General features: G+C 36.0%; 5 protein-coding genes across 5 annotated transcripts; all 5 read right to left on the bottom strand.

Annotated features, from left to right (window-relative positions):
- Positions 1–6831: 6831 nt before the first annotated feature.
- On the bottom strand, positions 6832–12531 carry LOC137400866 (uncharacterized). The gene has a single exon (XM_068087210.1). It carries the CDS (start codon positions 12529–12531, stop codon positions 6832–6834), a length of 5700 nt encoding a protein of 1899 aa, XP_067943311.1.
- A 10166-nt stretch (positions 12532–22697) lies between these two features.
- Positions 22698–26127, bottom strand: LOC137399467 (trafficking regulator of GLUT4 1-like). The gene is made up of 3 exons (XM_068085597.1): positions 26003–26127; positions 25143–25544; positions 22698–23686 (listed from the first exon to the last, which is right to left on the bottom strand). The coding sequence occupies exons 1-3, from the start codon at positions 26037–26039 to the stop codon at positions 23574–23576; spliced, it is 552 nt and encodes a 183-aa protein (XP_067941698.1). The 5' UTR covers positions 26040–26127; the 3' UTR covers positions 22698–23573.
- Positions 26128–32973: 6846 nt separating this feature from the next.
- On the bottom strand, positions 32974–35961 carry LOC137399471 (calcium-binding protein P-like). The gene is made up of 3 exons (XM_068085601.1): positions 35835–35961; positions 34846–35577; positions 32974–33588 (listed from the first exon to the last, which is right to left on the bottom strand). Exons 1-3 carry the CDS (start codon positions 35869–35871, stop codon positions 33470–33472), a joined length of 888 nt encoding a protein of 295 aa, XP_067941702.1. The 5' UTR covers positions 35872–35961; the 3' UTR covers positions 32974–33469.
- A 5085-nt stretch (positions 35962–41046) lies between these two features.
- On the bottom strand, positions 41047–59959 carry LOC137399473 (uncharacterized). Its single transcript, XM_068085603.1, has 3 exons — positions 59842–59959; positions 56843–57444; positions 41047–41901 (listed from the first exon to the last, which is right to left on the bottom strand). Exons 1-2 carry the CDS (start codon positions 59876–59878, stop codon positions 56981–56983), a joined length of 501 nt encoding a protein of 166 aa, XP_067941704.1. The 5' UTR covers positions 59879–59959; the 3' UTR covers positions 41047–41901; positions 56843–56980.
- On the bottom strand, positions 44665–52410 carry LOC137399472 (uncharacterized). Its single transcript, XM_068085602.1, has 3 exons — positions 52289–52410; positions 51367–51912; positions 44665–44837 (listed from the first exon to the last, which is right to left on the bottom strand). Exons 1-3 carry the CDS (start codon positions 52323–52325, stop codon positions 44698–44700), a joined length of 723 nt encoding a protein of 240 aa, XP_067941703.1. The 5' UTR covers positions 52326–52410; the 3' UTR covers positions 44665–44697.
- Positions 59960–65608: the final 5649 nt, after the last annotated feature.

Raw genomic sequence — 65608 nt, forward strand, 5'->3', positions numbered from 1 at the left:
AAGTTAGCAAAAACATCAGAGGCACTTGAAACATGAATTATTTAGTACATTACTCCTCATAATTTAAAATTAGTTGGTGAACAATAAAATTACCAAAAAGAATTTATTTTTTTCAATTAGAATATGTTCATTAAAAAACTAAACTGTGTGTTTTATCATCATATTGATTTGACTTGATGATACAAGTTCAATTCTCTTTTAGAAACCTTTCCTCCACGTAGAAGACAATTGAAATTCAGTTTAAAGTATACGGTGTTTATGGAAAAAACTTTCTCTGCTATTATGAAAGATGAAAAGATCGCTAACACGATTGGTTAAATGAGTCATTAATTCGCGTCCACATACATCTCATTTGCAGTTGCTTATGGAGACAGACACTACATTAAACATTAATATGCAAAGCTAAGCCAACAGAAAATACTAATCAGATGAATAGTTCAAATCAGTTACACGCCTATCAAATGGTTTGGTTTAATTCATTGGGTCGAGGGGATAAACTGGTTCATCAACTTATGGGAAGGCTTAAAGAATAGAGAAAGCATAATATTATTATGATTTATTAGTTATCTTGAGGTGTTGACTGATGTTCTGAAAAAAGAATCAAGGAGATTGACCCCCTAGAAGCTGAGATATAGACAGCCAAACACAGGTCTACCTAATAAAGAATCAGAGGAAAACCCTTCGAAAATCCCGAAAACTATGACGTATAAAATCGACTTAATGGTCATGTGCCGGAGTTGCGCACCCTTACCGCCGTTACTTATAATGATTGTTTTGGCTACGAGATGTGAAACGCTTCTCGCGATAGTAAATAATTTACATACTAGCTCTGGTTTCTCAGGAAAATCATCCAAACATTGTGTGGTAAAGGCATTTGCCCACAACCCCTCGTCATGATTTTTTAAAGCAGAAGAGCAGATTTTGGCTATTGTGCTTCAAATTTTAACTCGATCTCCACGGATATGCTCCGAAGATCATCTGTTCAACGAACGGCGAGTGTATAGTCTATATGCGATATCCGCGATTGCAGTTTTTTTAGAATACGAAATAGGAATGGGACTTTTTGTTCCTTCATCATTTTTCTACTGTGTATCTACTGCAGCATTCAGTTGATTTTCATGATTATCGTCACTATTAACAGACTGGAAGTTCACTACAGCCATAATCTTAAAAAGACTAACTTGACCACAGGTGTCCTTTAGCGGGGATATTGCCGAAGCCGAGACCGGGCCGTAGTCTACACACACAAAAAAACAACAAAGGTCCACCTAGTTATGAGCAAAAACAAAAGTATCCGCCCAAATATTTCACCAATCCGATTAGCAGCACGCACAAAAACTAAACCAGTCGACTGAGGCATCCATCATGTCAAAATATTCCAAGTTTCAAGTCATGTCTTGCACAACTCACCTTATGGTTTGTCAAAACTTGTCCCAAAGTCCTTATTAATTTGAGACTGTCTAATATCCGTTTTAGAAATGGTTGCTGCTAGCCTAGCCTAACGTTCTGATTCAACATCTTAGTAACTATCGGGGCGTTGCTGAGTGCTCCTGATCTTTTTGAATCTTTCTTAAGCATGGAAGAACCAATCAACATCGGGTTAACGCTATTGTAAACAAAACTTAAGAGGGAATCAAAAAGATCGGGAGAGCTCAGCAATGCCCCGATAGTTACTAAGATGTTGAATCAGAATGTTAGGCTAGGCTAGCGGCAACCATTTCTAAAACGGATATTAGACAGTCTCAAATTAATAAGGACTTTGGGACAGGTTTTGACAAACCATAAGGTGAGTTGTGCAAGACATGACTTGAAACTTGGAATATTTTGACATGATGGATGCCTCAGTCGATTGGTTTAGTTTTTGTGCGTGCTGCTAATCGGATTGGTGAAATATTTGGGCGGATACTTTTGTTTTTGCTCATAACTAGGTGGACCTTTGTTGTTTTTTGTGTGTGTAGACTACGGCCCGGTCTCGGCTTTGGCAATATCCCCGCTAAAGGACACCTGTGAACTTGACCGTGCTGCTCTTGCTATAAGAAAAGAAAACGATAACTTTTGCTTTGATTTTTCTATTGATCTATTATCTTATCTATGATCATTTTTTATGATTTATATAATATTCATAATGCATATTATACAAAATAATAATATAACTGCGTATAGAATAAATGATGTAACTAATATAATTTGTAGAAAATTCCAAATGATAACCGAGATTGATTTAATTGATTCTATTTATTAGCTATAGTTAAAAAATCTGAACAACGCTAAAGATGAGTCTGAATAGGGAAGCTAAGTAGGAGAACAACAAAACTGAGCTGAACTAGCAAGATAGCGAAATGTTGCGAAATAATAGATGCGTGTAATTATTTTATGCTAAAACTAATCTACACGTCAGAGGGACTGGTTCGGAATTCTAGGAGCGATGATTGTTAGGCCCAATTTGATTGTTCTATACTTCCAGGGATTAAACCAATTAAAACGCCGTGATTGTTATAGGAGAGCGCATTAGTTGGCTTAATTGACCAATGACACACAAGTCGATTTCATACGTCATATATTGATGATTACCAAAACACTTTTGTTTTTTGGTAGACCTGTGTTTGGCTGGCTATATCTCAGCTTCTGGTTGGTCAATCTCCTTGATTCTTTTTTAGAACATCAGTCAACACCTCAAGATGAATAATAAAGCATAATAATATTATGCTTTCTCTATTCTTTAAAAGTCGTAGACTTTACTTACTTTTCCAGATAATATCCATAATTGTAATGTAAGCTAAACCTTCTTTACATAGTTCCTTAGCAATTTTCATTCATGCAATCTGTAAGTACAGGCAACTACATGTACAGTCTGCGTTAAAATAGGTAGTTATGGGAGTCAGGTCATCTACGACTAAATCAGCTCTCTTATCTGCACTCCGGTGTAGATAAGAAGAGCTGCTAGCCATTTTGATGGGCTAAAAACAAACTTATCTGTGAGCCAACGGACAGCCAGCTAGAGAGACGGTGTCTCAAAAACAATGGTGAACCAATGTTGATACCTGCCATGAACAGTCATTGTTGAAGAAAGTGGGAGGAAACCATAAAATGTGAGAGATCCACGCTTACCTACATCTTCACAGAACATTGTACAAAAAAACAGGGAAGTATGTAAGTGAAGTGTGATGAGAAGAATGGTATACAAAGAGAAAAGGAGTTAAGAGTGTTATAGAAGATATCCTGTTGTCTACTTATCGGTTTGCTAAAGAATAATTTGCTAGAGATGAAAACCGATTATTTATAGGTTGATAACTAGCACGGATTAAGGTGATTCCTGCACACTTTTACTCAGAAACTGAGTTTAAGAATTAAAGTGAAAATATATATACATATAAATATTAATAGCAAAGAGGTGCATTTTGTCATACAACTGAATATAAAAAAAATCCCTAGCTTGTTTATACTTTGGTATCATTTGTAAAGTATCTGATTTTAGAGATTTTAAGAATTTTTTTCATTAGGTTGTATTGTAGTTTACCAAATAATTTCAGCGTTTTACTATAATGAGCTTTTGGTGTGGAGACTTCAAAATTTATATTGGTGTCATTATGTCAGGAGCAGCAATCCTTGTGTCAAAAAACTTGCCCGCATAATATGTTAGTGTTACTGTATGACACATTGAAATGTGACTTCGCAGTCATATTCTGGCATATGACTCCTTATCTCATAGATTTGTTGTATCTAAAATATGTCTCATCAAACACATTTATAAAAGTATAAATAATTTGAGATGATGTGTTTTGAAAGATTTGTTATACAACAACATTTTTTCTCTTGCACATATGATAACAAAACTATTTGATCTAACATGCAAAAAGTGTAATAAAATGAAATCTTTTTTTTATTCACATATAAATAGTTTTATAGCTGCCATGAGAAATAAAAATACATGGTTGAATATTTTTATTCGGAGCTCTTTATAGGTTTCCGTTGTTAACTCTTTAATGGTCTCGCGAACAAAAGTTCAGCTTTGGAATCGTTTCAAATATGTAAGTAAACACTCAGTTTTAAGCCAATAAACTGCCTAGTTGATGCTTAATAGGCATATCTGCTGTGGTCGCAGACAGAGCTAAATGAGGTGGTGTTAATAATTACATTGGCTAATAAGAGCTGGCTCAGTCACGCGAAAGCAATGAAATTTCTGCTGAGTTTATCATTAAATTTATTGAAGCTTTGCCAGAATATTTATAATCTGATAGAACGACGCCTACAAAAATTTATCTTAATAACATTTGTTGCAGCTATCTAGATTGGTAAGTTTTGTTAAAGGGTAAAGTATATACGTTATCAGTAAATACTGATAAATACAAATGTGCCATGAGTTACTGACTGAAGCCAAAATATAGAAATGAAAGGAATCCGCAGACTGATTACTGTATTTTTGCACCATGAGGTGCATTTTAAAATCTAACGTTTTTTTTAAATTAGCTGTGCGTCCTAAAATACAGTAAGTCCTGTGTATGGACTGAGTTCCAAAATCTGTTGCGTGTTTTTGGTAAGTGCACTACTATAACAGTCGCCGCTTCACGGACCTTTTCCCGATCGAACAATGAAAACTCTTGCTAGGTATAGCGACAATATGTGATGCTAATAGCTATACACATTACAGCAGTTATTTATGGAACGCCTTAATATGGCATTGGTAAAGCAAAATGCTTTGTTTCAAGCAGCAAATGGCAGGCAACGTGATCATTTTAAACTGGGAGTCGGCAGCAAGCAAGTCGCACCAGTTTTGGCTTAAGTTTTAAAATCATCTCACAATATTGTGCAGCTTATATATTGGTTAAGTGCAGATATAGGCCATGGAATTGTAACTGCATCCTATGATTTGGTGGGCACTATGGTGCAGATTATACATACAAAATTATTTTAAAGGTTGACTTGCAATAAAATTCACATTACAGTTATTTGGTATCAAAAGGTTCACCATATTTTACTCTGCTGTGTTGTGGGTGCAAAATATGTGGAAATGTGATTACAAGCTCTTAAAAGCTAAAAACGAACAGTTAATCGCAGCCGTCATGAAAACTCTTTAGGTTGGAATCCCTCTCCAAAACCGCTCAAATGGGATGTAGTTGACTTTGTGTGCTTCTGTTTACACTTTCATGCAACTTCATTCGTCAAAATAATTTCACAACTATACTTCACACGATCAATAAAAACATGTCTATTGGCATTACGCATCTATTTCATCATTATTGTAATGCTGTCACTTTGAGCATTGATATCTCAAAACCTAGCCTAAAAATTAGTTCAACTTTTTAACCTTAGCTCGAAGAAGTGCGTATTATCCTTTAATAAATATGAGGAGCTTGTTGGTCACCCGTGATAGTTGAAAAATGTTGCAGAGTTTGTTTGAGCTATTTGGCAGGTAGTGTGGGTCACATGATCAGATTACGACTAGATGATCAGACCAAGCTGCAACGAAACTGTAAAGTAACAATTGTCTATATTTGATAAGGACTTTCCAGTAGATCGGAAGCATTTGTCGTAAACTAGTGCTACAAGACACTTTATATTTCGCATCTATACAACACAGCAGAGTAAGACACGGTGAATCTTTTGATACTAAATAACTGAAAAGGGAATTTTGTTGCAAGTCAACATTTAAGGGTTTTATAAACAGTTTTTATTTACTCTCATAGTCCTAATATATGTTAATAGTAAAAATATAGTTTTTTCAAACATAAATAGTTGTTTCTGGAAAATTTGTAGTCATTGTCACTTGAAAGCAAACCTAAGATAAAACCAACTTTTTGTGAAATTAAGTAAAAAAAATAAATGCCCCGTTTCAAATGATAATAAATGCATTGATTATATTTTACCAACTCGGACCAATATAATCATTATGAGATTACACATCATCAGTGCGTAGCAGAAGTGTCACCTAAGAATTTACTTGCATATGTAGCCAAACATGATTGAGTGAGCAGTTTTTGCAAAATTTTGCCAGCAGACTTGTTTTACAGCTGACTGTGGTAATAATATTCTTACAAGTAAACTAAAGGTAGTATTGATAGATTGTTCTTGTTATACAATTATTATTCTTGTAGAGTTTTGCTAGATACTAGCGTGATAAGTTTGGAGTTATAGCTCACTGGTCTATTTTAGATATGTAGATCGTGAAACCTATACAATGGATAAAAGCATTCTAATTAGTGGAATATTACTACACAAAGTAAAAAGCATAAAATGTATAAAGCATTATGTAGAAACATAACATGCAAGAAAACTGACAAATAGTACAGAATAGCAAGAAAAATGACATATTATGTATAACATCTATTTCACTAACCTTGTGCCTCCGTAATCACATTACTAGCATACTAGCGTCACATTCTTTAGTCTATTCGCTATTTGTGAAAAATAGCTGTAAATATGTCAGGTAAGTCTTATCTGCTTAGACTCTAAAACTAAACTAAAAACAAGACAAAGAAAAAGAGCGGCAACAAACAAAATTTGGTGACCCAAAAGCAGCGCTATCATTGGTCATCATCATTAGACCACCCAAGGCAACCGGTGCAGAGGACAGGCTGGCTGTCCATGAATCACCACTGAGGGTGACCAGAGTGCGCAAAAACTAATGACCAAAGCAGTTATAGGAATGTGAGGCAATGCTTACTAGGCTCTTCACACTCCCATCTAAATTTATCAAATTTACTAAAATAATATGGTCCCAATGCTCTTTAAAGTTTTGATTTATTGAATATATAATTGCTAAAGTACTCTACATATAATGATCATGCTATTTGATTAGCTACACTATATCTACGATAACGTCCAAAGCCACATTTACGCTTTGGCGATTACGACTATCTTCTGGATAGGTCGTTTTAGCATTGTCGCAGGTGCCAGTGGTCTGCCCATTCTGTCCAAGTGCCTGTTGGCAAGCCGCAGGATCACATTGCGTACAAGACCGTCCTCACCTTTTATGGCGTCTTCAATAACTCCCCATCTCCAGGCGTTCCTAGGCTGATTGTCTTCTTTTAGAAGCACAACATCTCCCACCTTGACACTTTCTTTACTACTTAACCACTTTTGTCTCAGGGTTAGATGCCGCATGTAGTCGGCTTTCCAGGCGACCCAAAACTCCTGAGCAAATTGCTGAGCTATTTTCCATTGTGTCCGCCTATAGAGCTCGTCATTCTGAAACTTTCCTGGTGGTGGAGCTGCAAGCTGGGTGCTTTTCATGGTCAACAAATGGTTGGGAGTGATTATATCTTCATCAGCGCTGCTGATGTTGGTTGTTGTGAGAGGTCTATGGTTTAATATACTTGCCGCTTCATAAAAAGCAGTTCTCAGGGTTTGAGTTCCAAGCCTTCCCTTATACTTAGCAGCCATGCCATTTAACACAGCTCGTACAGACCTGATCATTCGCTCCCATACACCTCCTTGGTGACTCGCATCTGGACTGTTCATTCGAAATTCTATTTTATTTGCGATGAGGTAGTTTCTTACATCTTCATCTGTAGTCACATCGATTTGCCTTTGAAACTCATTCTGTGCACCAATGAAGTTAGTGCCTTGATCACTGAATAGCGTCAAAACAGGTCCTCTGATGGCCACAAAACATCTCAATGCGTTGATAAATGCATCCGTGGTCAATTCTTCTAACAGTTCGATATGAATGGCTCGGGAGTATAAGCACGTGAACAACAGTCCCCACCGTTTGAGCTCTGATCTCCTGTCCTTCACCATAAAATGACCAAATACATCCATGCCTACATGAGTAAATGGTGGGGTTTGCTCTATTCGTTCCGGAGGTAACTGGCCCATCTGTTGCTGTTCAGGTTGCTTTCTGAGTCTGGAACATATAACACAAGAGCTGATGAGATTTTTGACTACATTGGAAGCGTTGAGTATCCAGAAGCCTCCAGATCTGATTGCTGCCAAGGTACTTTGTCTACCAAGATGATGTATTTTTTCATGAAAGTGTTGTACCAACAATTTGGCTATGTGCGTGTCTTTCGGAATAATTGCTGGGCGCCTTTCGACTTCTTCTAATGTAGTAGCCCTATCAAGTCTTCCACCAACACGAAGTATTCCAGATCCATCTAACAGTGGGTTGAGTTTGAAGATGGAACTTTTCTTTCCCACTCTTTTTTGGCATTTTATTTGAGAAATTTCATCAGCATAATGTTCAGTTTGAAGAACCTTGATTACTCTTGTTTCGGCTTTAGATAAGTCTGCAAGAGTTACTTTTTTGTCTTTATTATCAGCTCTTTTAGGTAGCATGCTAAGCGCCGCAATGCTTCGAGTCAGATCCTTCCACTGGCTAAACTTTTCAAATCTAGAAGACATCTGGATTTTGGGTATAGTTGATGTGGCCATAGCTTTGACGGTCTTAAGTTCTGGATCATTCTCTATATGATCACCTTTGATCTTGTGTTTGTCTATGTAGCTTTCAAGGTTGGCTTGTCTCAGAAATAAAGGTCCACCAAACCATGTTGACTGCAACAGTTGGTCTATATTCGCACCCCTAGAGGCAATATCTGCAGGATTATCCGTAGTGGCCACATAATTCCACTGTTCTTGAGAGCTCGCATCTTTGATTTCTTGAACTCTATTGGCGACGTACATGCGGAATTGTTTGGTATCATTGGCAATGTAGCCCAGAACTATCTTGGAGTCTGTCCAATAGTGTTCACTGTCTACATGGACTCTCAGCTCCTTTTTTACCATATTGCCCAGGCGTGTGGCCATAACTGCTGCTTGGAGTTCAAGTCTAGGAACTGTGATTGGTTTCAATGGGCTGACTCTTGACTTTCCAATTAGCAATGCGCAGCTCGTGGTTCCATTTGGATTTATTAATCTTAAGTATGTGCAAGCTGCATATCCTTTAAGGCTTGCATCACTGAAGTGATGAAGTTCATATCGTGGGCTTACCATACATGGTGGCTTGATACATCTCGGTACTTTTACAGTTTCTAACTTTTGCAGTTCGAATACCCAAGCATTCCAATCATCAAGCAAGTCACAACTGATTGGTTGGTCCCATGGTTCTTTTGACGATGTGCATGCTTGTAATAGCTGTTTGCCCTTCAAAATAAAAGGAGCAAGGAGCCCAAGAGGGTCGTACACTTGGGCTACGGTTGACAACAAACCACGCTTAGTTGTTGGCTTTTCTTTAATGTTGTTGACGAACTGGAAACGATCGGTGTCAATACACCACTCTAGGCCTAAAGTTCGTTCATTTGGTAGGTGGTCTTGCAGCAAATCAAGCTTTTGAATTGTCTCACACCTTTCGGTCTCCGGAACTGTGGCAAGAACGTGTCGATCATTGCTAGCAAACTTGTGAAGCCTGATGTTGCCTTTTGAACATATCTTCCTTGCGCTGTCAATCAATTGAATAGCTTCACGTTGATTGGCAATACTTGTCACCCCATCATCCACAAAAAAATCATGGATGAGAAAATTTGCTGCTTTGTCAGATATGCTGCGATGGTCATTGGCGAGCTTTCTTAGACCAAACGTGGCTACTCCAGGTGATGAGGTAGCACCGAAAAGATGAACAGTCATTCGGTATTCCTTGCAAGTAGACAAGTCTTCGTTTACCCACAAAAACCTTAAGTAGTCTCTGTGTTCTGGCTGGACATAGAAGTTATGAAACATCTGCTGAATGTCACAGCAGATAGCAATCTTTTCTAGCCGAAATCGACATAGTATACCCACTAAACTATTAATGTGGTCGGGGCCTTGAAGGAGCGCATCATTCAGAGCGATGCCGTTATACTTGGCGCTCGCATCGAAGACTACTCGTAGCTTCTTTTTCTTTGGGTGCCGTATTCCGAAGTGAGGTATATACCAGCACTTATCTGTCGGGGATGTGTTTGTCACTTCTTCTGCATGTCCTGCTGTGATTAAGGCTTGCATAAACTTGAAATACTCTGCTTTGTAAGACTCGTCTGCTTTGAGCTTTCTTATTAGCTGATCTAAGCGTTTTTGTGCTTGTACTTTGTTATTTGGGAGAGTTGGCATGTATTTGAACGGGAGTGGCAGAACATAATTTCCATCAGGGGTCTGAGTAGTTCCATTTTCCAATATTTTCACAAACTGTAGATCATTCTGTGATACCTTACCAGATTCAGTGTCTTTGAATTCTTGGTCAAGTATGTTCAGAATCTCTTTGTCCTTAGTATCTGTCTTGTGTATAGATCTGGTTCCATTCTGAGGTTTGCCTCCACACAGAGTCCATCCAAACATTGTTCGCATAGCAAACATTTTTCCTGCTGTTCCAGGTACTGAGTCAAGTGGAGTCAGGGCTTGTGGACAATCAGTACCAATCAAGAGACCTACTGGTATGTCAAGTAACGGAGGTAACTTTTCGGCGATATCCTGCAGATGGCCCGTTGCATCTGCCTTTGCTGCAGTTGGTATCTGTTCTCTGTTGCATGTGATAGCATCTTGCTCATAAGCATTTATGGATGTAACTTCATTGGTTGAGAATCCTCTCAGTTTGATATTAACATATTTACTTGTTGTTTGCGTAGAGCATCCATTGAGCGTGCTCATAGTGATTTGCTCTGGTCTACCTCTTGGTTCAATAAATTCAGCTGTTTCTTTTGATATGAAACATGCGTCTGACTGTGTATCAAGGAGAGCGTACACAAGTTTTTCTTTGCCATTTTCTGCGCTGACGTAAACAGGGATTGCCATGCAAGCCACGCCATCATTGGTGGTTCTAACCGTATTGCACCTCACTTCCTTGCGGGCTTCAGCTTGACTTGCCTCTGCACTTATTTTAGTATCCATTTTGGTGCTGTTGTCACGTGGTTTAGCAATCCTTTCTTCAGGATGGTCCTTCCTAGTCCATCCTATATTCTCAAATGTATGCATTGCTGTTGGGTGAGACTTACTACACCTTTTACACGTGGCCTTGTTTGGGCAGTCCTTTGATCGATGACCATCAGCTCGCAGGCAGCTGAAGCACAAACGATTATCGAACACAAATTTGGTTTTATCTGCATAGGGCAGAGCTTCTAACTTAAAGCACTGTGTAGTAGCATGAGAATCTTTTTTACAGAACAGACACAGAACTTTGATTTCTATGGTGCTCGCCTTGAAAGTTCTGGTTCGAACTTGCTGTTTAACAGTTTTGCTTTGGGGGTTTGATGCTTGCAGCGATATTGGTAGTAGCATGACGTCGGCTTCGTCTTGTATAAAGCTCGTAAACTCACTAAAGCTTGGATAGGAGTCTTCCTTGACTGCTTTGGCTACTACTCTGGCCCATCGGTTTTTAAGCCAGTCTGGCAACTTATCACTCAGCTTTTCATTTTCTTGACAATCATTTAGTATAGCGAGCCCTGGTGTTGATTGCATTCCACTCCTAATGTGTGATAGAAAATCTCCAAATTCTCGGAGTGCTTTCCCATCTTTGGGATGTATTCTCGGCCAAGCAGCAAGCTTGTTGCGAAAAGTGCGAATAATACTTTGCTTGTTGCCATATCTCTCTTTAAGCATAGCTCTTGCATCTAGATATGCTTCGTTAGTATTGGTCACAAAGTGTCCATTGATGCACTTCTTGGCTTCTCCTCCAACGAACCTTTTTAGGTGTCTGAGACGTTCCTTCCCATTGATGTTTTCAGCCTCTAAATAAGCATCTAGATCTACTTGCCAGTCAGTAAAATCCAGCAAATCTCCTGTAAAAAGAGAAGGTTCTACTGATGTTCTTTTTGCAGTGGCTTTATTCATTGTTGAAACAAGACTTTCTGCAAGCTGACGCACTGCATCTAATCCATCTGAGGCGGGCGTTGCAGAGCGCTCTACTTTGTCTGTACTGGCAAGTGGGGGTAATGGCCGAGGTGTGTCATTCTCAGTAATAACAATTGCGTCTTGTGGTATGACAGGAGTTGCTTCTTTCGGTGTGGGATTTCTTCGACTTTGCCTTTGTCTTTTGAGTTCTTCATAGATTTGCATCTCTTTTGCAAACTGCTCCTTCGCTTTCTGCAGTACAGATTCAGCTTCTTTGAGCTCTCTTTCTTCTTCTTCATCCTGAATCTGTAGGGCTGCCACTCTTTCTGTCATAGACTCCTTGATAGTCTCAAACTCATTCGATAGATCGCTAAACATACTTTCTACACTCTTATCTGGTTTATTAGCACATAAAACACACATTTCCTTGTACGCTGTACAGATATGATCAAAACCCTGTTGGAAGGTAGAACTACATTCCTCTAACTGGTGTAAATCAAAAGATTCAATATCTGATATCAACTTAGTATACTCGACCAACTGAGTACTTATGGACTTGACTAAAAATGTTTTCAACTCTAAAGTTCTACTTTCTTTACCTATGAGAGAAAGGTTACGAGATCTCTCTGACCTTCTAGGTTCAAAAGGACTGTTTTCAGGATTACCAACATCGTTAGTACTATTCGCTTGCGCAGTAACTAAATGAGTGTGTGCAGAACCTAGATCATCATCTAACTTATCCGACAGCGAGCCATTAGGAGATGGCGCCCGCGAACTACCACCCTCAGTATCACTCGACATTACTGCCCCCGCACGCAGTCCTTATAGCGGATGATGATGTACAAAGCAGCCCAAGGGTCACCAACTGATGTCTGTTTTACAAAAAATGATAAAAAATCTTCAAGGTAAACCAAATGTTTCAAGAGATAAAAAGTATCAAATGAAAAATGAAAGGTGTAGTGTGTAAATGGTTACGTATGTTTCAAGCAATTACTTCTAATGAACCAGTTGAATACATAAGGCCAGCCTCAAGCTAAAGCTATTTGGATGTCAGATTGTTCACCAATATTGTGGTACAAACGTTTAACAATCTACTAAAAAAATTGTTGCGGCTGATAGGCACATGTAAATGCACTTAGCTGAATTGGACCTATGTAGTTGCAGTGCTCGGTATACTGTAGAGCCTCGAAACTGTCCGAACTGTAAAACTGTGTAACTGTGAATTGTAGAACTTTGTAACTGTGGACTGTAGAACTGTGGACTGTAGAACTGTAAACTGTAGAACTGTGGACTGTAGAACTGTGAACTGTAGAACTGTGAACTGTAGAACTGTGTAACTGTGGACTGTAGAACTGTGGACTGTAAACTGTAGAATTGTGTAACTGTAGAACTGTGAACTGTAGAACTGTATTATTGCTCAACTGTAGAGCTGTGGACTGTAGAGCTGTGGACTGTAGAGCTGTGGACTGTAGAACTGTGGACTGTAGAACTGTATTATTGCTCAACTGTAGAGCATCGGTATTGTTTGCAGATAAATTCTTTCTCCAAACACCGGATAAGGTTTCACTGTAGAGTTTTGCTAGATACTAGCGTGATAAGTTTGGAGTTATAGCTCACTGGTCTATTTTAGATATGTAGATCGTGAAACCTATACAATGGATAAAAGCATTCTAATTAGTGGAATATTACTACACAAAGTAAAAAGCATAAAATGTATAAAGCATTATGTAGAAACATAACATGCAAGAAAACTGACAAATAGTACAGAATAGCAAGAAAAATGACATATTATGTATAACATCTATTTCACTAACCTTGTGCCTCCGTAATCACATTACTAGCATACTAGCGTCACATTCTTTAGTCTATTCGCTATTTGTGAAAAATAGCTGTAAATATGTCAGGTAAGTCTTATCTGCTTAGACTCTAAAACTAAACTAAAAACAAGACAAAGAAAAAGAGCGGCAACAAACAAAATTTGGTGACCCAAAAGCAGCGCTATCATTGGTCATCATCATTAGACCACCCAAGGCAACCGGTGCAGAGGACAGGCTGGCTGTCCATGAATCACCACTGAGGGTGACCAGAGTGCGCAAAAACTAATGACCAAAGCAGTTATAGGAATGTGAGGCAATGCTTACTAGGCTCTTCACAATTCTTATCATACATTTATCATATAGAATTATAGCTGACAGCATCGCTTGATTACTGCAAGACTTGTACATACATCGGATTGGTTCATTTTTTACTGAGACTAGTACGCTCGCAGTCCTGTGTGCCCTGAAAGATTGTCATGTGTAATAACTATGTGTACAATTATTCCACAGTAGTGTTAGGTGGTGGATTGGTGCAGTTGATAATGTGCTCGCCTGTTAATTTAAATACCAAGTTTGATTATCGTGCTGTGAAATTTATTTTAACGCTTTTAGCACGCTTTTGAACAGATGGACAGGCATGGCTCTTGTATGTTCGTAAAGATTTCAAAAGAGCAAATAAATTAGTATTTTTTTCATTTAAAGTGCTTTTATATATTTCGTTTTAATGCAATATGCACTTGTTTATAAGAAGCATTCATGGTTAGGTATGTGGGCTGTAGAACAAAATAAATCACATATAATACATTTTTAAAAATATTTAGTTCCTCTAGTATGGCACAAATTTGATATGAGAATCAAATATCAGGGCTGATAATTTCATGTTGACATTTGTCTGTGCATCAACCAGCTGCCTTAATGTATTTGCAAAAAATTTAAAAAAAAATGTTTCAGAAGTTTCGATGTCTTCAGAGAAAATTATTTTCATTATCAAAAATAATTTTCATCCTTTGCAATAATGATGAAAACTTTGATTAATTTGTAAGAAAAAATAAAGATTTTTAATCGAGCTGCAATTTGAGCAGATTTATGCATATCTTTGTTTCGACTATATTCTACTATAAAAGACAGGGCTTAAAAATTAACTTGTGGAATAATATCAGGTCTTGTCCATGCAATCAAACATAAATAAGACAGGTATTGTCTTTTCACCTCACTCCAACAGCAGAGCTATGTCATCACAAGTTTGTTTGTTCTACAGGTACATTGACAGACAGTTGCTAGCAGGGGCTGCTTCTGGTTTATTACTAAAGACAGCTAGAGTCAGCCTATCAATTCGTTTTATGTAATTTGATTAAGCATTACTTCATCTGCATGCAGTTGTTTGCATTATACACAAAACTCGGAGTTGTGTTTTCTTTGAAAATTTACACTTCAAGCTTTGTGGGCATTATAGCTAATTAACACGAGTATATTTGTAATTTGCTTTGAGAAACTGTTTCATTGACTAAAAAGTATACAACATGAAACTATACAAAACTGCATAAACAGAAAGATCTTTCTTCTCCTTATATAATTTTCTATTCAATAGTTTTTACTATAATACGAGCCGTGGCTGTCCTTTTTTTAAAGCAGCAATTGCATGTCGGGAAAAGATTTGCATCAGACAGGAAATCATGTCCACTGACTTGGTGAACCACAACACTACCCCACTGCCAATCATTGGCTTTTCCTCTTTTGGAATTTTTGTGTGTATACTTATTCTCTTTACTACATTGGCACACTTGGCAATCTCTTACAGCGCGCTAGACTGTCAGGGTACTGGGCTTTACCACGATAAAAGCCATGTCGCTCTGACCGTGCGAAGTCAAGGTTATAGGTTGGAAAAAAGAACTGTACCATATGTGATTTGAACTCATCACATCTCGCACACGGGACTGACACTTTAATAACTGCATCAATCAATGCCTTCAGAATTGTTGAATAATTGCACAGCTTGCTACTCTCTGTGATTTATCGGCACACCTGATGATATATCACAGCTCACTGAACTACCGGGTACTAGTTTGAAATGAAGCTGTTGGTTCTGTTTGAATTTTTAGTTATCTGTAGGTTTCCTCTTTTGCCTTAACTTTAACTACTTTACTCAATTTTCTAAACTAAAAAAATTTTCTCGATAAACTAAAATAAAGTTTAGCCATAAGTATTCACAAATTATTCAAGAAAAACAATAGTTTTTTTAGAAAGTTTCTATGCCGGTAAAGAATAACAACTCCAACAGCTACTAATCAATCTTCATAGTAAATGTATCAAGTGCAACAAATTGCCTAGAGCATAATGTCGGCTTTAACTGTACTTTACCTGATTTCTATTCAGCAAGTTTCAACTTACATACCAATATGCCGCTAACCATTGCCGCGATAATTAACATAAATGAATTTTTTCAAAAAGATCAAGCAATTAGACCCTGAAGCATCACCACCTTTGACACTGTCATTAAAGATGTGGTTGCGTCAAATTTAAGTTGCTCTTAAAAGAAAGCATTTTTTTTCTCTATCAGTTGATATGTTGTTTGTTGTGTTACGCGATTGCATTGCCAAGATATTTGAAGATTAAAACCGAAAAAATCTGATCGCCGTAAAAACGCTCAGGCCACAAAATCGTTCCCAGACTTGCCCAAAATGATGTCACGTGTTAGACAACCTGTCTCTATCTCTCGTATTCACATCGGCTATTTGCGTTAAAAGTCTAGTCTTAGGCGGCTCTATTGGCATATATCTTATTTTGTATTTGCTCGTGTTGGCTAGAATAAAATTTTAAATCTTGCTACAGATGCATTATTATGAATGTTTCAAAGGCCTCAAATAACGAAAATTGAAAATTTGTTCTATTCACTTTCTCCAAATGTTGTGTAAACATTTGGGTACCGACTACCAATTCTACCGGTCTACGGTAATTCTGTCAAACCAACTATGTAGAACGAGGTCTTTGTATCAGCACAGTTCTGCAGCTACACATACTAACGATATACAGCCTCCCATAAGTCCTGCCCACATTATGTCTGTCGCCTATCCTTGGGGCGGGGCTGTATATCATTGCCTACACCGTCTACGTACTAGTTTCTTACTAGCAGTATCCTTACCGAATACTACCGAAGTGAAATAAGCAAGCCACGTCTTTGAAAAGAATATAGATGGGAATAGAGTTTTAAGGATGAGAAGTCTGCTGCAAACTTGATTTGAACTCACATTCTCCAGTTCTACGGACATCCATATACCATATCCAATTCACTAAAATATTCTGCAAATCATGTTTTGCATTATCTTCAACAATATTATTTTATTATATAATTTTTACAAGCAAAAATATTTTCATTTCGGCGTAAAGCTTTTATTAAAAATATTCATCAAGTCGTGGCCACTCAAATAGTATTAGCTGATACAATAAGACAAATTCATCTACTCCAACAAACTCAAACAAAACATCATGGCTTATGCAGCACGCATTCAAGTCTCTCTTTCCACTTTATGGCAGTTTCCACACTGACAAAGCTGCTTCAGCTGGTGGGACGACATAAACATTCTTTAATCAGTAAAACATATGCAATAAATATATGTCATTCATAGATATGTCATTCTAAAGTGTATCTATTGACAGCTTCAAAATTGGGAGTTAAATAGATTGTGAGTGTAATTATAAAAACGAATAAACGTTTAACAAAGGCACAAGTACGCCAAGCCAACGATTCGAAGCTTTGGTTCTGGAAATTAAAGATTTGCATTGATCAATCGATTTTCTTCACTTTCTACAAGTGAAAAGTGAACATCTAATGTCAAATCATAAATCTAATTTACTAGATAAAGATGCCACAGAAAGTTTGAAGCAAATGTAGCTAGGTGAACCAATAAAAAAATATAAAACGATGATTAGTGATAGCAAAAAGTTATAATTTCAGTAACTAGTACATGGAATTAGTATTAGTGCAGTTAATTTACCTCCATTCTGTCTTCCTCTGCAGCAAAACGCTGCTGACGCCTGTCAGCTTTGACCATGGGCTGTCTACTCCAATCTTTTACTAAAAGTTGCTCAGATAACTCTGAGTCGCAGTCGCTCGAACTTGAAGCCATTTTAAAACTATGTATAACTTAGTAATTGTTGAAACCCGTTGAATCAGCAACGATGAGAATTCTCTAACGAATGAGCGAAATTCTCTAACGATGAGAATCTTCGAGATCACAGACAAAGCGTTTTACGAGTGATAACATTTATTACGGCCTATATAAATATTTCGCGCTCATGATTGGCTAACGAAGCGACCTCATATTTATCGCTCGTGGTTTCGTTTCAGATATCTTGCTTGTGACGTCATGAAAGAAGCACCCGCTGAAACGTGAGCTTTTTAAAAGAGGGCCTCATTCAAACGCATATATCTCTGGACAGGGTTGGTCTACAAAGACAAAAATGGCATCAAATTGTAGCTGATGTTTTAGCCTTTTGTGGGTCTCAATTTTATTAAATTGAATTTTTTGACGCAACCATATCTTTAAGGGTGCTTTCAGATTCCCTACTGTCGCAATCAAGGCAGAGGTGAGGCGATAAAATTTCCATTACGGTCACTGCAGTTTTAAGAAAATGCTGCAGCTTTTGTTTAGGCTGATATACATTATGGCATACGGTAAACAAGTCAGGCATGATCTGTTAACAAAAGATCTGTTGTTCACTTCAACAAAAGCTTAAGTTTCTACAATTAGTTCAACATTTTAGACTACAATAACTAATGTTTGCTTTATAACTAGCGCGTTGTATGCTAAAAATGTTTTATTGTATTTGCTCTCGATTATTTTAAAAGTAATTTTATTTTATTTTTAAATTATTTTATCATGTTGGTCACATATCGTTTAATACTTTAAAGCATCATGGAGAAGGCAACTCTAAGTTTATAAAAATCCTTATTGCAATCTTATTTCAGGGTATTTAAGTTTTTTAATATTTTATCATGTCCCTTAAAGCTGGCTCACCCTTTATCGTCATATAATGGTGCTTCACTTTCGGTGTTCATCGTCAATTAGCTGAACCGTAAATCGATGTCATCGACAAAGTAACGCAGATACATCAGGAAAGTTTGCAGCTGTCCAACTTTCCCGATATTTTCCCGAGAGTCGATGACCGCATGTAGAATGTGAACTATTTTGGCGATAGTAATTTGCGGTCACTGATCGCACGATTTATTTATTTCTGTTTATGAAAGTTGCTCGGGACTAGTATTGATTCAGCATGCTAAAACAGAGGTTTCTTCTCGAAAGTTTATAATGAAAAATGAGAACACTACGTCACGGAATATTTGCTGATCCAAACGCGGATGAGTTTGTGATAGTCTGAACATTGTTATCATTGACGATCACCGAAGTATTCTGGCATCAACGTTGAGATACGCCGATATAGTGTGAACCAATCGTTAGAGTACAAGTTAAAAATCCAAAAGTGCCCAAAGCCAGAGTGCAAATACAAATTTGGAATGTTCAGTATATGATTTTTCAGACTTTTCAACCAATGTATAATATAAAATATTATAATAGTATTATAGATGCATCAAGGAGACCCAGTTTAACAGAAACCGCTGTAGGAATTGTTTTCGAATTGTAAACTAATCTTACGGCCTGCTATGATCGTGTTGCGACATTTTCCAGGGAATAATCAATGTCCCTGAGGCTTGGTCATAATACACAAGAGAACACTTGGTATTTCCTGTTGCTTCTTCTTGAGCCTTTCCCATTTAGAGGTCATCACTGCATATGGTATATCCTGGTACAGAATATATTGATCATTTGATCATGAGATTTGGTAAAGCAGCGGGACTACTTCCTTGGTTCTTCTATGATTCAACTACTGACCTACTAATTGTACCCAGATGACTAACTACTAACCCCCTTGGCTTTGCTGCTACTCACAGCATGTATTTGCTGCTTTTGAGAATATATTCACATAAAAACCTAACAGGAAATTGAGTCAGAATTCAATAAAATCTTTATGTACTAACTTACATCATTCATTCAATAGCTGATTTTTTGTTATATGTTGAAGGAAATATTATAATTTAATCAAATTTATTGCATTGCCTAAAAACTTATGATAACTATTCAATAAAGACTACAAGCCATTAAACATGGCTTTAAAACAAATGCATTATAAAAAAACTATGAAAAAAATAAAATAGAGCCTGTCATTTTTAAAGTAGGCCTGCCAAAGATATAAATTTAACTTGGCTGTAACTATTCCATGATATTTAAAACTATATACCCAGCATGTTGTTATTGATATAAAAATATTAGCTAATTTAGTTTATTTAAGGTAAACAAATATCTATGCTATTGCTTGACTTAAAACAATTAACATCAAATATTTCAAGATCATAATTAATTGAAATGAATGCTTACACTTTATTCTTTTTAAGAAATTTTATTGAAATTGCATCATTCAAGACTAGCAAACAGGATCATCATGTATATCATTTGTCAACACCTCAAGTAACTTGGAGCATTCTCTTGTAACGAGGAATGACAAGGAAGTGGGTCATTAAGCATTGAGATGCATTCCAAAAGAGGAAGTGAGAAACTCAAACAAATACTTGCTCGAGACTAGAAAGTTTTTATCCAAAAACTCTTCATACAATGGCTTGAAGCTTTAAATTACTTTTCTATTTAAGATGGCCAAAGCAAACATGTTACAGAGACATATGTGTATACAAGGGTCTATAGTGGAAGATTATGTTACAAAAACACATGTGTATACAAGGGTTTAGTGGCAGAGTATATTACAGAGACATATGTGTATGCATAAGCTTAGTGGTGGAGGATCTTTGGAAAAATCTTAGGAAAAATTTTAGGATCAGTGTAAGGCGTCTGCGTGTTTGGCTCTAAAGCCTGGTCCACACTATGTCGCCATATATCAGCATTGTTCATTCGGAGATTGTTCTTTGACCATGTTTACCATAAGCCAAAACATTGTTATGGTACCGCAGATATTCAGGAAAGTTTGAGCTGTCAAACTTTCCCGGTAGTTTGCCAAGCGTCCACAACAGCCGGTGCAATGTGTACCACTTCGACTACGGTTATTAGCTCTCGCGGATTTCTCAATCTACTTTCTATTTTGTGACAGTTGCTGAAAGACTAGTAATTCGTTGTTTATGCAAAAGCATTGCACGATTGGAAAGCTATAATGCAGACATTTTGCTGATATAAATATAGATGAATTGGCGATAGCGTGAACAATGATATCACTGACCATCATTGTGGGATCAGGGCCGGAGCGTGGCGAAATAGTGTGAACCATTCTTAAGATAGTCACTGGCCATAGAATCCTACTACTTTTCACAAACAACTTATGAGGAAGTTACTTTAAGTCTAAGGCTATTTCGAATATCAATATACTGCTAGACTGCTCTATACAGGCAAATCGTCCGCTTCAGATCATTTCAAACCGCACTAACCACTGACTGACATGTTGATTCTAGATTAATCATACAAATGTGGGTAATGTAAGACCCAGTACTTGGTCGTGGAATGTTATCGGTGCGACTCACGCTTGTCTTGCTGGGCTTGGACCTTAGCCTCAATGTCGGCTAATTGACTTTGCTGCACGTTCAGTATGAATGCAGTGAATGGTGCACAGAGAACTCATCCCACTTTTTAATGAAATCATCAGATGGTATCGGTGGGAATCTTTATTCATAAACGCTATGTTGTGAAAGTAAAGTTGTGACTGTTTATACATCAATATGTCATGTCGCAATGCTAACTTAGCAAATTGCAGAGTAAACATAATTATTTTTTCAACGATACATGTTATTCATGCGTTCGATTATTCTCATAAAGTTATTCAATTTATTGGTTTATTAAGTTGATTAGTGAACAACTACACTTTGTTTCATCAGCCTCATGTATTATCATCCTCACTTTTTCGTCATCTCTGTTCTATTATTATCCAATATTTTCCAATCATTTTATTTCATAGTTCAGAGACAGTTCAGTTTATTATAGACAAAGAGCGTTTGCAATAATTTTATGGCCAGTCAATGTATACTGTATGTGAGGCTATTGATGATTTTATGTTGCACCGACATAACGGCAACGACATGCAGCGACATAACGCTGACATAACGCCCGACATAACGCCGGTCAGTTAACCAGCTCTTTTCATGGTATTTGCTAGTAGAGCTATGGCTATTTGCAGTTAATGAACTCAAGCTAAGCTTGCGCAATAATCCTTGACAAATCGCTAGCTATAAACCGTAATCAATTCTTTCTTAGATTCTTGAGTTACATTGAAGTGCCATGCTCTCCTTGTAAAATATTTATGATAAGTAATTCAACACAGTACTTTCCGTTAAATTGGGTATGTAAGAGCCTAAGAGGTGTTTTCACTTTTAATTGTACCCATAAACTTGGAACTGCCATCTGCATGCTACTTATGTGGTATGCGACTACTTCAATCATTGTCCTATCAACATTTGATACCATAATAGCAATTGTTGATGTGATCATTTCCAATGATTATAGCTAAGAGTTTATTATGATGCAAGCGTTCAATTATCATCGCCTAAAACCACTAAACGTTTATACAGATCGAACAGACGTAATGTCATGCAATGACCTATATTTTGCCAATTTCATCCACTGGCAATATACACTAGCTTGGCTATCCAACACCCATTAGGGCAAGGATGTCAAACATAATTATATGAGGGGCCAAAATTCCAAACACAATTTAGGTCACTGGTGGAACATGATAAACATTTATTGAAAACATTAAAACTAAATTTCTTGGAACATATATATCGATAAAAACAGACATGGAATATCACTCTGAAACAAAATTCAGTTTAAATTGATGCCATAAGTAAGCAGCAAGGCAGGTGAAGCGTTGCATTAATGAATCTGTAGTTCTGGGCTGTATTAAGTCATCAGCACTTCATATCGATGGGCCTCGAATAACAATAATGTGAAATGATTTTGCGGGGCCAGATCTGATTACAAGGTTGGTCAGATGTGGCACATGTGCATTAGGGTTTCAACCCTGACAAAAAACTACCACAATTCTTCTGCAAGTGCCAAGAGCATGCAATTGGAATTAAAACAACTCCCAATAGTATAGTAGTAGTGTATTCCAATAGTGTATTTTCTAGTCAAAAGAAGCCCGAAAGCAGCCGAAATTGTCAACAATGAGCTTTAAAAGGAGAGATAGTGAAATCTTAAAATAAAAGCACATAGTCTATAGGTTTTTCATCAGTTTTTATGAATCTCAGATAAACAAGTCTCACTGATGTGTACTTTGACTTTCATTTTGTATGTAAATAGTTCATGATGTCTTTTCACTTTTTATTTGAATATTCACCGAAATGCGTAATTTTTCTTAATCAGTTGAGAGATTAACTGATTACTAATTTAATATTTTGTAATTTTAGTAATCACATTTCTATCAGCAAACAATTTAGTGTTAGCACAAATATTAGCAGTGTTCAACTCCCAGTAGTATGGTTCAACTCCTAGTAACATTGTTCAAGCTTGCAAAGTAAGAATTGTCGAAGAAATTGTGACGATTCGTATAAAAAGAGTCGCCATAAAATTTCTAGTCGATAGGTGTAACTTAACGACTAGAAATTGTTATACAATAGACTTTAATGGCGAAATGTTATACAAAAGCGTATATCATAACTAGTTGATGAACGGAACAGCTACATTCTAATCATTAGTAAAAGAACAAGTTGCAAATGTACATTCTACAACAATGGCAAAGATGGACTGAGATTAAATTATAGGCCTATATATTTTAGTTTACGTTTTTGTTTGCTAACATAAAGTATGTGAAGAGAGAAAATAATTAGAAAGTATTATTGAGAAGTATTAATAATCATTATAACCTATTTATTTACTGTTAACAAAAGCTATACATTACCATGTTTGCTTATAGTTTTTCTTTTCAAAATTATTTGCTCAAGTAAATTGTAGATCATAAAGTTGACACTAAAAGTCATCAAGCTAATCTCAAAGCCACAATTACAATAATAAGTATGACACCAATGACTGTGCCCAAAACGTTTAGTATAAATGCACATCGGCTGTAGCTCCTGGCTTTCTCAATGTCTCCTGCAAGCAAATAAAGAATATTAAGCCAGTTGTAGAACAATGAAATGGTAGAAATGCAAAAAGTGAAACAAAGGTATTGAGAACATTTAGTCTCTATATAGGGCCTATAAATTTCAGTATTTGTAATTTTCTATTTGTTTGTCTGTCGTCTGCATGTCCAGTTACTATGTTAAAGTTTTAGGAACCGAAAAAGCCCTTTGCACTGAAATTAAACTCAAAATCTCCAATTATGCGAATAGGTATGCTATTCGCTATGCCACACGGCCTGCTCACCATACTATGGAATTGTTGTGCACATACTTATTACACTTGTCAATTTTTAATGAAGATCGGTTAAAATATGAACATTTCTCGCTTCAGTTGGAATTCTTGAACAACTAATAGGAAAATGCATGCCCAGACTTCCCTATAATATTATAAATATTTATATATAGCATGAACGTAATTAAATTTATAGCACACACAGAAATAAACAAACGCCTTCATTTAAAATGGGAAATACTGTACGCTGTAAATGATGAATAAAAATATATTTTCTGTACAAAAACCTTTTTCATTACCCAAGCAACGCCGGGCCTTCAGTAGTTTACACATAGCGATAAACTTACTTAAAATTTTACTAGATTTTATCAAAAAGTATCAGCATTTTTCTATCATTTGCAATTGTTCTTCATGTTTGAGGTGATCTGAGTGCAAGAATGTTTCAAGATTAAAATCAACCAAACTTGATCATGGTTAAAACGCTCAGAAGAAAAATGTGTGTGAAATGATGTCCCTAGCTGATATCGTTGCAATAGCTGACATCGGCTATTGCGTTACAGTCGCAGCATTACGTGTCTCTATTTTATCAATCAAGTTTTGTCAATTTTCAATCTTGAAACCTCTTGGCAGTCATATCACCTCAAACATCAAAATCCATCACAAATGAAAGAAAAATAATGATATTTACTGATAGAATTCACTAAAATTTTGTTTGAGTTCATCTTTAATGATATATAGTAATCACTGCTATGCAAAATAAAGTTTACTATTCCTAAACTTTTAATCGGTTAGGTTGCCTGTACCACCCTGCTAACTGTTTCACTAACAATAAATAAGGAGACTTAAAAATGAAAATTAAAACCCTTATGACGGTTCATGCAGAGAGCAACAATGGGCACACCTAACGAGATGATGAGCCACAATGCATGAAACAGGGGATTACACTCTTACAGATTGGCTATGAAGATTGTTTATATTGGTCAAGGGCTGGAACTGATATGCTTCTAATTGCATTGTAAAGCTTAGTTGGAAAACTTTTACATCTTTTTGTCTTATTGGTAATTATTTTTCCTAAAAGCACTAAAAAGTTGCTAAACAAGGTACAAAACTATTGAACTTACAGTATAGCAGCAAAAAGAAAGCTACGGTTTTATTGATTTTTAAGAGCTGTGTTGACACACTAGTTTATACTTACCACGACCGGTCTCCTGTGAAACCAGAGCTGACATGATAATTGCTATCAGGCCTAGAATCCAACAGCAGCACAAACAATTGATAATTGACCAGGCCAAGTAAGGGTTGACATACTCCGTTGTAACAGGAACCTGGTGTACCACTTGGTAAGATGGTTGGGGAGGTTGTCCACCAGCTGGGTATTGAGCATACTGAGGAGCGTTGGGCCCTGTTTGCTTCTCAGGGTGCTGGGCTGGTTGGTGATGCGGAGATGCCTGTTGGTCTGGGTAAGAAGAAACCGGCTGTTCCGGGTATGGCGTAGTATGCTGGCCAGTATTGAGGGGTTGTTGAGCTGCATAGGCTTCAGACTGCTCGTAGTTTGGTGGTTGAGAAACTTGATTATAAGTTTCATTTTGTTGAAGATCTACAAGTATATGGATAACAAAAGCATTTGTCAGGGTTTACGGTGTCACTGCAACAGACAGCCTTTACCTAACTATGTTTGCGAGCATACAGTCAAAATTCTATTTCAACACCATAGTGCTGTATCGTTCAACTTTAGTCCCATTTATTAGAGGTGACGTTCAAATAGAGGGTGGTGTTATATTTTCCAACCCTTCTCGCATGGTGGCTTTCTTTTAGTGGTGACATTCAAATAAAGGTTTTCTTAGAGTTTTCTGCGAAAACAGTTGCATTAATCTAAATCAGTGGCCCGATGATGTCCAGTATATATTAATGCTTGTCCTAAAACTTATTAAAAACGAAAATACTAGAACTGCATCAAAAAAAAATCTGATGCCTCAATCCTGATAATACAATAATTGAAGGTGTCACAAGAGTTGACAGTAATTCAGACAATGATGTATTTGATGCAGTATGTACCTGTTTCAGCTTTTCCATCATCTTTTATGTCAGCCATTATTCTACTGATAATTTATTGATGCTAGGTCGAACTATCGGCTGCTATTAGCTTTACTAAAGTAGAGGAGGTGCCTGTCTCTTCCCAGCAATAAAATTATTAGCTCCGCCTTCTTTCGACCACTTTTATGGATATGACTGGTAAATATTAGTGCATGACCTTTAAACTTATTTACTGAAAGAAAATAAAGATCCCAACCAGTTAAAACTCACTTACATAAGCAATACTTTCTGTTTGTAATCAATTGACAAAAATTCATTGGGATTATTTAAAGATGTAGTTGCGTCAAAATTTAAGTTGATCTTAAAAGAAAGCATTTTTTTTTCTCTATCAGTTGATATGTTGTTTGTTATGTTACGCGATCGCATTGCCAAGATATTTGAAGATTAAAACCGAAAAAATCTGATCACCGTAAAAACGCTCAGGCCACAAAAACGTGCCCAGCCTCACCAAAAATGATGTCACGCGTTTGGCAACCTCTCTCTATCTCTCGTATTCACATCGGCTATTTGCGATAAAAGTCTAGTCTTACGCGGCTCTATTGGCATATATCTTATTTTGTATTTGCTCGTGTTGGCTAGAATAAAATTTTAAATCCTGCTACAGATGCATTATTATGAATGTTTAAAAGGCCTCAAATAACGAAAATTGAAAGTTTGTTCTACTCACTTTCTCCAAATGTTGTGTAAACATTTGGGTACCGACTACCAGTTCTACCGGTCTACGGTAATTCTGTCTAGTCACTTTATGTAGAACGCGGTCTTTGTATCAGCACAGTTCTGCAGCTACCCATATAAACGATATACAGCCTCCCATAAGCCCCGCCCACATTATGTCGCCTATTACCTATTGCCTACGTACTAGTTTCTTACTACTAGCAAGCCACCTCTTTGAAAAGAATATAGACAGGGATAGAGTTTTAAGGATGAGAAGTCTGCTGCAAACTGGATTTGAACTCACATTCTCCAGTTCTGCGGACACCCATATACCATATCCGATTCACTACAATATTCTGCAAATCATGTTTTGCATTATCTTCAACAATATTATTTTATTATATAATTTTTACAAGCAAAAATATTTTCATCTCGGCATAAAGCTTTTATTAAAAATATTCATCAAGTCGTGGCCACTCACATAGTATTAGCTGATACAATAAGACAAATTCATCTACTGCAACAAACTCAAACAAAACATCATCCAGCACGCATTCAAGTCTTGCTTTCTCCTTTATAGCAGTTTCCACACTGACAAAGCTTCTTCGGCTGGTGGGACGACATAAACATTCTGTAATCAGTAAAACAAGTAAATGTAAACAAAGTAGATGCAATAAATATGTCATTCATAGATATGTCATTCTAAAGCGTATCTATTGACAGCTTCCAAATTGGGAGTTAAATAGATTGCGAGTGTAATTTTAAAAACGAATAAACATTTAATAAAGGCACAAGTATGCCAAGCCAACGATTCGAAGCTTTGGTTCTGGAAATTAAAGATTTGCAATGATCAATCGATTTTACCCACTTCCTACGTGTGAAAATAATTTGTAATCATGACTCTAATTTACCAAAGAAAATTCGAAAAAAATATTATAGCTAGGTAAAACGGCAGATAAGCTATGAAACGATGATTGGAGATAGCAAAGAATTATCATTTTATTAATTAGTATATGTATTTATGACTATAAAAAATATTACATTTACTAAAGTATAGAAGACTCTAAGTTAATTTACCTCCATTCTGTCTTCTTCTGCAGCAAAACGCTGCTGACGCCTGTCAGCTTTGGCCATAGGCTGTCTACTCTAATCTTTTACTAAACGTTGCTCAGATAACTCTGAGTAGCGGTCGCTCGAACTTGAAGCCATTTTAAAACTATGTATAACTTAGTAATTGTTGAAACGCGTTGAATCAGTAACGATGAGCATGAATTCTCTAGCGATGAGAATCTTCGAGATCACAGACAACGCGTTTTACGAGTGATAACATTTATTACGGTCTATATAAAAATTTCGCGATCGTGATTGGCTAACGAAGCGACCTCATATTTATCGCTCGTGGTTTCGTTTCAGAAAACAAGCTAGTGACGTCACGAAATTGGCACCCGCTGAAACGTGAGCTTTTTAAAAGAGGGCCTCATTCAAACGCATATATCTCTGGACAGGGTTGGTCTACAAAGACAAAAATGGCATCAAATTGTAGCTGATGTTTTAGCCTTTTATGGGTTCTAATTTCATTTTTGACGCAACTACATCTTTAACCCATAATATGTATCTTTCCTTATTATTCCAAACTATGCCACAACATATTTTATTATGTAGTAAAAGCATAGACACATAAACAGGAGATCTATACCTTTAGTGTCCTGGTTCTTACTTTACCTTTCAGTAGTGATGTTTAGATGTTAAAGATAAACTTACACACAATTGGAGAGTTTTCATCAAAAATTATCAGTGTTTTTCATCATTTGTAATTGTTTTTGAAGTTTGCAGTGATCTGATGGTCAGGATGTTTCAAGGTTAAAACTGACAAAACTTGATAATGGTTAAAACACTCAGAAAAAAGGTGAGATCGCTTTTCCGTTCAAATTACAGTAAGCATCTCTATTCTGTCGATTTTTTGCAACTATAGGTGTCATAATCACGGTTTCATTTGATCACAGCGTTTAACCGCCGTTTTTTTAGCGTTTTAACCACCATCAAATTTTATCGATTGTGGTCTTAAAACATACTGGCAGTCTGATCATCTCAAACATCAAAGCCAATCACAAATGGTAGGAAAATATCAATAGCTTCTGATAAAATCTTCTAAAATCTGGTAAAATTTTGCGCAAGTTCTTTTTTAAAAAGTAGGCATCCAAATTATTAAAACTAACTTCAAAATAAGGACGAAAATTAAAAATAGTAGGCCTACACGCTCCTTATTACGTAAATATTCTGCACCTGAATATTATGTACGTAAATATTACTGTCTGTCAGAGGGGTCCTACCCCAAAAGGTTGTCGTCAAAATAATCACTTTTAAAGTCACTGTCGTCACCTTTTGGCAAGTTGGTAACCAAAACAACTTCTTTCTTCACATCCTTCTTTTAATACAAGTATCCATTCTGGTGGCACTGGGTTTGGTTGCGTTGAATAACTAGAGCTTGCTCAGCTAGAACTTATGCTAGTCAAAAGCCTGGCTCAACCAGCAACCTTTACAAACTTATAAGTGATGTTTGGGAGCGTTTTAGGGCTACACTTCCTGTAATGAAAATAAACCGAGATCGTGTTCAATAATCACTGACAGTCAAAAACTTTGAAGTGGATTTGCTGTCAGTGTATCGTGGGATTTTATAGCTGTTTACATAAATTACCTGTCAGTCTATGAATGCTGAGCCAGATGCTTCGAACCGAAACTAGTGAAGTTTTGTTTGTTCGTGTTGATTTATGGACAAATAATTAGGCAGTTAGTAATCCTACTTACGCAATCATCTTCGCCTCGTCAACGTCACTTACAGTGATAAATGGTAGCCTCGTCTGTCGCTTTTCAGTTATCCTTGTCGTCAGGCCGTCAAAACTGTCATAAAACATGGCAGGACCTTTTTCAGTAATCATCAAATTTAGCCTGTGTTCCAGCGCTATTGCAGTTTGATGGCTGTGGGCCCTTACACTACCTTAGTTATGGTCTGATCTATATTTAGTGATGTAAAAATTTAGAAAGCTAGACAATGATATACAGGTAGCTGCCGACTTGCGACCAGAGTGGCATACGTCCCCTCGACTTTACGACCACATCCGCGGGAAGGTCAGGCAGTTTAGTGCGATGTGCAGCATAAGCTCTTTTTCGTTGTTTCCCGTTAAGCTTTTTCGTTTTTTTTTTCGTTGGGACAAATTTTTCGTGCCACCTGATATTAACCATAATTTTTATCAAAATTACAATTTGGCGATTTGTGTACTGATTATATCCGTTATTAAAACATACGCTGCTTGCCAAGGCAAGTTCAGTATTATCTGTAATGGTAAAAACGGATCCGCAAACAGATAAATTATCAAATCTTAGTTAAAAGTTTAAAGTTTTCTAAAACACATAATAAAACTTCCTTCAAGTATGTCTTGAAAAAGTTAAGGTAAGCTGAATGCCTTGGTTAACTAAATTCGTTGAAGTTACATTAGAATCGTCAGAATATACACAATCAACTTACTGCTGAATCAGAACAAAATGCAGTCTTAAGTCGGCGACTACCTGTAGCCTCATTCAAGCTCTCTTACAAAGAAGTTAGCATACATCTCAAGCTGCTGGTTGCATTGCATTTGTAACATTTTACTCTGTCTAACATAAATAAAAAGTTTATTGTTAATACTTCTGGACAGGTGACAGAAGAGAGGTACACTTTAATCAACTACTAATAATATTTGTTTGCGAATTATTGTTATAAACTTAAGTTTTACTGTATAATTGTTATATAAAATTGTATTATTTTACTAATTAATTTTATTCGTGAGCTTGCATTATCACATACTTGAGCCTTTTATGATACTGTAGTTTCATGGTCTGGTTAACAGGAGGTTGACTACTATCAGTCAATAAATAAAATTATAATTCCCTCTACCATCTCAACACCAGTTGGAATCTTCGCTGCATTACTATAACTGGAAGAGGCGTTACATTCAATGTATTATATCGGATGTGTGCATACATGCAGTTGTACATATAGCCTCCATCAAACAAAAAACATTCAAATATGGAGTTTCGAGTTTTTCCTACATAGAATACTAAATTTTCATATTTTTTATAATAAAAATAATTATTACGCAATATCGAAAACATTAGCTATTTGCTCATTGTGCACATGCATGTACCACATAGAGGTAAAACATTTAACTAACATAAATATGGGTTTTAAAGGTTGTACAGAATATTGTGTGGTGAACACTCTACCCTAGTCTTGAAACATTAGTGCCAGCATCTTTTCTTCTTTCATTCTGCTATATATAATAATATATATAATATATATAATAATATATATAATAATATATATAATAATATATATAATAATATATATAATAGTATATATAATAATATATATAATAATATATATAATAATATATATAATAATATATATATAATGAAAAAGTATTCGTTTTATTCCAACAAAACAACTCAATAGGACATCTAAGTGTAAATAAAAATTCTGAAGACTGTAGATATACTCTAATAACTTGTGTTAAGAAAGAGAAGAAATTAAATGAGTTTGTTAAACTTTTGGTTTTTCTCTAATCTTTGTTTTATATCTCATGAAGTTATTTGTAACAACTTTTCAGAAAATTATCTGTATGTAGTATGTGGGTGATATGTAGGCCTACATTATATGCAAAAGTTTGTGGTTAATAAGCAAATAGTGTTCACTTAAATTATTGTGAATGAAGGTTATACAAACAGGGTTGTGACAATACTAAACACAGTCATAACTGAGACTTGTTAAGTACACTATGATGCCCAGATGTAAAATGGGTATCAGTATAGCTGCATTAACAGTCCATTAGCAGTAGTAAGCAAGTCACAGCCATGCACTATGCAGTATATTTGCATTGCTTTTTTGCATTGACAAAAAAGATTACCATAATTCCTCCACAACTGTCAAGAGTATAAATTGGAATTAAAACACATCCTTTCAAACACCTATAGTAGTAGTGTATCCAAATAGTGTATTTCTTACTCGTAGCAAATCCAAAAGCAACTGAAATTGTCAACACTGAGCTTAAAAAGGAGAGATAGGGAAATCTTAGAATAAAAGCATGTGTAGGTTATTCATCAGTTTTTATGGATCTCAGATCAACAAGTCTCACTGATGTGTAATTTGACTTTCATTCTGTGTGTAAATAGTTCATGATGTCTTGTCACTTTATATTTGAATAATCACCAAAAAGCGTAAATTTTCTTAATTAGTTGAGAAATTAACTGATTATCAATTTAATATTTCGTAATTTTAATGATCACAATTCTATTGGCAAACAATTTAGTATTAGCATAAATATTAGCAGTGCCCTACTCCAGTAATACTGTTCAACTAGCAATAGCATTGTTCAACTCGCAGTAGCATTGTTCAACTAGCAGTAGCATTGTTCAATTCGCAGTAACATTGTTCAACTCGCAGTAGCATTGTTCAACTCGCAGTAGCATTGTTCAACTAGCAGTAGCATTGTTCAACTCGCAGTAGCATTGTTCAACTCACAGTAGCATTGTTCAACTAGCAGTAGCATTGTTCAACTTGCATTAGCATTGTTCAAATCGCAGCAGCAATGTTGAAATCGCAGTAGCATTGTTCAACTAACAGTAGCATTCTTCAACTCACAGTAGTTTTGTTCAACTCGCAATAGCATTGTTTAACTTGCAGTAGCACTGTTCAACTCGCAGTAGCATTGTTCAACTATCAGTAGCATTGTTCAACTCGCAGTAGCATTGTTCAACTCGCAGTAGCATTGTTTGACTTGCAATAGCATTGTTCAATTTGCAGTAGCACTGTTCAACTCGCAGAAGCACTGTTCAACTTGCAGTAGCATCATTCAACTCGCAGTAGCATTGTTCAACTCGCAGTAGCATTGTTCAACTAACAGTAGCATCATTCAACTCGCAGTAGCATTGTTCAACTCGCAGTAGCATTGTTCAACTAACAGTAGCATTGTTCAACTCACAGTAGCATTGTTTAACTTGCAGTAGCATTGTTCAAGCTTGTCAAGTAAGAGATGGCAGAGAACCTTGAGAAAATTTGTATGCAAAAAGTAATATTCTAGCTTCTAGTCGAAAGGTGTAACCTATTTAGCCTGTGTTCCTATCCACAAAGGAAATTTATACAAAAGAGTAAAACTTAACTAGTTGATAAACAGAACAGCTACATTCTCATCATTAGTAGTAGAACAAGTTGCAAATGTATATTCTAAAACAATGGCAAAGATAGGTTGAAATTAAAGTATATATATTTAGGTTAAGTTCTGTGTTTGCTAACATAAAGTATGTGAGCAGAAAAAAAAATTATAAAGTATTATTGAGAGTTAGCAATAACCATAATAACCTATTTATTTACTGCTAACAAAGCTATGTATTACCACGTCTGTTTATAGTTTTTCTCTTCAAAATTATTTGAAGAGAAAAACTAAAGAATAGCTACATTATCATCATCAATAGAAGAACAGGTTGCAAGTGTACATTCTAAAACAATGGCAAAGATCAACTGAGATTAAAGTATATATATATTTAGTTTAGGTTTTTAGTTTGCTAACATAAAGTATGTGAGCAGAGAAAAGAATTAGAAAGTATTATTGAAAGTTAGTAATAACCATTATAACTTATTTACTGGTAACAAAAGCTATACATTACCACGTATGTTTATAGTTTTTCTTTTCAAAATTATTTGCTGCAGTGAAAAGTAAATTATAATGTTGCGACTAAAATTATTTAGTAAGCAGCTAAATTCACAGCCAAAAGGATAATGATGCATATGACACCAATGACTGTGCTCAAAACGTTTAGTATAAATGCAGCTCGGCTGTAGCTCCTGGCTCTCTCAATGTTTCCTGCAAACAAATAAAGAGCATCAAGTAAGTTGGAAAAGAATGAAAAAGCAAAATTAAAAAATGTGAAACAAATGTATTGAGAACGATTTGTCTCTATAGATAAATTTCAGTATTTGTCACTTGCTGTTTGTCCGTCTGTTGTCTGTATGTCCAGTTAGGGTGTTAAAGCTTTACGAACAGAAAAAGCACTTTCACTGAAATTTAACTCAGATTATCCAGTTCTGCAGATAGGGTTGCCATTCGTTATGGCACATGGCATGCTTGCCATACTATGGAATTGTTCTGCACATAATTATTACATGTGTCAATTTTGATTTGCGATCAGTCAAAATAGGCAGGCCTCATGGTTCAGTTAGCTCTCTTAAACTCTTAGCAGGAAAATCCATGCTCAAGCGTCCCAAAATACTGTAAATGTTAGTATATATAGCATGAACTTAATTGAATTTATAGAAATACACACAGAGAACACACAGAAATAAACAAACGCCCTTATTTAAAAGTTAGAACAGTGTACATTGTAAATGTACAATAAAAATAAATTTTCTAACACACAAAGAAATGTTTCATTTTGCAACGCAGGGCATCCAGTAGTTTCCAGATAAAAGTAAACTTAAACAAAATGTTAGCAGGTCCTATCAGGTTTGATCAGGTAAATTGTCAGTATCACCCTGCTAATTGGGTAAGTTGCCCGTATGACCCTGCTAATTGGGTACGTTGCCCTTACCACCCTGCTAGTCGGGTAGGTTGCCAGTACTACCCTGCTAACCTAGTAGTGTAAGCAATCTACTACTTACACTACTAGGTTAAGTAGTGTAAGTAGTAGATGAATACTACTTACACTACTTAACCTAGTGTAGTGAAGTAGTGTAAGTAGGTGATACGAAATATGATGAAATAAGGAAACTTCAAAATGAGAATTAAAACCCTCATGACAGCTCATGCAGAAAGCAATAATGGGCACACCTAACGAGATGATGAGCCGCGATGCATTAAACAGGAGATTACGTCTCAGAGATTAACTATGAAGATTGTTTATATTGGTCAAGGGCTGGAACTGATATGCTTCTAATGGCATTGTGAAGCTTAGTTAAAAAACTTTTACAACTTTCTTGTCTTATTAGTAGTTATTTCACTTAAAGTACTAAAAAGTGACTAAACAAGGTACAAAACCACATAACTTACAGTATAGCAACAAAAAGAGACTTACGGTGTCATTGTTTTTTTAAGATTTGTGGTGACAGACTAGTTTATACTTACCACGACCGGTTTCCTGTGAGACCATAGCCGACATGATAATTGCTATCAGGCCTAGAATCCAACAGCAGCACAAACAATTGATAATTGACCAGGCCCAGTAAGGGTTGACATACTCCATTGTAGCAGGTGTAACCTGGTGAACCACTTGGTAAGATGGTTGGGGAGGCTGTCCACCAGCTGGGTATTGAGCATACTGAGGAGCATAGGGCTGTGTTGGCTTCTCAGGATGCTGGGCTTGTTGTACCGGGTAAGGGGTGGCTGGTTGTCCTGGGTAGAAATTAGGTTGATTTCGAGTGTGTTGTTCAGGGTATTGAGGAGGTCGTTGTCCATGATATGGAGGTGCCTGTTGGTTTGGGTAAGAAGAACCTGGCTGTTCCTGGAATGGGGTAGCATTTTGGACAGGGTATGGAGTGCCTTGTTGTTCAGGGTATGAAGAAACCGGCTGTTCCGGGTATGGAGCCCCTTGCTGTTCAGGGTGTTGAGCTCCTTGTTGTCCAGGGTATGGAGTGCCTTGTTGTTCAGGGTATGAAGAAACCGGCTGTTCCGGGTATGAAGCTCCTTGCTGTTCAGGGTATTGAGGTCCTTGTTGTCCAGTGTGTGGAGTGCCTTGCTGTTCAGGGTATGGAGCCTCAGGTTGTCCAGTATAGGGAGACTGTTGAGCTGCATAGGCTTCAGACTGTTCATAGTTTGGTGGTTGAGAAACTTGATTAAAAGCTTCATTTTGTTGAAAATCTACAAATACATGTATATGGCTAACAAAATCATTTTTCAGGGTTTACGATGTCACTGCAACAGGCAGCCTTTACCTAACTCTGTTTACGCACCCATGATGCAGGATATATTAAGGCTTGTCCTAAAACTCATTAAAACTAAAATAGAACTATTTCAAACAAAAATCTGATGCCTCAATCCTGATAATGAAATATTGGCAGATGTCATAAGAGTAGTTGACAGTAATTCAGACAATGATGTAAATAATTTGTCTGTACCTCTTGGAGCTTTTCCATAGTCTTTTGGGTTAGCCATTATTCCACTGATATTTTTTGATGCTAAGTCAAACTATCCCTGGTATAAGCTTTACTAAAGTAGAGAAGGTACCCTTCTGTTACCAGTAACAATATGAAAGCTCCGCCTTCTTATGGCCATTTTCACTGAAAGGTCTGGTAAATATTAGTACATGACCTTAAGTTTGTTTACTGAAAGAAAATAAAGATCCTAACAAGTTAAAGTTCACCTATATAAGCAGTATTTTCTCTCTGTAATCACTCAACAAAATATATTAGGATTATTTAACCAACATTATGTATCACCCTTGACTACGCCTTTCCTTATTATTCTAAACCAAGTCACAACATAGCTTGTTATTTAATAGAAACATAGACAAACAACAGATCTATACCTTGAGTGTCCTGGTTCTTACTTTATCTGTCAGCAGTGGTGTGTGGATGTTAAAAAGGAGCTCATACAGACAGAGTAAATTTTATCAGAAATTATCAGTATTTTCTATCATTTGTTATTGTTTTTGATGTTTGAAGTGATCTAATGGTCAGGATTTTTCATTATTTAAAATCTTCAACATTTGATCACGGGTGAAACACTCAGAAAAAAAACACATTCGAAATGACATCATTAGTTGCTATCGTTGCTATAGTTGGTATCGGCTTTTGTGTTCAAGTTGCAGCGTTAGGCGTCTCTATTCTGTCGAATTTTGTTGCCACTATAGGTGCCATAATCACAGTTTCATTTGATCCGACTGTATAACCGCCATCAAATTTTGTCGATTTTAATTTTGAAACATCCTGTCAATCTGATCACTTCAAACATCAAAGCCAATCGCAAATAGTAAAAAAATATCAATATTTTCTGATAAAATCAGCTGACAGCTGCTAGACTTTTACGCAAGTTTATTTTTAAAAAGTAGGTATCCAAAGTTTAAAAACTTCAAAATAAGAAGAACGTAATTTAAATAAGCCCTATAGTGGTCGCTCTTTCTCACTACGTAAATATTCTGTACAGAAAATGGTTACGTTATAGTAGCATCTACTGTAGCAGTGTCTATCCATAGTCATCAAATTTAGCCTGCGTGCCAGCAGTATTGCAGCTTGACGGTTGTGCATCCTCACATTAGCCTAGTTATGGTATGATCCCTATTTAGTGATGTAACAGTTAAGAAAGATGATATACAGGTAGTCGTCAACTTACGATCTATCCGAAATACGTCTACCCGAATTTACAACTATGTCTGTGGGAAGATCAGGCAGTTCAGTGTTAGGTAGCCTGTTTTGACAAGCTGTTGTTTATGCGTAGTTGTCCCCCCGTCGAGCGGCGAGCAACAACAGCTTGTCACAAGACGTACTGCACCTGATGCATCAGCTGCACTTATAAGGAGTTATTCTCTTCCGTCTACGCCGCTTGGTCGCGATGTTATGTCGGTCGCTCCATCGGTAATCATAACGAATTTTGCGCAAAAATTTATATAGAAAAAATAAGATTATAACGTTTAACCAGCGACCAGTCTCTGCGGTAAACTTTAGTAGAACTTGAGAACTTAGGCAACAACAGCGACTAAACATGTCGTTATTTGTGCGCACAGTCAGTTTTATTTCTATTTTTGTATCAGTCAGTTTTATTTGTTCCAATGGATTTTATTTTAAGTTTATTTTATTCTTAAGTTCTGCTAAAGTTTATCACAAAAACTGGTCTTTGGTTAAACGTTGTAATCTTGTTTTTTTCTACATAAATTTTTGCGTGAAATCCGTTACGATTACCAATGGAGCGGCCGACATAACATCGCAGCTGAGCCGCGTAGATGGAAGAGAACAACTCCCTATAAGTGCAGCTGATGCATCAGGTGCAGTACGTCTTGTGACAAGCTGTTGTTGCTCGCCGCTCGATGGGGGGACAACTACGCATAGACAACAGCTTGTCAAGACAGGCTAAGTGTTAGGCAAAGCGTAGGCTGTTTTTCGTTTATTTCATTAACTTTTTTCGTTATATTTTCGTTGGAGCGAATTTCTTTTGCCACACGATATTGACAATAATTTTTATCAGACTTACAATTTGGCGATTTGTGTACTGATTGTCAAATCAGTACAAAAATCACCAAATTGACATTGTGTACGCTGTATATGTCTTAACATATGTTATTAAGGCATATACACGTTGCTTGACATGGTGAGCTCAGCGTTATCCGTTATGGTAAAAAGGGGTTCGCAAACAGATAAATGATAAAATCCTAATTTGAAGTTTACTAATATACATATTAAAACTTCCTTCAAGTATGTGTTTAGTAAGCTAAACTCACTGAAGTTATATCAGAATCGACAGAATATACAGAATCGACTTACGTCCAAATCGATCTCTGACAGGCCGGAAAAAAATGTGGTCGTAAGTCGACAATTACCTGTAGCCTCATTCAAGCTCTCTTACAAAGAGATTAGCATACTTTTCAAGCTGCTGGTCTTACTCTTTGCATTTGTAACATTTTACTCTGCCTAACATAAATAAAAAAAGTTTTTATTAACTCTCCTGGACAAGTGACAGAGGTACGCTCTAATCAACCCTTGATACAATTTGTTTTGCTAATTTTTGTTATAAACTTAAGTTGTTACTGTTTAATTAGTATAAAAAATTTTATTGTTTTATCAATTAATTTTATTCTTGACTCTGCATTATTGCATACTTGAGCTTTTTTGGTATTGTAGTTTCACGGCCTGGTTAACAGGAGGTTCACTGCTACAAACTATCATCCAATAAATGAAATTATAACCTTCGCTGCATTATTATAACTGGGAGAGGCATTACATCTACTGTAGGCCTACTATATCGGATGTGTGCTTACATACAGAACAAATAGCCTCCATCAAATAGAAAACATTCAAATATGGAATTTCGATTGTTTGCTAATTGCGATTTTCGTTTTTTTCTAATCTTAGTTATATGTCTCATGAAATGATTTATAGCAACTTTTCATAAAATTATATGTATGTAATATGAAGGTGATAAGTACAAAATATGCAAAATTTTATGGTTTATATGCAAATATTATTTATCCAAGTTGTTGTGACTGAAGGTTATACAAAAAGGGTTGCGAAATTACCAAAAACAATCATAACCAAAAATTGATAAGTACGCAATGGTGCCCAGATGTGAAATGGGTATCAATATACCTGCATTAGCAGTCCATTAGCAGTAGTGAGCGAGTCACAGTCATGCACTATGCAGTATATTTGCATTGCGTACTTTTGCTACTGCGCCGTTTGCAGTAGCAAAAGTATTCAACCAAATGTACAACTTCAAAGACCAACGTTCAACTTCTAACAGAAGTATCAGCAGCGCCGAAAATGGAATCTGACCTTCATTTGCTCTCTGAAACTGTGGTCATTTCCTGTCAACAAGTCTTTTTGCAAATCAGCTGCAACATATTTGGTAAAGATTACAAGCAATTGTTTGTGATCTTTAAAAACACACAGCCTCTGATTGGAGCAAGCTAAGCAGATGTCAAATACTAATCTTTGGAGGACTTTACTAGAAAGCTAATGAACTTTCAAGCCACCATTGTGACTAACAAAGCCACCGAACTACGGAAATTTCAAAACTGAATTGTGACAATACAAACTAAAGACTATTGAAATCATAATATACATGCAACACTAAAAGAGCTCAGCTGTCATTGCTTTTTTTTATTTTTTGGTGTTTCAAGTTTGTTGAGACTAGCCAATATCACATGTAGCAAAATCAAATGTACTTTTAGTAAAATAATAAGCATTCATTTATTTTTAAGTGTGAGTAATGGCTCTTTCAAACAGTATTATAGTTTCAAATGTTTTTTTAAATGAGACTAGGTCATCTTTTATATTCTTCAACAGTTTTGTAAAGACTTCTGTCGTATTGTCTACTGTATTGTTTATTTTCATTAAAGTCAATTGTTTAGGTTCATTCAGCATCATCTTAGAATGAATAGATACCAAATAATGTACCAAGTCACCGTAGTAGAATCTGCTATGGTGGCAGAACTGAATTCACCAAATAAACCAGCTTATTTACTGACTAGTTGGTTGTGTGGAGATTTAATCATGCTCATCTTGGAAAAAAATAGTTCATAGTTTTACACACATTACTTTAAACTAATTCCATCAAAGTAGGTTGATCAACAAGATGACATCATTCAAGTAAGGAGTTGTTTTTCATGGTAAAATAGATAGTACAACTCCCAGCTGTCTTACTAAGGGTACACTCTCGTACAATTACAGCCATCATTGTCTATTTATAGTTGTATTTGTAAGTTGACATATGGAGAAGGAAGTCAATATTTTGTGTTAATAGCAGGACTGACAAGCAAAAACATTTCTAAACTTTGAAATAGTTGCACTTTGACTACTCCAAGATGATACAAGTAAGATTACACTAACCAAATTTATTATGTCAATGAAATAAGCCATGAACTTTATTAGGTCAAACAGATACCCCATAAATTTTATTAGGTCAATAGTATAAATCGCAAGCTTTAATAGGTCAGTAAGATAGACCATAAACCTTTTTAGGTCAATAAGATAAGCCATAAACTTTATTAGGTCAATAGGATAAGCCATAAACCTTTTTAGGTCAATGAGGTAAGCCATAAACCTTTTTTGGACTTTTTTTTATGGACTTTTGGGTGACAGTCAATAGGGTGACAGACATTTAGGCGACACTTTCAGTTAAAAAGGCAACAACTTCAAATGGAAAGGCAACACCGCGGACAAACCGGTGATAATTCCATACTGAAAAGCGACAAATTGGTTTGCTGTGTGGTTGAAGGCTAAGTGCAGTACTGTACAAACTATGACATAGTGACGTCGTGTTCAGTGCCTACATATATTTTTGAAGCGTAGCTTTTACAGTGTTATTGTGTTCTTTTTATGGATTTTTTATATAAAGATATAGTGGCATGTTTCTTTTCACATCATTGGTGGAATTTCTCTGATTTAGTTAACCCAAACTTTTAACAAAATGTAAGGCTACTTTTAAAAAATGAACCTAACTTATTCAATGAAACTACAAAAACTTGTGTTCGTATCCACCTGTTTGTTCAAAACGGTTTGAGAAGTCACGTTCTTGGCTGAATTGTCGCCAACCTTGTGTCTGATTGTTGAAATTTCAGAGTGATCTCACCTCGAAAAGCAATTATTCTATGCTTTCGATCATCGAAATTCACAGTAGCCTGCGAGAGAAGTTTGCTCCTTGCGTGGAATGAAAAGACAATTCTCGATTATTGTGATGTATCAAGCTAAACTCAGATGTATGTATTTATTTTCATACTGCAATTAGAGCAAGAGTATACCTTAATTAGAGAGTTACTAATGAGGGTCCAACTGCGTGATAACATGATACATGAGCCAGCCATGGTATAATAATTCATCAACCGGGTATGCTAGTGACTCAAGAATGCATCGCTTCAAAGGGATTAAAAAAGTTGGCACCTCCATGATGTTATGTATTAGGAGGTAAGGAATTTCAGACTCTTGCCACACTGACAAGTAATTTGCCAGTCTTTACAAGCAGTCAAAGGAGGAAGTGAAAAGAAAGTAAAGACTGTCTAAATGACTTCTGAGTGTGTAGAGTTGACAAACTGGCAAGATTTAAAATGTGGAAAAATTTGAACAGAAGAACAGTGAGGCAATTAAAGACAGATTAATCTCAGCAGTTTGTTTTGAATATTTGGTACAAGCTTTAATACAATATGAAATTCTACTGGGTGTAAAAAAATAATCTAATCAGGTTAAGGTAGATATAAGCATGAAATAGATGCCAAGGAAATAAGGTGGAGCATTGGGTAAAAAATGTACTAATGTAAGATTTTAACTCTGGGCATCAATAAAGTTGGTGTCTTGTTACTGTTCACTACTAATTCACAACAACGTAACAGGACTTTATATTTTGAATTAATGCTGCCTGAATTGTCGTCTTTAGATCCTCTGCGTCGCCCATCCGTCTGAAGTTGTCACCTTTCGAATCCAAAATGTTGCCTAAGCGTCTGTTGCCTTTTTGACTCTCACCTAACCATTCATAAACCATCTAGAAAGAACGAGTAAGGGTGCAACTTTGCTCAGAAGTAATTAGCTAACCATAGCTTAAAGGAAGGCTTCTACACAGCATTCTACTGCGAGTTACCTAATCCAAATTATGCAAACTTATGCAAACTTATTTTTGCGAAACTTTAATTATAAACAAATCAATACGGGTGCCAAATCAGCTTCTTTCTCAAAAATGACCAAATTTTTCAGTTATGCAAATACTCTCTGTTGGGTGAATAGATTTTTCCTGCTGAGCTCAAAAGGAAAGATAACTTCAACCTTTTGGTTAACCATAAGAGATTACTCAGATTTGCTTTATATACAAGAATGAAATACAGAATGGTGCTCATAATGCTCATCACTTTTACCTTTAAGGTTGACTTGCAACAAAATTCACATTACCGTTATTTGATATGAAAAGATTCACCATGTCTTACTCTGTTGTGTAGTAGGTACAAAATTTGTGGAAAGGTGATTACAAGCTCTTAAAAGCTCAAAAACGAACAGAAAATCGCGGCCACACGAGACCGCCGTAGTTTGGATTCCTTTTCCAAAACGGCTCAAATGTGATGTAGTTGTGAGAGATGGTTTCTGATTACACTTTCTTGCAAGCTTTTATTGTCGAAATATTTTCACAACTATACTTCAAACATTCAATAAAAGTATGACTATTGTTCTTACGCGTCTGTTTTATCGTCATTGTAATGCTGTCACTTTTAGCACTGATATCTTATAACTTACCGTAAAAAATCGTTAAACTTTTTAACCTTAGCTCGAAGGAGTACATATCATTGTCTGATAATCATGACGAGCCTGTTGGTCCCCTGTGATAATCGAAAAGTGCTGCAAAAATTATTTGCGAAGTATTGGGTCACGTGATCAGATTACTACTTGACGATTGAATAATGCCGAAACAAAACTGTAAAGTAGCGAGCATCTATAATTGATACGGGGTCTTCGGTAAAACCCGAAGTGTTTGTCATAAACCAGTACTACGATAAGTGTTATATTGAGCTTTTTATTGGCCTTTCAATTCACGTGAGAACAACTCGTGACAAGACAATAACCAAATTTCGTGGTTACGCCATCGAAATAAAGAAATTCCAATCTACGGCGGCTTTTCGTTTTTGAGCTTTTAAAAGAGTGTAATCACATTTCCACATATTTGGCACTTGCAACACAACAGAGTAAGTAAGACATGGTAAATCTTTTGACACCAAATAACTGTAATTTGAATTTTGCTGCAAGTCAACCTTTAATAGACACTTTCTTGGCCATGTTTGGAGTAAGGTATGACAACTACTGTTTTTTCCAATTCAATTTTCTTTCTAAAGATTGAAAAGATGTATGTATCAATTTATAGTATGATTTATTATGTAAAGAGTACATAGATGTTAGTTAATTGTTAAATTCAATATCTCGATAGGAAAGATGGCGGCAGGGGACTCAAAAGTGTACAGCAGACAGTGAAGGAGGAAGAGCAAAGCATCAAAGCCTATGCAGCCTCCATGGCCACTTCAGATAAGTAAATTGACAATGGACTTTGGCCCTGATGATGAGGAAATTGACTGGCACACGAAACCTCTTCATGGTGCTTACCACCAACAAATATCTAAGGTTGGCGATCTTCACCAGACATATATGTGGCTGAACAAAGGAAACCTGATGGCCAAAACAGAGTCGCTAATCATGGCAGCCTAGGAGCTAGTGCTCCCAACAATGCAACTCCAAACAAAAATCTATCACACTAGAGACAATCCTAGATGCAGGCTGTGCAAAGATGCACCTGAGACCTATATATATATATATAGGTCTCTTATATATATATATAAGTATATATATATATATATATATATATATATATATATACGATATATATATATATATCTATATATATGTATTTATATATATATATACATATATATATACATATACATATATATATATATATATATATATATATATATATACATATATATCTATGTATATACATATATATATACAGTATATATACATGTATATATATATATACAGTATATATATATATATATCTATATATTTATATAGATATATATATACTGTAATACTGTATATATCTATCTACAGTATACCATCTATATATTTACAGTATATATATATATATATATATATATATATACTGTAAATATATAGATGGTATACTGTAGATAGATATATACAGTATATATCTATATAAATATATATATACTGTATATATATATGTATATACATGTATATATATATATATACGGGACAGATGGTGCAGTTGGTAAGGTATTGGAACAGTGATCATTAGGTCCTAGGTTCAAACCCCAACAACTGCATCCTTCTGGCAGGTCCTTACACAAGACCCTTGCCTGTATATTGCCTACAACCTCTATAAAGAGTGCAATAACTAAAACCATGTTGGCTTGGATGTCGCCTGACCAAACACGGTCATTACTGCCTGTAGCTGAACCAGAACAAGGCAGTGACAAATGGACTACTGGTTCAAAGCGGATGAGTGCTCAAACTCCCAGGTCTCTGGTAGAGTTAGAGTTAGAGCAGAATTTACCACCCAAATGGTTAACCGAGTGAGAAACAATTTTAACAATTTTATATATATATATATATGTATATATATGAAAAGAGTTAAAAAGTATAATTGAAAGTTAGTAATAACCATTATAACCTATTCATTTATACAGCTAACAAAAACTATGCATTATCACGTATGTTTATAGTTTATACGTTTATACTTGCTGAAGTAAAAAAAGAAATCATAAAGTTTCTAGAAGCTCTATGATAAAATACACTCTATGAGGTAAAGAAGTAAATAAATACTCATGAAATAACCATTAGGAACGAAATACATGACCGCGCTCAAAGCGCTTACTAGAAATGCCCATTGACGGTAGCTCCAGGCTTTCTCAATGTTTCCTGCAAACAAATAAAGAGTATTAAGTAAATTGGAAAAATATGAAAAGGCGGAATTAAAAGAGGGGAAACAAAGATAGTGAGGGTGATTTGTCTCTATGTATAAACTTCAGTGTTTTTCATTCGCAGTTTGTTCGTCTGTCGTTCGAATTTTTAGTTATAGCGGTAAATTTTTAGGAACATAAGAACTACTTTGCACTAGAATTGAACTCAGAAGCCCCAATTCTGCAGACAGGTGTGCTATCCACTATGCTACCATGCTTATGGGATTATTGTAAAAAGCAATCATAGGACACGGCTCACAAAAACTCATCTTCATGAACTTTAAGAGTCGCTAGAAGCAGCAAAAAAACCACAATTTGATAGTATTGAGAAGTCAAAGCCCTACTCATCATTTTTATCACTGATATCAAACATATTTATTGCAGCACATTCATTCACTGATTCATAGTCAAATTATTTATATGAGCAAAAGTTTTTCAAATCGTGTTTGAGGCCTTGTAAGAAGTAATTGCATGTTTATGTATGTAAAAAATAAAAATGCACATCTTCAGCTCGTTGGGGATCTTTAAAACGTCAGATTTGGCTGTAACGGATCCTGGCAATATTTATTTGGCCATCCCTGATTTCTAGCATACACAGAAATGAACATTTTTATTTAAAAGTGGAATAGTCTATGTTGTAATTTTATGTTGAATAAAAATAAACTATCTGCACAAAATCCTTTTTTACTACCCATGCAAAACTAGGCATTCACCTAGTTTCTACATAGAGAAAAAATTACATAAAACTTTAGTATATTTTATCAAAAAGTGTCAGTATTTTTCTACCACTTGTGATTTTTTTGATGTTTTAAGTGATCTGACTGCCAGGATGTTTAAATATTAAAATTGACAAAGCTTGATCCCGGTTAAAACGCTCAGAAGAAAAATATGTGCGAAAGGATGTCACTAGTTTCTATCGTTGCTAAAGTTGATAGGACCTATTGACTACTGCATTCAAATTGAAGCGTTACTTGTCTCTATTATATCAGTCGTTCAAGTTTTCTCAGTTTAATCTTGAAACATCCTGGCAGTCAGATCACCTCAAACATAAAATCAGTCGCAAATAATAAAAAATATTGATACTTACTGATAGAACCAACTAAAATTTTGTGTTGAGTTCCTCTTTAGTGACGTAAAGTCATCACTGCTGTGCAACATAAACTTTACTATTCCTAAACTTTTGATCGGGTAAGTTGCCCGTACCACCCTGCTAATCGAGTAGGTTGCCCGTACCACTCTGCTAATTGGGTAGGTTGCCCGTACCACCCTGCTAATCAGGCAGGTTGCCCGTACCACCCTGGTAGTCGGGTAGGTTGCCAATACCACCCTGCTAATTGTTTCAATAACAAGTGATAAGGAAACTTTAAAGATGTGGTTGCGCCAAAAAGGTCAATCAAATCATATTAAGACCAATAAAAGGCTAAAACATCAGCTACAATTTGATGTCACTTTTGTCTTTGTAGACTAACCTTGTCCAGAAGTATAAGCCTTTAAATGAGGCCATCCTTTAAAAAACTCTGATTCGAGCAAATGCTTCATTTGTGACATAACGAGTGATACATGTGAAAAAGGTCCATTAGCGATAAATGTAAGATTTCTTCTTTAGCCAATCATCAGCACGAAATTTTTATATAGGTCATATTAAATGTTATTGCTCATAAAACGGGTTCTCTGTGATTTCGAAGTTTCTTGTTGTTAGGGATTTTACTCTATTACTAGTTAGTTATGCGCATCGAATAGTAATAGATTCTGGTAGCTACATGCATCGAAATCGATCTTTACTGAATCATTTGACATCGTTAGTTCAGTGAATTGCTGCACAGACACGTTTTATTGTCGAACAACAGAATTGTAACAATGCTCAGCGAAAGTGCCTGAAGGTTTTCTGAGCATCAGGTGATTAAAGATTAGGTTATGGTTATGGCAGTTATGGCTGTTATGGCGGTCAGGTTCCGGTTAGAGCTGACAGCATTATGCTGCAGAGGAAAATAGGAGAATGGAGGTAAGTTTATCTCTAACTATGAGTATCCTTTGCATATATTCTAAACTAACGGTAATAATTTGAGTACTCATGAATACATCTACTTATAAGTAAAATTGTAACTTTTTGCTATCACGAATCATAGTTTCAAAACCTTTTAATCGTTTCACAACTTTTTATCATTTCACCCAGCTATAACATTTGCTTAAAATTTTTCTTGGCCGTTTTAGCTAGTTAATTAGATTTATGATTAGAATTTATGTTCATTTCTCACTTGTAGAAAGTAAAGAAAATCAATTGATCAATGCTCATCTTTAAAGCACATCAATTATATCAGTACTTTTATCATATATTTCAGTAGTTCAGGGTATTGGCTTTCGAATGAGCCTATATTCAATACACCAAGAATAATAGAGCTATGAAACACAGGGTATCAAAAGTATGTCCTGCAATAAAAAAAACACTTAGTTGTGGTTCCCACAATGTGATGTCATAATTAGCATTTAGCTTTAGGTCATCGATTCCTTTCGCTGCAATTGAGGCTGCGCTTTTCTGTAACAATCGATGCTTTTAAACCTAGAGAGTGCTAATAATAAACTAGGATTCTAAATAGTCAACAATGCCCGGGGATCGTGCTAACGCCCAACCAATACAAACAAATGTTCTCGGTTAATAGATTTTAGGTGATTTTGGAAGTACATGTAGTTGCTGTTGTAGCAGTACTAATATCTGAAGAACTCGTATCGCTTTCCATTTTGCTTTTTAAATATGATTATGCTTCAATAAATATACTGTCATTGATAAAGGTAATTAAATCACATCGATTAGCTTGTGTCCTGCAGTGGTGTGGCCCTATGACTATATGTAAATTGCATTCTCGGGAGTTCACACAATGCTTGAAATTAATTAGCCTCAGTCGTGCCCCTCAACATCACAATAAAAAGCTAGGGCTAGTGCCTAATATCATCGGGAAAACATAGTATGGTGCTGGGAATTTGAGCTATTTATCATAGAAATAATATGTATATGGAGAGCTAATGACACTGATTCCTTTTTCATCTTCATTGGTTCTCTGGAGTTGAAAGTGAGGATGAAAATTTTGACGTCCTAATTTGCGAGCCTATACCATTGAACATTTTTGTGGTAGTGCTTGCGAAAAGTCCTATAAACACCAACCAATGTCTGTCTCACCATGTCAAATAATGGCTCAATTGAAAGTCAAGATATCGAAGAACCTGAATAAGCTGAAACAGTACTGATATAATTGATGTACTTTAACCCTCAGAAACAAAGCTTCGGATTGTTGGCGTGGCATGTTTATGCTTTTGGTAAACATTTATTCATTTTGAAAATTACACTTGCAATCTATCTAACTCTCAAATTGAAAGCTTTCAGTAGATACGCGTTAGAACAACATATGTATAAATTACATTTTTAAAATTTGTTTTATTGTCACATGATGTTTATGTGGTTCATTAGCGGAGCAGTTGTGTTGGTCTAGAAATTGCCATAAATGGGAAAAGGAGACACGAATGTGTGCTGCACAAACCATAATATGTTTTGTTTGAGTTTGCTGCAGTAGATTAATTTTTCCTATTATATGAGCTGAAACTATGTGAATGGCCATAACTTGGATGGGTGTTCATAATAAAAACTTTATGCTGCGATGAAAAATTTTTGGCTTGTAAAAATTATATTATAAAATATGGTTTTGCCTGCCACTAATGCAGTGAGTAAAAGATCCTTTTCTGCATTGAAGCAAATCAAAAGATCGATGAGGAGCACTATGGAGCAGGCTCTTCTACAGGTGGAATAAGACAAGTTTTTTAAGTTCGAGACGAAACTCGAGACAGTGTCTTGTAAAAATTCAAGACTCGAGACAGGAGACAGTAAAATAATGAGCATTTGGTGATGATTTCACTACACAAGGACTAGGGCACTTGATATATGAAATTGATAAAACTATTTTTAAATTGAATTTTTTTCTGGTGTAAACGATGTAAGTACAATACAACATTTTAATAGCATTATGCATGTATTTTTTGTAAACAAAAGTGACACAAACAGCTCTAAAATAGCGAAGTTATATATTTCTAGGAATTTTGAGCTTGATTGAAAACGATTATTGTAAACATATTGCTTTGTACATGTAAATTTTACCATCTATTGAATAGGTCTTACTTTATATTGTAATGAAATGTGTAACGAAACCGACAGCTGTCGATCTAAAAAGAAGTACCGCACCAAAAAGAACACTTAATAACACTTTCATTCTTATTGTTTCATTTACGCTAAGTTTTGTTTGTGTATTAACATTAGTATGTCAATTATATTTAAATTGTACTCATGAAATTATATGAATTACTGTATATATTCTTATATTGAACTAACGATAATGTCATTGTTACTCGGAACACGGACTATGGTCAACACAGCCTTTAGTTAGTTTTTCCGTGTCCGTGTAAGTTTTACCCGCAATTGGTAGTATATAAAAGAAGCCCGAATTTTATGAAGGACAGTTGGTGTTTGGACACGATACGATAAAATACAGATATTTTACTCGCAACAGTCTTATTAATTAAATCGGATTATCCGGATGGTAATTAAATAGACCCGGTATCTGTTTTAAGAACACAGAACCAGACTACAATATATTAACAGGGCCATTGTCCCGACTACATGATTAGACTCGGTGGCCAACATAATCAATAATAGCAGGTAGTAACGGACCGGGTATAACTTTAAAGGCGGTTGCCCGCAATCCATTACAATATATGGAGTTAATGTTATTGCAAGAAGCCATGTTTAACAGTTGTGGGCAGGCGCTCTAGTTGTATTTCCTGTCTCGAGTTTGGCAATAGTTAGGTCGAGACGAGATCGATCCGAGATGAGACAGGTCTATACTCGAGAGGTCTCATGTTTCATTCCACTTCTAGGCTCTTTTAGATAATCTTCTGATATTACACATATATAAAGATGTTGAAAGAGATACAGAATCAGTTTTGAAAGATTTCTGCCATGAACACAATGGCTGAACAGAAGCTATTGCAATAAAGAAGTAATAGCTTTTGTTCTGTCAATTTCCTTTACAGAAGTCTTTAGTGTTATGAGTTTTATATCATTTGTTGAATAAAGAAAAGATTTTGCCTACCATGAACCATAAACAATATATCTATGTAGATTGTGATGCTTACAATTGTTTGCATTCACGCATACTTTGAGGGTAATTGTTGATGCTTAATAGGTCCAGAGCTTCAGGGCACTGCTCCCAACTTGTTGGGGGCTTACACCGCCCTCAAACCTTTAGGTGTTCATAATTAGTCGTCTAACATTTGCAGCCGCATCTTGCAACCAGGGAATACTGGTTAAGTAAGGTAATCTGCATAAACTTCAAGAAAAAAGGGCAAAATTGATCGTGGGTAAAACCCCAAAAGAAAAAAATGTCTTTTCTTTTGAGCATTTCAACAACGATCAAGTTTTGCCAATGTCAATCTGAAAAACGTCCTGGCAATAACATCACCTCAAACAACAAACCAATCTCAAGTGATAGAAAAATCTCTATACTTTTTCATGAAAACGTTTTAAACTTTACATTAGAAGCATTTAATTTGAAACAAGCCATTTGTGCTTTTGATTTATATTATAGTTTGTATATGTACATGTATCTACTAATAAATACGTAAATATATGGACTTGTGACAGTGCTCTGATAACTTGAACGCTCTGATAATTCGAACACTTTTGCTCGGTCCCTTGAAGTTCGAGTTATCCATGTTTGACTGTAGTTACTAGTTAAGGTCATATTACTAGTTACTAGTTACTAGTTAGGTCATATTACTAGTTACTAGTTACTAGTTAGGTCATATTACTAGTTACTAGTTACTAGTTAGGTCATATTACTAGTTACTAGTTACTAGTTAGGTCATATTACTAGTTAATAGTTACTAGTTAGGTCATATTACTAGTTACATCATTTTGGGCAAGGTTGAGCATTTCTTCTTCTCTTGAGCATTTTTGCCGCAATCCATTTTGTCAATTTTAATCTTCAAATATCTTGACAATGATATCGCCTAACACAACAAGTAACATCTCAACTGATAGACAAAAAAAATACTTTATTTTAAAATCAACTAAAATTTGATGCAATCACATCTTTTAAGATGAGAAATGAAATCGTCATGACAGCTCATGCAGAAAGCAACAATGGGCACACCTAACGAGATGATGAGCCATGATGCATGAAGTGAGAATTAAGCTCTCAGATATTGGCTATGAAAATTGTTTATATTGGTTAAGGGCTGGAACTGATATGCTTCTAATTGCATTGTAAAGCTTGGTTGGAAAACCTTTACATTTTCTTGTCTTAATGATTATTATATCACCTAAATGTACTAAAAAGTGACTAAACAAGGTACAAAACTAGTGAGCTTACAGTATAGCAGCAAAAAGAGAGAGACGGTCTCATTGTTTATTAAAGAACTGTGTTGACTGACTAGTTTATACTTACCACGACCGTTCTCTCGTAAGGCCATAGCTGACATGATAATTGCTATCAGGAGTAGAAGATAACCGCAGCGCCATGGCATGATAATTGCTGTCACGCCTGGAAGACAATACCAGAACAGACAAATGATAACTGACCAGGCCATATCAGATTTGATTAGCTTCCGCTGCACCACTTGGTAAGATGGTTGGAGAGGCTGTCCACTAGCTTGATATTGAGCGTACTGAGATGCAAAGACCCCTGCTTGCTTCTCAGGGTGCTGGGCTTGTTGTTGTTTTGAATAACTGGTGGCTGGTTGTTCTAGGTGAGAATTAAGTGGATTTCCAGTGAGTTGTTCAGGGTATTGGGGAGCTTTTTGCCCATGATATGGAGATGTTTGTTGGGTAGGGTATGGAGTCCCTTGTTGCCTAGGGTGAGGAGCCCCTTGTTGTCCGGGGGGAAGAGTGGCCTGTTGTCCAGTATGAAGGGATCGTTGTGCTGCATAGGCTTCAGACTGCCCATGGTTTGGTGGTTGAGAAACTTGATTGTAAGTTTCATTTTGGTGAAGATCTACAAGTAATGTATATGCATAAAAAAGCATTTGTCAGGGTTTACGGTGTCACTGCAACAGGCAGCCTTTACCTAACTCTGTTTGCTAAAATACAGTAAAACCTCTATTGGAGCGTTCAAATAGAGGATAGCGCTGTATTTTTCAACTCTTCTCGTATGGTGGCTTTCTTTTAGAGGTTTAACAGTCGTATTAATCTAAATTCAGCGCCCCGATGAAGCAGTGTATATTAATGCTTGTCCTAAAACTCATTAAAAACAAAAATACTAGAACTACATCAAACAAAAATCTGATGCCTCAATCATGATAATGAAATGATTGCGTGTGTCACAGGAGTTAACAGTAAGTCAGACAATGATGTAAATAATTCTTGTGTACCTGTTGCAGCTTTTCCATAGTCTTTTATGTCAGCCATTATTCCACTGATATTTTATTGGTGCTATGTCATACTATGCCTGGTATAAGCTTTACTAAAGTCAGAGGTGCTTGTCTGTTCCCAACAGTAAAATGATTTGCTCCGCCTTCTTTTGGCCATTTTCAGTTGTGTCTGGTGAATATTAGTGCGTGACCTTTAATCTTGTTTACTGAAAGAAAATCAAGAAGTTAAAATTTCCCTATATAAGCAATACTTTCTGTCTGCAATCAATTGACCAAATACATATGGATTATTCAATCAATAATATGTATCACCCTTGATGATGTCATTCCTTATTGTTTTAAACCAAGTCACAGCATAGCTTGTTATTTAGTAAAAACATAGACACATTGCATTAACAAGGTTCAACTCCCAGTAGCAATGTTCAACTCACAGTACCATTGTTTAACTCGCAGTAGCATTGTTCAACTCTCAGTAGCAAAGTTGAACTTGCAGTAACATTAATCAACTCGCAGTAGTATTGTTCAACTCGCAATAGCATTGTTCAACTAGCAGTAGCATTGTTCAACTAGCAATAGCATTGTTCAACTAGCAGTAACATTGTTCAACTCACAGTAGCATTGTTTAACTAGCAGTAGCATTGTTCAACTTGCAGTAGCATTGTTCAACTTGCAGTAGCATTGTTCAACTCACAGTAGCATTGTTCAACATGCAGTAGCAATGTTCAACTCGCAGTAGCATTGTTCAACTCGCAGTAGCATTGTTCAACTCACAGTAGCATTGTTCAACATGCAGTAGCAATGTTCAACTCGCAGTAGTCTTGTTCAACTAGCAGTAGCATTGTTCAACTCACAGTAGCATTGTTCAACATGCAGTAGCAATGTTCAACTCGCAGTAGTCTTGTTCAACTAGCAGTAGCATTGTTCAACTAGCAATAGCATTGTTCATTTCACAGTATCGTTGTTCAACTCGCAGTAGCATTGTTCAACTAGCAATAGCATTGTTCAACTAGCAGTAACATTGTTCAACTCACAGTAGCATTGTTCAACTAGCAGTAGCATTGTTCAACTTGCAGTAGCATTGTTCAACTCGTAGTAGCATTGTTCAACATGCAGTAGCATTGTTCAACTTGAAGTACCATTGTTCAACTTTTAGTAGCATTGTTCAACTAGCAGTAGATGTGTTCAACTCCCAGTAGCATGGTTCAACTCGCAGTAGCATTGTTCAACTTGCAGTAGCATTGTTCAACTCGTAGTAGCATTGTTCAACATGCAGTAGCATTGTTCAACTTGAAGTACCATTGTTCAACTTTCAGTAGCATTGTTCAACTAGCAGTAGATGTGTTCAACTCCCAGTAGCATGGTTCAACTCGCAGTAGCATTGTTCAACTTTCAGTAGCATTGTTCAACTAGCAGTAGATGTGTTCAACTCCCAGTAGCATGGTTCAACTCGCAGTAGCATTGTTCAACTCGCAGTAGCATTGTTCAACTTGCAGTAGCATTGTTCAACTTGCAGTAGCATTGTTCAACTCGCAGTAGCATTGTTGAACTCGCAGTAGCATTGTTCAACTTGCAGTAGCATTGTTCAACTCGCAGTAGCATTGTTCAACATGCAGTAGCATTGTTCAACTTGAAGTACCATTGTTCAACTTTCAGTAGCATTGTTCAACTTGCAGTAGTATTGTTTAACTCACAGTAGCATTGTTCAAAGCGCAGCAGCAATGTTCAACTTTCAGTAGCATTGTTCAACTCTCAGTAGCATTGTTCAACTAGCAGTAGATGTGTTCAACTCGCAGTAGCATTGTTCAACTCGCAGTAGCATTGTTCAACTCGCAGTAGCATTGTTCAACTTGCTGTAGTATTGTTCAACTCACAGTAGCATTGTTCAACTCACAGTAGCATTGTTCCACTCGCAGTAGCATTGTTCAACTCGCAGTAGCATTGTTCAACTTGCAGTAGTATTGTTCAACTCACAGTAACATTGTTCAACTCGCAGTAGCATTGTTCAACTCACAGTAGCATTATTCAACTTGAAGTAGCATTGTTCAGGCTTGCAAAGCAAGAAATTTTAGAATAACTTGTTACAGCTTGTATACAAATGGTCGTGTTAGAACTTCTAGTTGAAAGGCGTAACCTATCAACAGGTGTAACCTATTGACTAGTTGATAAACAATTTAACTAGTTGATAACATATCAACCTAGCTAGTTGATAAACAAATAGCTAAATCTTCACCATCAATAAAAGAACAAGTCGCAAATGTACATCCTAAAACAATGGCAAAGATGAACTGAGATTAAAGTATATATACTTCAGTTTAAGATTTTTGTTTGTTAACATTAAGTATGTGAGCAGCGAAAAGAATTAGAAGGTATTATTGAAAGTTAGTAATAACCATTATAACGTATTTATTTACTGCTAACAAAAGCTATACCCTACCACATTTGTTTATAGTTTTTCTCTTCAAAATTATTTGATGAAGTAAAAAGTAAATCATAAAATTTCTACCAAAAGTAGTAAGTACTTAAACTAGTAAACGCAAAATGAATAGTGAGAGTGATTTGTCTCTATATATAAACTTCAGTGTTTTTCTTTCACCATCTGTTCATCTGCCGTTCGAATTTTTAGTTATAGCGGTAAATTTTTAGAAACGTAAGAACTACTTTGCGCTGGAATTGAACTCAGAAGCTCCAACTCTGCAGACAGGTGTGCTATCCACTATGCTACCATGCTAATGGAATTGAACTCAGAAGCCCCAACTCTGCAGACAGGTGTGCTATCCACTATGCTACCATGCTAATGGAATTGAACTCAGAAGCCCCAACTCTGCATACAGGTGTGCTATCCACTATGCTACCACGCTAATGGAATTATTGTGCAAATACTTATTCCACCTGCCAATCGTCAATGATGATTAGTTAGAATATGCAGGCTTTACGCTTCAACTAGCAATATTGAACTACTAGCAGAAAAATACGTGGCCAGACCGAGTGAAAATGCTATAAATATATGTGTATATATAGCATAAACCTAATTAAATTTATAGTATACACAGAAATAAACACTTTCATTTAAAAGTTGGAGTGGTCTATGTTGTTAATTTATGTTGAATGAAAATTAATTTTCTGCGCGAAGACCTTTTTTATTACCCATGCAACACCGAGAATTCATCTAGTTTTTACCTAGAGATGAACTTACATAAAAATTTAGTTTGTTTTATCAAAAAGTATCAGTATTTTTCTACCACTTTTGATTGTTTTTTATGTTTGAGGTGATCTGACTGCCAGCATGTTTCAAGATTAAAATCAAAAAAACTTGATCATGGTTAAAATGCTCAGAAGAAGAATCCGTGCGAAAGGATGTCACTAGCTCATATCGTTGCTATAGTTTATAGTGTCTATTGCATTCAAGTTACAGCATTACGTGCCTCTATTATATCAGTCATTCAAGTTTTATCAATTTTAGCATTGAAACATATTGGCTGACATTTCATTTTAAATATCAAAATCAATCGCAAATAATAAAAAATATTGATACTTACTGATAGAACCAACTAAAATTTTGTGTTGAGTTCCTCTTTAATGACGTAAAGTCATCACTGCTGTGCAACATAAACTTTACTATTCCTAAACTTTTAGTCAAGTAGGTTGCACGTACCACCCTGCTAATCGGGTAAGTTGCCCGTACCTCCCTGCTAATCGGGTAGGTTGCACGTACCACCTTGCTAATCGGGTAAGTTGCCCGTACCACTCTGCCAATCGGGTAGGTTGCTCGTACCACCCTGCTAATCGGGTAGGTTGCCCGCACCACCCGGCTAATCGGGTAGGTTGCCCGTACCACCCTGCTAATCGGGTAGGTTACCCGTACCACCCTGCTAATCGGGTAGGTTGCTCGTAGCACCCTGCTAATCGGGTAGGATGCCCATAGCACCGTGCTAATCGTGTAGGTTGCCCGTACCACCCTGCTAATCAGGTAGGATGCCCATACCACCCTGCTAATCGAGTAGGTTGCCCGTACCACCCTGCTAATCGGGTAGGATGCCCGTACTACCTTGCTAATTGGGTAGGTTGCCCGTACCATCCTGGTAGTCGGGTAGGTTGCCCGTACCACCTTGCTAATTGGGTGAGTTGCACTTACCACCCTGCTAGTCGGGTAGGTTGCCAGTACTACCCTGCTAACAGTTTCAATAACAAGAAAAAAGGAGACTTCAAGATGAGAATTAAAACTCTCATGATAGCTCATGCAGAAAGCCACAATGGGCACACCTAACGAGATGATGAGCCACGATGCATGAAACAGGGGATTACACTCTTACAGATTGGCTGTAAAGATTATTTATATTGGTCAAAGGATGGAACTGATATGCTTCTAATGGCATTGTGAAGCTTGGTTGTAAAACTTTTACATCTTCTTGTCTTATTGGTTATTATTTCCCTAAATGTACAAAAACGTGACTAAACAAGGTACAAAACTAGTGAGCTTACAATATAGCACCAAGAAGGGACTTACGGTGTCATTGTTTATTAAAGAACTGTATTGACTGACTAGTTTATACTTACCACGACAGGTCTCTAGTGAGGCCATACCCCACATGATAATTACTATCAGGCCTGGAAGACAAAAGCCATAAAATTGTATGATAATTGACATCAGGCCTGGAGACCAATACCAGCACAAAAACTTGATAACTGACAAGGTCAAGTGAATTTTGACGTGCTCCATTGTAGTAGAAACCTTCTGTACCACTCGGTAAGATGGTTGGAGAGGTTGCCGACTAGCTGGATATTGAGCATACTGAGAAGCATAGTGCCCTGTTTGCTTCTCAGGGTGCTGGACTTTTTGTCCTGAATAAGTGGTGGCTGGTTGTCCTGGGTAGAAATTAGGTTGATTTTTAGTGTGTTGTTCAGGATATTGGGAAGTTTTCCATGATATAGAGATGCTTGTTGGTGAGAGTAAGAAGAAACCGGCCGTTTCGGGTATGGGGTAGCATGTTGTCCAGGGTATGGAGCCCCTTGTTGGCCAGGGTATGGAGCCTCTTGCTGTCCCGGGTACAGAGCGGCCTGTTGTTCAGTATAGGGAGGCTGTTGAGCTGCATAGGCTTCAGACTGCCCGTAGTTTGGCGGTTGAGAAACTTGATTATAAGTTTCATTTTGTTGAAGATCTACAAGTACAGTCAAACATGGATAACTCGTCCACGGATAGCTCGAACACATGGTTAATTCGAACGGTTTCTTTGGTCCGTTCCCACGTAATGATAAATTGCTATAGATAACTCGAACTCAACACTGTTAATTCAAACTGTTTTTTTGCCCAACGGCTACCGAAACGATTGTTATCGCTTTAGAAAATCATTTTATTCAAAGCCATAGAGGTAAACCTCATCTTTTCGTAATTCATAAGCGTTGTTATTACCACCATCGGCAAAATAATTTTGTCAACAACATTTCTAAAGGTTTGGTCAAATTTGATTTATACTGCTATACGATTAATAGCACGGGCTTGCCGGGTCACGCGCGCAAGGATTTTTGCCACGCACATACAAAACAAAAACAGCATGTTGTTTTGTATGTGCGTGGTGAAAATCTTTGAGTGCGTGACCCGGCTAGCCCGTGACGAATAGTTTTCCGACGTTGATTCCGTGTTGAATCAACGTCGGAATGTTGAATGTTTAAAACGTCTTAGTTGTTTTTATTAAACGTATACGTTGTCTCAGCTAAAAAAACTATTCATCGTTTGACCTAAACACAGAATACGTGTGTACATTCAATAAGTATCCATTCAAAAAATGTGAGTGATATACAATGTACCGTTAAACCTCGTAAAACTTTTAATTGAACTGCCTCGGAGTGTTGCTCTTAACGAATCCCAGGTAAAGTAAGGGATTTTTCTTTGGTAACTTTTTCTTGAAGTTGCATAAACTTCAAGAAAAATCGGCAAAATTGATCGTGGGTAAAACGCTCAAAAGAAAAAGATGTCTTTTCTTTTGAGCATTTCAACAACGATCAAGTTTTGCCAATGTCAATCTAAAAAAACGTCCTGGCAATAACATCACCTCAAACAACAAACCAATCTCAAGTGATAGAAAAATCTCTATACTTTTTGATAAAAACGTTTTAAACTTTACATTAGAAGCATTTAATTTGAAACAAGCCATTTGTGCTTTTGATTTATATTATAGTTTGCATATGTACATGTATCTACTAATAAATAAGTAAATACATGGACTTGTGACAGTGCTCTGATAACTTGAACGCTCTGATAATTCGAACACTTTTGCTCGGTCCCTTGAAGTTCGAGTTATCCATGTTTGACTGTATATGCATAACAAAAGCATTTGTCAGGGTTCACGATGTCACTGCAACAGGCAGCCTTTACCTAACTCTGTTTGCTAAAATACAGTAAAACCTCTATTGGAGCACCATAGAGTTGTATTGTTTAACTTTTGTCCCATTTATTAGAGGTGACGTTCAAATAGAGGATAGCGCTGTATTTTTCAACCCTTTTCGTATGGTGGCTTTCTTTTAGAGGTGGCATTCAAATAGAGGTTTTTTGGCATTGTCTGTGGAAACAGTCGCATTAATCTAAATTCAGCACCCGATGATGATGCAGGATATATTAATGCTTGTCCTAAAACTCATTAAAAACAAATATACTAGAACTGCATCAACGCAAAAATCTGATGTCTCAATCCTGATAATACAATAGGCCTAATTGCATGTGTCACAAGAGTTGACAGTAATTCAAACAATGATGTAATAGATGGGCTGTATCTGTTACAGCTTTTCCATAGTATTTTGTGTCAGCCAACTGATTCCACTGATATTTTATTGATGCTAGATCAAACTATCGGCTCATATAAGCTTCACGAAAGCCGAGAAGGTGACTGCCTGTTCCCAGCAGTAAAATGATAAACTCCGCCTCATTTTGGCCATTTTCACTGAAATAAAAGTAGTAAAATTAGATAGCACTCGTCACATTTGCTGCAATTAACCATTCACATACAATTACTAAAACGCACCTTGTTTATTTAAACTTTCTATTAATGGGGTTGACCTCAGCGGCTGCACCGAAATCCTGATGCCACCTCTGTGATGTAACCGGATGGGTAGGATTAGTCATGCTGTCCTTAGGATGTATATGTGGATGTGGATGGCCAGTATTTTTTTGCACTAACTACCCTAATGTCTTTAGTTGACCACCACGTACATATATATATATATAGCTTCACAGTTTATCTTCAAGTCAGACTAGTTGGAATTGTAGTAGAAAGAAGAACAGGTCAGTGTATTACACCATATTTTTCTGTCAAATTTGAAGAATGAACTATGCTTTATTATTGCTTTGTTTTTGCTTGTTATATAACTATTCAAATATGGATTTTGTCTAATTAGTACTATGTAATTGCAGGCTTCACGGTACTGGATAATGCCTTACTTATTGCTAATAAATCAGTTATGAGGCAAACTTCCAGATCAGTAAAGTCTCCTTAATTACGCAACTCCAAATAACAATCCGAGTTTTCGGGGGTCTTTTACAAAACCCTACAGATGGGCTGTACCTGTTACAGCTTTTCCATAGTCGTCTGTGTCAGCCATTATTCCACTGATATTTTATGGATGCTAGATCAAACTATCGGCTCATATAAGCTTTACGAAAGCCGAGAAGGTGACTGCCTGTTCCCAGCAGTAAAATGATAAACTCCGCCTCATTTTGGCCATTTTCACTGAAATGTCTGGTAAATATTAGTGCAAAACTTTCCAGCTTGTTTACTGAAAGAAAATGAAAATCTCAACTTGTTAAAATTCATCTATATAAGCAATAATTTCTCTCGGTAATCAATGGACAAAAAAACATAGGGATTATTTAACCAACAATATTTATCACCCTTGGTGAAGCGTTTCCTTATTATTTTAAACCACGCCACAACATAGCTTGTTATTTAGTAGAAAAATAGACACTTAAAAAGCAGATTTATACCTTGAGTGTCCTGGTTCTTACTTTATCTTTCAGTAGTGGTGTTTGGACGTTAATAAGGACTTTATACAGATTTGGAGTAAATCTTTTCAGAAATTATCAGTATAATTTGTAATTGTTTTTGATGTTTGAGGTGATCTGATGGTCAGGATGATTTTTTCATTATTTAAGTTTTTCAACACTTAATCGCGGTTAGAACGCTCAGAAAAAAGTACATGTAAAATGACATCATTAGTTGCTATTATTGCTATAGTTGATATCGGTTTTTGTGTTCAATTTGCAGAGTTATGTGTTTCTATTATGTCAATTTTTTTGCAACAATATGTATCATAATCCCAGTTTAATTTTCTTGGAGTGTTTAGCCGCCATCAAATTCAGTCAATTTCAATCTTGAAACATCATAAATGGTAGAAAAATATCAATATTCTCTGATAAAATCATTTAAAATTTTGCCCGCGTTCAATTTTAAAAAGTAGGCACCCAAAGGTTAAAAACTTCAAAATAAGAACGGAATTTAAATATAGTAGACGCTCTTTCTTATTACGTAAATATCCTGTACAGAAAATGGTTTTGTTATAGAAGCATTCACTGTATAGCAGCGTCTCTCAGACAATAATATACAGGTAGCCGCCGACTTAGGACCTATGTGACATACGCCCACCCGACTTTACGACCACAGCTGTGGGAAGGCCAGGCAGTTCAGTGCGAAGCGTAGCGAAATCTGCTCTTCATTATTTTTGTAAAGCTTTTTCATTTTGTTTTTGTTAGGGTGATTTTTTCTCTGCCACACGACATCAACAATAATTTTTCTCGAAATTACAATTTCGCTGTTTGTGCACTGATTATATATGTTATTAAAAATACATTTTGCTTGCTATTGTGAGTTCAGCGTTATCCATTATGGTAAAAACCAACTCGCACACTGATAAATAATAAAATCTTAGTTAAAAGTTTGAAGTTTACTAAAATACATACTAAAAATTTCTTCAAGTGTGTGTTTAGTAAGCTAGATTCATTTAAGTTACATCAGAATCGACAGATTGTACAGAATTGACTTATGCCCGAAACAATTTACGACCGGCCTGTCGAAACAAAATGCTGTCGTAAGTTGGCGACTACCTGTAGCCTCATTCAAGCCTTCTTACGGGGAAGTTAGTATTTTTTTCAAGCTTCTGGTTTTAATCTTTGCATTTGTAACATTTTACTTTGCCTAACATCAATATAAAAGTTGTTGTTAACACTCCTGGACAGGTGACAAACGTACGCTTTAATCGACCAATAATATAAATTGTTTTGCTAATTTTTGTTATAAACTAAGTTGTTACTGTTTTTTGGTATAAAAAACTGTTTTATTTTATCAATAATTTTATTCTTGACTCTGCATTATTGCATACTTGCTTACTTATGGTATTGTAGTTTCGCAGTCTGGTTAACAAGAGATTCACTACCACAAACTATTAGCCAATAAATAAAATTATAACTCACTGCACTTTGTTAACACCAGTTGGAACCTTTGTTGCATTATTATAACTGAGAGAGGCGTTACATCTACTACACCATATCGGATGTGTGCATACATGCAGTATTATAGCCTCCATCAAACAAAAAACATGCAAAAATGGAATTTCGAATTTTTGCTACATAGATTATTATATTTCCATATTTTTTATAATAAAAATAATTATTTCACAATATTAAAAACATTAGCTACTAGTTCATTGTGCACACGCATGCACCACGTAGATGCAAAAGCATTAAACTAGCATAAATATGGGGTACGTGGTGAACGCTCTCCTAGTCTTGAAACATTAATGTCAGCATGTTTTGCTATATATAATGAAAAACTATTGGTTTTAATCAAACAAAACAACTCGATAGGAATTCTAAGTGTAAAGCAAAATTATGAAAACTGTAGGTAAACTCTAATAATCTCAGTTAAGAAAGACAAAAGAAGTTAAATGAGATTGTTAAACTTTTAGTTTTTCTCTAATCTTTGTTCTATATCCCATGAAGTTATTTGAAACAACTTCTCAGGAAATTATGTGTATGTAATGTGCAAGTGATGTGTACATAATATGCCAAAGTTTATGGTTAATATGCAAATTGTATTTATCTAAATTATTGTGACTGAAAGTTATACAAACAGGGTTGTGACAATACTAAGCACAGTCATAACTTAGACTTGTTAAGTACACTATGATGCCCAGATGTAAAATACACGGCAGTCACAGCAGATTCTTGCCCACGCTATAGATATCCATATAGATGCATTAGCCGTCCTGTAGCATTAGTAAGCATACCACATTCATGTAGTATACTTACGTTATGTACTTTTACTAGTGCAACTATTTTCTAGAGCGCAGTAAGCAGTATGGTGCAGTGACGCATTGCCTACTGCGCAGTGTGCAGTGCTGGCTGCAGTGGGAAGTTTTACATTAAATTGTACACACATGAATAGCACATTGTCAAGTGATTTCAGACTCATGTATTGAATTGGCTTTGACACAACCACAACACAATTACAAGGTGGGATAACTGCTCAAATTGGTGGGTGAGTTGATAAACAAATTGCTTACAATGCTGTATATAGCTGATATGAAGACCGATGTCTGAGCTTTGATTATATGTATGCTTAGGATTAGCTGTCATATCAACACAGAATACTTAAGCTTATCTTAGCCGCCAGAATGTCTCAGGCAGACCTAGAGGGTGGCAGTAGATTTCTCTAACACTAATTCTCACCATCTAATCACCTCTCACACCAAAAGCACACTTTTTCAGTTGAGAACAGACACGCGTGATTAAATAAGTCAATGGTAGTAACCTTGACGCAAGCAAATCTGAAGCTGTGTAGGTGATTAAACTTTTATGCACCATTGATTACGGTGAAAATTATTGGGTGATGTGCAGTAACAGTAAAACTGCAGTACAGTTGTTTGAAAAGTCAGTTGATTCACAGTATCAACTTCGTACTGATGCGTAGGTGCAGCACACATGCAGTTTCAAGTTTTGAAGAATGTGCATGGCAGTAGGCATGAATTGCTGGGCTTCAGGTTAAGTGTCATAGAAATAAATGGGCAGTAGATACGAGTAGATAGTTTGCATTAGGAAGGCAGTTGCAGTAGCAGTAAATGTCTAAATCACATTAGGAAAGTGTACTGCACTGCAAAACTACTGCGTAGTGCACTGCAATGGCGCAGTGCAGTTTTAATCTGTTTTATGGGTTCTTACTCATAATAGGAAACTATAAAGTTTTTAATATATACATAAAAACAAGAGGTTAAAGTTGAACTCTTAGCAGAGGCCTCAGTGGTGCTGAGGATGGCATCAACCTTTGGTTTGCTCTCTGAAACTGTACTCATTTCCAGTCAACCAAGTTTTTTGCAATTCAGTTCCAACATGTTTGGTAAAGATTACAAGCAATTGTTTGTGCTCTTTAAAAACACACAGCCTCTTATTGCAGCAAGCTAAGCAGGTGTCAAATACTAATCTTTGGAGTGCACTACTAGAAAGCTAATGAAATTCCAAAACACCATTGTGAATAACAAAGCCACCAAACTGTGGAGATTTCAGCACTGAATTGTGACAGTACAAGCTAAATACTATTAGAAATGTAATATACATGCAATGCTAAGAAGAGCTGAGCTGTCATTCTTTTTTATTGCCTGGTGTTTCAAGTTTGTTGAGGCCGGCCAACATCACATAAAGCAAAATCGAATGTACTCTTTATTCTTAGAAAAAATAAGAAGTATTTAGTTACTTATTCCAAGTGTGAGTCATGTGATCCCTTTCAAACATCATCATATTTTAATGTTTGTTAAAACAAGACTAATTTATCTTCTATATTCTTCAACACTTCTGTAAAAAAAATTCTGGTATTGTATTATTTATTTTATAAATTTCCGGCATTGTGTATTGTATTATTTATTTTATACATTTCTGGTATTGTGTATTGTATAATTTATTTTTGTTGAAGTCCATTATTTAGGTTGTTTCAGCTTCATTTTGGAATCAATGTGTGTAGATACCAAATCATGTACCAAATCGATGTAATAGAACCTGGTATGGTCAAAGAGCTCACTTCCTCAAATAGACAAGCTTTTTTACTGGCTAGTTGGTTGTCTAGAGATTAAATCATATTCATCTTGGAAAAAGTAGCTCAGTTTCACCCACATTATTTTGAACAAATTCCATCAATTTAATTTGATTACAAGTTGACACGTTGAGGAGTTGTTGTTCATGGTAAGAGAGATGGTGTAACTCCAAACTACCTTACTAAGGATAAAATCCCATACAATCACAGCCAATATTGTTTACTTGTTCTTGTATTTGTATTTTGACATATTTACAGCGCACTAGACTGCCAGAATATTTATAAAAATATATCATTCAGCTCTGAAGTCATCAGAATAGTTCCTTGCTGGTTCTGGTTGTTCAGAAAACCAAATATAGCCTACTTATTAGTGTACCTCGAGTGATTTAGTTTGGATGTATATAAAACCTGTTGTGGCAAATCAGGTAATGTCACGCATGTTTAAACTTCATAGGCCTCGGTTGCATTTCATGTCAAACATTTTTTTGAGGAAAATTAATTTAGGAGTTATCAAATCTTGCTAGCGTGTATAATAGCTAACAAGTCATTGTTAGACAGTGTTTGTAACTTGTATATAAAATGAGAGAGTAGTTAGCAGAACTCTGTACAATATGGTTATTTGTGTATAAAAATCACATAATAGACATGATTAAATAAATTATAAATATATAATTAAATAATTATAAAATAATTAAATAAAGGATGTACAAAAAAAAGAATTTGCCAAACGTTTGATTACAAAACACACATGGCAATACATAGTAAAACTTACTAAGAGTGATGTTATTTAGCATTGGCAGAGTACTAACAGTTAAAAGAGGGTTTGTTTTCCCATACTTTGTAGGCAACTCAGAGTTGCCTGTACGTTGCTAATAAGCATGCATTGGATTGGTGACATCTCCATAAAAAGCAAGCTGTAAAACAATTTGATCATGGTCTGATAGCATTCCAAAACTAGCCATGTATGTGGTTAAAATTCTTTCTAAGTAACGAAAAATACTTCACTGGTTCATAGTCACACAAAAAGTAGCCCAAACACAAAATGTGGTCGTTTAATGAATGATAATGTCAAAGGTTAATTATATATAGCCACCAATTATTCAATTATCTCTCAGTGTTAGGCTTCCCAGGAAAATAGGTTATTGGTAACAGAGAAACCGCATATTCAAGAGTTGTTTTCTCAAGTCACTGCTAAAAAGGATTCACCCTTAAAGTTTTGAGGCTAATGGAGTATGATGACAAACAAAAATACTGTCTA

Source organism: Watersipora subatra, chromosome 7, assembly GCF_963576615.1.
Source record: "Watersipora subatra chromosome 7, tzWatSuba1.1, whole genome shotgun sequence".
Classification (NCBI taxonomy): Eukaryota; Metazoa; Bryozoa; class Gymnolaemata; order Cheilostomatida; family Watersiporidae; genus Watersipora; species Watersipora subatra.

What these genes read in the sequence shown, in the direction of transcription:
- LOC137400866 (XM_068087210.1), bottom strand. Translation starts at nt 12,531, where the DNA reads ATGTCGAGTGATACTGAGGGTGGTAGTTCGCGGGCGCCATCTCCTAAT.
- LOC137399467 (XM_068085597.1), bottom strand. Translation starts at nt 26,039, where the DNA reads ATGGCTGACATAAAAGATGATGGAAAAGCTGAAACAG. An exon ending in TGATGGAAAAGCTGAAACAG is followed by an intron (nt 25,545 to 26,002) that starts GTACATACTGCA and finishes ATATACTTGTAG; the next exon opens with ATCTTCAACAAAATGAAACT. An exon ending in TTCACAGGAGACCGGTCGTG is followed by an intron (nt 23,687 to 25,142) that starts GTAAGTATAAAC and finishes ATTTGCTTGCAG; the next exon opens with GAGACATTGAGAAAGCCAGG.
- LOC137399471 (XM_068085601.1), bottom strand. Translation starts at nt 35,871, where the DNA reads ATGGCTAACCCAAAAGACTATGGAAAAGCTCCAAGAG. An exon ending in CTATGGAAAAGCTCCAAGAG is followed by an intron (nt 35,578 to 35,834) that starts GTACAGACAAAT and finishes ATGTATTTGTAG; the next exon opens with ATTTTCAACAAAATGAAGCT. An exon ending in CTCACAGGAAACCGGTCGTG is followed by an intron (nt 33,589 to 34,845) that starts GTAAGTATAAAC and finishes ATTTGTTTGCAG; the next exon opens with GAAACATTGAGAGAGCCAGG.
- LOC137399472 (XM_068085602.1), bottom strand. Translation starts at nt 52,325, where the DNA reads ATGGCTGACATAAAAGACTATGGAAAAGCTGCAACAG. An exon ending in CTATGGAAAAGCTGCAACAG is followed by an intron (nt 51,913 to 52,288) that starts GTACACAAGAAT and finishes CATTACTTGTAG; the next exon opens with ATCTTCACCAAAATGAAACT. An exon ending in CTTACGAGAGAACGGTCGTG is followed by an intron (nt 44,838 to 51,366) that starts GTAAGTATAAAC and finishes ATTTGTTTGCAG; the next exon opens with GAAACATTGAGAAAGCCTGG.
- LOC137399473 (XM_068085603.1), bottom strand. Translation starts at nt 59,878, where the DNA reads ATGGCTGACACAGACGACTATGGAAAAGCTGTAACAG. An exon ending in CTATGGAAAAGCTGTAACAG is followed by an intron (nt 57,445 to 59,841) that starts GTACAGCCCATC and finishes CTGTACTTGTAG; the next exon opens with ATCTTCAACAAAATGAAACT.